This window comes from Zonotrichia leucophrys, chromosome 3 (assembly GCF_028769735.1).
Source record: "Zonotrichia leucophrys gambelii isolate GWCS_2022_RI chromosome 3, RI_Zleu_2.0, whole genome shotgun sequence".
NCBI lineage: Eukaryota > Metazoa > Chordata > Aves > Passeriformes > Passerellidae > Zonotrichia > Zonotrichia leucophrys.
In genome coordinates, this window is record NC_088172.1 from 42,856,621 (window position 1) to 42,928,709 (window position 72,089).

Here is a 72,089-nt window from a genome sequence, read left to right on the forward strand (position 1 = left end):
CAGAACAAGTTACCAGCAGAGGCAGAGATCCCGGGGCTCAGTCTCTCTTGGCTTGTGACTCCTAGCTATCCCCAGGTCCTCCAAAATACCCTCACCTGTTCACTTCAAGGAAACATGGACAACTTCCTTTCCTGGTGCCTTGAAAACCTTGCTTGCAATTGCAATGGGATGAGGGGCTGATCAGGTCCAGGGGCTGATGAGCTCTGTCCTTCCCTCTGTCCCTCTGTCCCTCTGCCCCTAGGTATCCCTTAGCCACTGTAATTCTCCGGCGCTTTGGGCTTATCAGCTGCCTCAATGAAGAGGTGAGGCTCTCTAAAAATATCTACACTAAGTGAATCCCCCTCTAACATTTAGCAACATCTGGGTCTTCCTTCACGCCAGTGAGAGCAATTATTTATAGTGGTTTAGTTCTCATTATTATTCATCTATTTCTGTGACTAAAGGCAACATTTTCTCCAAGTAGTTTCCCAATGAAACCAGCTAGGCTTGTTTTTTCATTATTCCTGCATATCTTTGTGGTTGGTCCTATCTCTTTTGGCTCAGAAAGGATGATTAATTATTCTACTTGATCTTCACTTATCATGGGAGTACTATGTAAATTATTTCAAAAATGTCCTGTTTTAGATTTCATTATTTATCTTCACTATGACCTGGGTATTATGAAATGTGAGAATTGCAGGTCTTTCTAGCTCACTTCTTAGATTTGAAAAAATTTGCATGTATTTTTCTTACAGGTCTTGTGTGTGGCCTGTTGTTTATTTTATCTGTTAGTGATATACTTCTATGCCTTCTAAATTAGTTATCCATTGCTAGTGTCTAAAAGTACATCCTTAACAATACAAAATGTGTATTCTCTAGCAATTTAAAAGATGAATTTTTAGAACTCAACCGGCAGAAACAACAAAGATGATTTCTATCTTGTACATAGTAGGTAAATGCTTTTTTTGTTTTTCCAAGTGTGAAACAGAACTCTTTTCTTTAATGTGATCTGCAGGCCACATGTATTTGTTTTAGGCTTTGATTTCTTTTTTTTTTTTTTTTTTTTGTGAGAAGTTTCAGTGCTGTGAGTAGAATTTTTGGTTCATAGAAAAGAACACATGGCATAAATGAGAGGTCCAGTACACCATGGAGAGGCACAGTTTCCTGCTGCTGCTCATGTCAAGCAGTCTCAGATGTTTTCCTAATGCTTCATCTATGAATGTGCATGAGCCTATTCTGTTCCCCAGAGGGCTGTCTCAGGTTGGTCACATTGAATCCCTTTAACATTATGTTTTCTGTCACTGTTGTAGTAACACTTTGCATTGCTCTTTGCAGATATTTCTATCTTCTTTGTTGATCCAATAAAGAATAACTTATGCACCAAATGTTTATTAATTTATTTATCAAATTGAAGACTCAAAAATAAAACCAGGGTACTCAAAAGACATTTGCATGCCTTTATTCTTTCATTCTGCTTGAAATATTAGAGAATTAATAATTCTGGTGAGGATTTGTAGTAGCTGAACTGCATGCCTAAGAATTTATAAAAAATTTTTAGTTTTCATATTTTCTTATTGTCATATTTTAGAAAACCTTCCTTAAATTTGGTTGTAGAAAGTTTCTGAAAAAATAATGTTTGGCTCAGCAGTATCCACCTTTTGTCTTCAGCGCTAGGTTTACTTTATTAAGGAATTTTTCTAAGCAGAATAAATATACTATTTGTCCCTTCTTAGAAGGAGAAAGTCTTCTGAATTAAGAATGGATGCACATTTAGAACTGCTAATTTTACTACTTCTTTCATTATCTAACGCTGTAGAAGTTATGAGGGCAATTCTATGTTTAGCACCTTTTCATCTGTTTTCTTAGGAAAATTTATGCATTTTAAATTGCTGATTAAAGTGCTGGTTAAAATCAAGAACTATTCTGGAAGAGAGCCATGACACCTGGGCTGTATTCTTCAACTTGAAAATCCTAGGGCAGATTTACACTCAATTGAAATTGTTCGTTGTTTAGTCCTGTGAGTCTTGGATCCCTGGCCCCTCAATAGTTGTTTCAAATCCTCTTTCTTCCGTATTCCTCTCATCTGGGAAGTGTTGCTGTGGGGTTATATCTCCCATTTGCTTGGTAGGTGTTTTAAACATTAAACTAATGTTAAAAAGATAGCATAAACCTCCTCCTCTTTGGGCAGCTTCTCTGAGAGTACTCCAAGCAGATTACCTTAGGGATGGTCTAAATACACTTTCTGTATGAAATCTGTTCTGATCACAGGTTGAGGTCTACCTTTAGCTAATATGAGGGTTTCAGGTTTACCAGAGGGGGTTCTCACAGTGGGAGGTACAAGAGAGTAGTATCTGGACTGACTTCAAGGAAAGAGGAATATCAGATGATCAGAAATTAAGGACTATAAGGAAAATCAGAAATTTATCCTGGATGACTACATAGGCCCACGATCAAAGAACAGGAATATTCTCCTAGTCTCTTCAGATAGCTGAGGTTAAATAACTCCAGAGGCTAAATAATTCTGAGACTAAATAGCTGGTTCTCCTGCCATCCAAATCCTTTTTGCAGAAGACAGCACTTCAGATCTTCCCCTTGTCAGGGTTGTGTTTCCTGTAGGGTTTGTACCTGTTAGTATAATAAGTAAATAAGGCTTCCTGCCATGAGATAATTACACATTAGCAAAAATTACAGTGCCTATTAGTCAGAAATTTAGTTTTCATTCCCTGATGTGGCAATTGTCTGAGCATTTGAAGAGGCAGGCAGGAGTCTGAGCATAGCATGATGAGAAGAGCTGGAAGAAAGGAAAAGCCTCTGCTCTGATATGACAGAAGAATAGCAGGTACCCTATTGTGGACAAGGGAAAATGATGGCACCCAAAAAGCCCCTTTGTACCACTTTAAAAGCAGAATAAATACATATTAAAAATTTTATATTTTATAAATATAAAAGCAGAATATATGCAGTCAGATCTGATGCTGGAGCAAGTAAAGTAAGCAAGCTTAAATGGAAAATGGGATGTTTATGCTGCAAATATTTTACTGAAGTTACAGGTTAAATCTCTTGGTGCTGTAGTGAAAGTATGTGGGGAGACCTTGCCTTTATTCAGAGACATGGGTCTGTCTGCCCCTTCTGTAGATTGACACAGATGTGAACTACAGTCTGGAAAATCATCTCCTCTTCCTAGCTTTCTTTTATGGGGATTTTTATTCATGCACCATATTACATTAAAAAAAGGCAAGTTAGCTGTATTTTCATGCACTGCTCTCGAAAAAAATAGCCCCAAAATGTTTTGGATATAAACATTAGGTACCCTTTAGATTGGGAAACCTAGGCCCAGCAGCCATTCAGCCACCTCTGAAACAATGATCCCAGTAACCATTTTTTAAAGTCACATCTTGAAAACCCTCTGCATGGATCAGGAAAATAAGCATAGATGAGGAAAATCCCATTGCACAGAAAATGGACACAGATTAGGAAGCATCTCTAAAAGAGGTGATTACAGCTACACACAGTATTAGATATGAGGCAAGATTTCTTGACGTGATTTCAGGGAGAAAAGTTGAAAGAGTAAACAGAAGGAAAGGAAGGGTGGATTGATAAAGGCACCACAACACATTTCTGACTAAAGCAATTTGGCCCAATAATTTCTTAGCTCTGAAAATTATAGCAAGAGAAAGAAATGGCAAGCAACATTTATGACAAAAGAAAAATATATCTGGTAAATTCTTCTGTGATTTTTCAAAGTAAGAGCTGATAACTTATCTTTCTCCCTTGTTGAATAGCTTGGATAAGAGAACTTGTGGATTTTGTTATTCACTCTTTACTCTGGCTTCTACTCTACATGTTAATGTTTAGGAAATTCTAGGGATTCTTCCTCCCATTTGTTTGTAACTGGAGCAGATGATAGGCACAGATGATAGGCACAGACGGCTGCAAATTCAGCATTTCAGGCAGATTTTTTGCTTGAGCAGGTAATGTTTTCAAGCCTGCAGGTGATGTTTGTGGTGGTCTTCTACCTCCCTGCCTCAGAAGAGAACAAATATTGCTTAGACATCAGCAAATCTGAGAAGCTCTGTGGCTGTATGGGTGGAGCATGAAGACTCTCCAGCTGCCTTGGGAACATTCCCCTGCTGATGTCTGAGGGACAGGGTAGGAGATCCATGACTGAGCTTTGTGTTTGAACTTGTGATCTTCCCTGCAAGTTCTCCCCACCTTGGGACTGTGCAGCTATGGTGTTACACTAATGAGTGGCACAGCCATGGCACACGGATCTGAACAAAGTCTGCTTCAGATACTGGAATTCAAATACACCTTTGGGGTGACATGGTTGCACATTGCAAAATTGTGACTTCCAATTGCTGAGATATAAACAGGGATCAGGAGGAGGGGGAATTGTTTTCATTTTTGCAGACAGACCAGTGACTTGATGCTGCAATGAATGTATCCAGTAAAACTTCAAGGACCAAACACATACAAAAGTCTGATCTGTGTAGAAACCTTTAAAATCAGGCCCTACTTTTTATTTTAAGGTGGAAATCATTAGCAAAAAGCAGAAGAATAGAAATAATAAACCAACATGATTAGTGATAAAACTTTTTAACTCAAAGAAATGGATGAATGAACAATAAAATAACAGCCAGGAGAAAGAGACAGTGGACCACTCCAGCATCACAGTGGTCTGCCAGATAATTTAGGAGGGAAATTAAGGAACTGAAACAAGAGGCAGCCTCATCATTTGCTAAGCTTGTGAATTCAGTCTCAGAAGCAAAGCAAAACTTAATAAAACCAGATGATGGGGTAGACTAATTGGAGCAGCAAACAGGAGAAAGAGAATGGAAATGGCTATTGATTATTTTTTATTGAAGAGACAATTGTGCAGAAAATGCTCCAACTCCTGAAGCTGATTAAGAATAAATAATATAATGGCTTATGAGTAATCAGAAGAAAATTATTAAATGCTAGAATTCATGCCTTTATTTTTAAATTAATCACTAGAAGTAAATGAGAACTTTGATTGCATGCTGGCACAAACCCAGAGGCCACTGATATCAAAGAGATAGACTCTTGCAGGAATGCTGTAGGTGGAAAAATTAGTGAATTGAGTTTAGTATCAATGAACATGTTGAATTTCCTAGGTGTTTCCTTTAATGGCTATACTTCATTTTATCCATTAACAAATTTTTAGTTATCCATAAGTGAAAAATGGAGCATGTTTCTTTACTATGCTGCGAGGCTATCTATGGAACTCAGCCCATATGGAGGAGAGAGACCTGGACAGATTGTAATTAGTGCTATAAATGAATAAACACTATTGGTCTGGGAATACACATTATTAATTTGCCCACAAGAAGTGTTTTGTCACATTTTTAGATAGATGTAATGAAAGTGAAATTTATGCTGGTGATGTAGTTTGAGAATACTTTCAAAACCTTTATAGAAAAAAAAATTCTATTCAAATAATACATTGATTCTTATGCATATACTACAGTCCTAATTTTAATCATTTAGAGCTAAATAGAGGTGAGGTTCTGTTCTGAATATTTTTCCTGATACATACAAGGTTGATACTTGTGTCTTTTACAGCTCTGCCTCAAAATATTGAATATATTACCAACAGTTGTAAAAACCACATTGCTGCTCCCTAATTCTCTTTGCAGAAAACGTCATGACATAGTGGTTCAGATGGCTATTCTTGGCTGTCTGGTTTACCTGGATGCTGTTTTTCTTCTAATTTATTTTTTTCTTGAGTTATACATTTTCAAGATGCCTCAAAATATTTAAAAAGCATTGCAGAAGTATGAGTCTTACAACTTGGGTAAGACTTCAGTGGTGCTGTGCTCCTTTTTTGTTTTCTTTTTTTTTTAAGTTGGGGAGAGTGTTCATACAAATGCAATGGCAGAGGAATGTCAGAAGCGAAATAAGGAAGATTCCTGGTATTCTCATTCCCTCCATATATAGAAAAACCCTAGGATACTGTTGGTCATGCAACATTAGTGACATTGCATTAAAAAGATACCAAAGGAACATATGTTCCTTTTCATACAAGGTCTCAGGAACCTCCTGGAGGAATGGTCAGGAATTCATGCATGCCATTTAAGCAATGCATCCAAGATATTATTTCAGGTGCATTAAATGCATCTTTTAAAATTGTTGTCTTGGTGTTTTGTCCTGTCTCATCATTTTGTCTCTCCCCTTTTAAAATGCCCTTAAGGAACTCAGACAAATTTAAAACGTGCAGAATAAAACATGCAATAAATGTTGTACCAAATGAATGAGAGGTATTTATCTTCCTTTTCCTTTGAGACCCAGAGACAGCAAAACACCATAAAATATCTACAGGAGTTACTTTGTTAGGGTTATAGAAGAAAACCACAAATCTTAATTGGCAGGAACAAGCAGGCTTTTCACTTGATTCTTGCTGCAGGCAGCAGGGATTTAGATGTGGTATTCTTTTTCAGTGCTGCAAGCATTTTAAAATAAAAATGTTTGTTTCTATTTCCAGCTCTGTCTCATTCAAACACTTTCTTCCTAGAGTGAAGAAAACTGTGCAGTGAAGGTACATTCCCCCATCTCTTTGGGAAATGGATTTCTTTTTTTAACTTTTTTAGTCAAAACCAATATTGCTTACTTCCTGGATGTTTTCAGTTTCTGTGAGCTGATAAGTGCTCCCCCTTGAAGTCCAGTAGCTGAAGGAGCTATGAGATGTGCTGCTTCAGGAGGCCTAAAGTTCTCAAATGCATCTTCTCTTTTTATTGGTCTTGAAATGAAAATGTTTAATAATAGAAAGAAACATTGGTTGCTGCCCTTATTAGGGCAACAAAGCTTTCTGTTAAAAAAAAAGTCTGAACACCACTTAGACTCCAATGGGATATGATTGGATCATCATGCCTAATTTGTCCATTGTAATAGAACCACGGAGTCAAACTTTCTGAAATGCTGTCAATTATTCCTTATCTATAATCAGGCTTTGCTATTACTATTTCTCCCAGAAATTTATGCTACTCCTGTTACACATAAGAACCAAAATTAGAGTAGTAATGCAGAGGAAATTTGGTTTCTCCTGTTAGAACTTTGAGAAATAAGGCAGAAAATGCAATGGAAGTTCTTGGGGAGGGAGAAGCCAATTATTGATGCAACAATGCTGATTGCTGGAAGTGGACATGCACCGTTGTTCATCTACTGAATTCTGTAATTGAGTCTATTTTTATCTATAGATTGGGCAATTTTTAGGCACTCATGCAGGCAAACATCACTTTCCAGAAGTAACTGATTTGCATGAGAAGCCCTGGCAACCAAACACAACAATATTGAAAACCACTACATATTGACCTTTGTGCACAGCAGTCCTAGGTTTTACTATTTCTAGGGCTTTATTAAATTAGCAAACACAACTTGTACAGCCAAAATGGGCTCTGGAAATGATCAGTGCCCTCAGAAGTGACTGTCACTGGCCACTGTCCTAGATTTTTTCCTCAAATAACTCTGCTTCTCTACAGAGTTCTGAATTCTTGCTGTTCACTGGAAGTGTCAGAAGAAACACAAACTTTCTTTCATGCCTAGATTATGGATTATTCCATTGCTTCTCAAGCAATTTAAGCCAGAGTATTCTTGTTTTAATTTACCCCAATAGGTTAGATTTGACTACTTGAGTGATTGAGTTGATGTATGAGCTGCGGAAAAAGAAAAACATGAACTTGCAAGGACAATACTGCTTATTTTTTGCAATAAAGTTGGATGTAGATGTGTCTCTTAGGAACATGGTTTAATGGTAACAGTGTTAAGAGCCTAAATGATTCTGTGATTTGTGTCAGTCAAAACTTCTGGAGAAAACTGGAAACATTGAGAAATTGCTGAACAGCAGGTTCTGAACAGAAGCTACAGCTCTCTGAGTGCTCAATGTGTTGTTGGTGGTAACAGCTTTACCTCATGCTGTTCAGTGAATTTAGCATATGAATAGTGTTTGCTTATAATTTAAGCAACTGATTATCAATTCCTATCAAATTATTAATTAAAAGTCAATGGAACTTGTGAAATGATCAGAAGACTGTGAAGATAGCTGAGACAAGAATCATTAATTGTGTACTGCTTTTAACAGAGATTTCTCTGAGTACCATGCAGAACAAAAATACTTGATTGAAGCACAGAAGTAATGAAAATGCTAATGTAGTTATATAATATAATCATAGATAGGCTGTATTTCCTGTCCTCTGATGCTGTATTAGGAAAAGGAAGGATGGACTCCAGAACAGTCAAGAAAAACTGGGGAGAGACAACTCTCTCCTATTCTACATGACTAAAACCTCTGGTTTTTTGTATGAGATGGAGTTGTATTTTCAGTCAGACTTAGGAAAACTGTGTTTCAGCAGATTTTAAAATGCTTTTATTGTAAATACTGTATTTGTTAAAGTGTATACTTGATTGAATAAACTGCTGCATCCAGGCAGGTGGTGAGAAAAAAGTATATGAATGTACTCAGTTTGGGTCTAGTGGGTACAGCAGTCTTCTCTGGAAGGTACCTCTTGTTCTTGGAGGTGTTACAGAATGGTGGAAGCACTGTCTCAATGCCACAGAGAGAGGGATTGCCTTTTCCTGTTGTCACCAGCTATGTGCATCTCTATTTCCATTAAAATTGATGCTTTGAACTCTGATTGCTACTCTTGCACAGAGAAACCTTGTCACCTCAGTTTCCTGCTGCCATCCTAATACAGCTGACCAAAATCTTAGCGGCTTTCTCCATACGGGAACATAACTGATGGTTTTTGGTATTGTAGGAGGGCTGGAGATGAGGTTGTTATTTTTGTTTTTACTTCTCCAGACAGAGTTCAGACCAAGCTTTGCTGGTATGCAAAACCTCATGAATCAATCCACTGGACTGCTACATTACACTTTGTTTCCTGCTTGTTTAGCCTGTGGCTGATTGTTGAAATGTGCTCTATGACACTTCTTTTAATGTTATTTATTGCTAAAAGGAAGTCTAAATTTTCCATTTGGTTTCTTTCTATGAGTTAAACATCATGTTTTTCTGTTCATAACAACAATTTAGGTTGTAGAGGGACATGTTTTGACAGGAACACCACATGTAATTTTAAAATTAAGCACTGCAAAATTCATGACTTATATATTATGACAGTTTTAGGCCTTTTTGTTCCTAAAAGACTGGATAATGTGAACAAGAAATTTTCTTTAATTAGCTTTGTTTACTGTTCCCTATAATGAAACATCCAAAGGGCCTTTAGTCTGCAAGTTTATATGGGTTGAGGGAAGGGGCTACGGGCTGTTGCTTCTGAGATAGTGCTGCTATTGCAGGATGCTGCAGTATTACATCAGTGGCGTCCCTGGTACATGCAACAGCAGCTAAATCTGCCCATTTTTTTCCAAGTGCTGCCATAAATTTTAATATTTTTGATTTTTCCACTCTTTAATGAAGCCAGCACAACAATTGTCAGGGTGATGAAGTGGTGAACAGCACTTGAAAACTTTGTCTGGTTCCTTCCTAATAGCAATTAGGCAAGGAATTTAAGTGCACTGCTTGTTTTTCTGTTTGCATAATCCAGTAATCATGCATCTTTTCCAGTGTTAAGGCTTTATAAATACTAATAATAAGTTGCAGAAAACTCCAAAAGTGAAACCAAAGAAAAACAAAATGAATTAAAAAGATAAACAGGAAAACAAATATACAAATCATTGGCAGGAACATGTTTAAAGAACAAAACTTTCAGAGGCAGTGTAGTATCTGAAATCATAAAGACTAAAGCGTATACATGAGGAAATAAAAATGCTTCCCCACTGCAAAACAAATAGGTGGCCTTCATAGAAACCTTTTAATAACAGGTTTCCTAGTTAAATATCAAAAATTTAGAACCCTCTATGGCACTAAATCATTAAAAAAAAAAAAAAAACTAAAAACACCCAAAAAACTCCCCTTGTGAATTCACATAGGTGATCTTGGAATAAAATGAATTATGCTTGTGGAATTCCAGAAGAATTTGTTCAAGTACTTCAGTATTTCAGGTGCTACATCTTTATCTTCAAATTCCTCACTTAGAAAACAGGGGGCCAGCTGCTATACGTCTCCCTCTGAGAAATAATTATGGCCTTCTTTTGGTCTGTAAATGACTTGCAAATAGGCCAGACTATAATCTAGGAATGAAATTCCTGAAGTGATTGGAAGAATGAAGGAATTTAACAACCTTAACCTGTTTGTCAAGACATTCCTTACTGATGAAGAAATAATCTGAGAGAGGGGTAGTAAGAAAATAATCATTAATAGAACAACTATGGTGAAAAGAGGAAGGCAATAGTTTAAGTCCAATAAGAAAAGAGGAAGGGAATAGACCAATAAGGATTATATTTTAACAAAGAAGGATGTAAATACAACAGAAAAAACCTTAGATATTCTCAAAATTAAAATGACTCTTGAGATCAAAAGTCTCCCTGTGTATGAAGAGAGTTGTTCTGTTGGCACTGTTGATACTGTTGTGTGCAGATAATGTTGTCCTTGCTTCCTTGAGGTACAGATTTCTGCATCTTTGCAGATTTTATTGCAAAGAAAATTAAACTCATAAACAAATAAAGGTTTGTGATGCAATCAGTTCTACTCTCCTAAAAGAAAGACTAAGACATTCTCAAAACCAATATTTTTTTATTTCCTCTACTTTTCTGGTCTTGATCTCTAAAGTTGCCTCTTTGCTGAATGTCATGGTGCAGGGTTTTCAGTTTGAGTTTCCAAATATCATCAAAGTGTTATATTGTCCTGCTTTCTTTCTTCCCCTTTCATATTATTAGTTTATTAGTTTAATATATTATTTTATTAGTTTATAAATTATTCGTTAAATAGTCATATAATGCTTCCCTCTTTTTCCATTCTGACAGTCACCTTAGAGTCAAGTTTTTTGTTCCTCCATATTTCTCTGTTGGTATTTAACAAAAATCCAAGAAGGCTCATTCTGAACCACTGTGATTGCTTCTGATGGGAGAGAATAGATCTCTATTTTTTTTTTATTAGAAGATACTTATTAATGTCAGTTCTTAATTTTAAGAGAGAACTATGCTTCTGCTCTCAGAACAGGGATACATAACACCTTCCTGTTTGCAGCTATCTGGTGGGTCTGGGGCTTCTTGTATAACAATTTAAAATGCAATTTATGTTAGATAAACAAAAATTCATTTTAAATGAATTAAAAAAAACTAAGGCTTTACTCAATCTACTTTAGTTTCCTGTCCTTGATGGTCACCAATGATCCTGCTAGTGAAATGTAGGGAATAGCACAAGACACACAAAAGCATGATATTTTATCCAAATATTCTCCCAGCAACCACTGATCAATGATTTTTGAAGCTCCTGAGTCAGAATTACTGCCTCATATTCAGTGCTGCTAAATAATTTTTTTTTAGCCACTAATTTCCATGCCTCTTTGGATCCAAGTAACCTTTATTGTATCCACAACACAGTTGAACTACACATCTGAAGAACCATCTCTGTCTGTTGTGAATCCATCATTTAGTATTGCCTTTCACTGTCCTTTAATTCCCATCTTAGCAAAGAAGACAGACAACCTTTCTCTATCGCACTCATTGTTTATACACATCCATCAAATTTCTCCTGGTTCATGGCACCTCTTAAATGATCCTGGTTGCCCCTCTCTGCTCCTCTCCTGATTCTGCTTCATTCTTCTGTCACTTTTTGTGACGGGCAGCGTTGGGGTTTTGTGCACAGCTGACCCTTTGAGGGGCTGTTTTGGAAGCAGTGTCTGGACTCAGAGGGTGGCTGCCCCTGCCTGAGCACCTTGCTTGGGGGAGCACTGCAAGGACCTTGGTAGCAGCTGTAGGTGGTCTGGAGGCTTCTCTGGGGAGAGTGAGGGCCAGAGGGCATGCAGAGATCTTCTAAAGAGGGCAGAAAGTGGAGCAGGTGGAGTGGACAGAGCTGCCTGCGACTCAGACAATCCTAAAACTGTATGAAAAGAAGAACTTGTCCACAGGGGAATAGTGGGTAGGGAGAGCATTGCATATAAACTGCTCATACTTCTGTTCTGTCTCCCCATGCTGCTTTTATAATTTTTTTTTTCCTTTATTATGTTAATTTGCATTCAGATGAAGTATGCCATTTTAGTGATCTTTGTTGACATAGAGGAAAGTGTCTCTCTCTAAGTTGTGGCTGTGTTGGAATCCTGCTATTCTCTTAAAAACTAAAGGATCCTGTCCCATTACCAAAAGCTTGGTTCCCTCCTGAAGGCACATGGACACCTCAGTTGCAATGGGAGGAGGTACCAGTGGCAGCAGGGCTACCTGGAATTGTAAGCATTTACTACTGAGAATTGTTGTGGCTAAGTTTGTAGATCTGTTCCCTGCTCCTCTCTGACATGTAGCTGCCATGATCTGCATCCTTCATGGTGGAGATCCATCCCAATTACAGTGGTTTTGGGTCAGCACAGGGCAGTCCTGTCATTCCAATGTGTGACTATGAGCACTGCATTGACATTGAGCTGTGGCACCCAGCTCCACTTTTTTAAAGAGACACTTATGCTGCAGCACTTCATAGCTGTGAATTTATCCTTGGGACATGGATGGAAGTGGTCCAAGTCTTAGTGATTTACACAGAAGGGAAAATCAGCAATGTTCAGGTGAAGCATGGGTTAAGTGCTCCCATCTTTCTCCAGGTTCCCTCCTCCCAAGGTGGTTTGTGCATCACCGATGATAAGGAAGAGCTTGCTACTTTCACCACCCTCTCTGTATCTTCCCACACAATTAACAGGTACCCACCTTCCACCTCACTCTTTAGTTGGTGTCTCCCTTGCCTCTTTCCCCCTTCAGAGATTCCAACAGAAAGGTAGGCATATATATTATGTGTGAGGAGTACTGGTAGGTATAATTTGTCTTTGTTACGCTGTCTCTCGTAACACACCCACTGCAATTTATAAGCATGTTCAACATACCACAAAAAATTTATTCTTCTGCCCTCACAGCATAAGCAGATTGTGGTAGATATGCCTGCAGAAAATAAAGTTTGCATTGTACCAGTAGATTTTGTGGCAATACAATTTAGAAAATTTTCATTTGGATTGGTTTTAAATTGTGACAGGTGTCAAATTCCTCTGACACAAATAATAATAAAGCAGTCTCAAATAAAGAAAAGCTAGCTCCAGTTGCACAAGAAACCCTTTCTGGTACTGTGAGGTGTTAAAAGCAAAAATAACACTTTTTTATAGCAAAGTTGTAGGCTGAAGCATGTTTTCTGTAAAACTGAGATTAAAATTTATAAGATCTTTCTCTAGATTTTTTTAAATGTGAGTAATTGATATCTCTTATATGCAGCTTGTCTTCTGTCAGTTTATAGCAGAACTATGGTTTCAGAAGTGCAATTAGCTCAAGTCTGCACAATAACTTCTGTAGACACTTGCAGATGAAGCCTTATGTTATGTAATAAAACACTGAAATGAGAGATATCTTAATTAGGAGATAATAGTGATAATACCAAGCTTTGTTTATTAAGTAGTCAAAAGGTTCAAGTGAGTTGTGAATTTCGAAGACTTTGGCAGGAGATGAAAAACACAACAGCATAGTTCAGAATTCCCTTTAGTCTAGAAGTAATCTCATTAGTGCTGTGCAAAAGCTCAAAATTAAAATGAGGCCTGGACATTCTGTAGATGTTTTCTTTTGACATTCCTAATCTGGGAATGTTTTAAAAAAATAAGCACTTGTGTTTTTTAAAACAGACATTGAACTTTGTAAAACCATCCAGTTGGGGATGGGTATCAGATGCCAGAGACCAGGAAGGAACAAATGTGTTGCTTGTTTGCTAATCACTGTGGAGACATTGTGCCTGTACATTAATTCATCAGTTTATTTGGCCCTCAAATCTTAACACATAAATGATCTAGAAAGGCTTTTGTGTCCCTTTCACTGTCTTACTTCACTGCCTTTCTAGTTCAGGAACTCTCGCAAGATTCCTGCTCTGTGCTCCCAGGGTTTCCATCAGGCTATATGAACAGCTTCGTTAACACATGATTGCTTTTCAAACACCTGGTCTTTTTTCAGGAGTGTAAGCTGACAAAATACAGTTTAAATGCATGAAAATACAGTAGGTGTATATTTCCAGCCACTCATCAATATGTTTTATGGCTTTTCCTAAAAAAATAGACTTGCAATAATTTGCTTTTTGATATTTCTTTGCTCAGGGTACTGTTCATAGGCCATGATGATACTGCTGTTGGTAAGCTTGAGAGAGAAATAATCTTACTTAGAATAATTAGTATTGTTTCAAAAATGGTTCTTAGTCATCAGAAAATCAATCCTGGTATCACCATGGGTAGGTCCATTGACTGTCATCTTGGTGCCCAGTTGTGGAATGGCAGGCAACACATGAAAAAGGAATGGAAAATGTATTAAAGTCATCAATATGGAGCTGAATGGATGTACTTACAGCTCTTGAGAATTTGTATTTACACTTCTTTTTTTCCTGTAAAAGAAGCAGATGACAGCAGCTTTACATCAACTAAAGAAAAACCTCACTAAACAGGTTAAAAGTCATGAATAAACTAATGGAATAATAAAAAAAAAAATCCATCACAAGTTATTAAACTCAAAGATGTAAACACTGTCTTGGTGAGACCTTAAGCCATAGATTTCTGGAAGCTGAGAGTACCATGTTTATTGCCCTCTTGTTTCTGACACATCTGTTACTGCCTACTGCCAGACAGGATGCTGCATGAAGTTGACTTTGTTCTGAGAAATATACTTTTTTTTTTGTTTTTAATGTAGAGAAGGAACATAAAAGATGTGTGACTGCTTGACCTCTTCTTTCCCTGCCTTCAGGCATTTGCAACCTGACAGATGTTTCTTTACACTGCTTTATATGGGAAATAACAGTGCTGAGATAATTTAAAACAAGTCCATGAGGAATAAAGAGATCCTTTCAGTTTATCTACTCTGGGGCCAAGTTTTTCTCTCTAGCACAGCAGATAAGTTTTGCAGTCTGTTTTTGCATACACAAAAGCTGGTTTCCCCATTTTGTTTTTCTTGATTGCATTAACACAAATAAGTGATCCATAGGTAGCTCTCCAATGCCACTATGCATTTGCTGAATACAGGTTAATGTTTTTGCAGCTTTGAAACAGTGGTTTTTTTAATGTCGTGGAAGGAAACAATCAGTTACAACTATAGGCAGCAAATAATTCAGAAACCACCTAGAATAAGTGTCTGTTCTTAAGAAAGTGTCTAGCGAACATCAGTAAAATCAATGATCTAGAGTTTTCTAAGAAGTATTAAGCATGATTTGCTCACAGATAAGATGGACAAGAATGACCCTCATGGTCTCCAAAGACATCACAAGAACAATTATTCAAGCAACAAGAGGTTCAAACTGTCCACCTTTAACTTGCACTTTTCTCCATGGATGAGGACATTTATAGTGTCCCTTTGACATCCCAACTTTTATATTACTTCTGTTTTGTGGGAATGTTAATGTCAGCCAGTCTCTTCCCAGATAACTTAAACACAAGTGAAAATGTGTTTTCTACATCTCTTATAGTCACTAAATATCAGTAGAACTGCCGAAAGATGTGTATGGAATTAACAGAAGTGCACTTTTGAAGCAAGTTCCATCTGGAAAATAAAAGAACAAACATGTCAGCAAGGCAAGTTTAGCTTACTCCAAAAAGAAAAAAAGTGTAGGGGCAAACTTAGTATTCCTTTGAGTCCTGTGTTCAAGAAATTTATGAAGACATTGAAGAGTATTTGCTCTATGATGGAGCCCTGTGGAACCCCATTAGAGACCAGTCAGCAGCCTGATGTCACTCCATTGTACCTGACATATGAGCCAGTTTCTCACCCATTATGTGATGTGCTTATCCAGCTGAATGGTGGACGTTTTGTCCAGAAGAAGAGACAGAATCAAAAACTTTTGCCCTAATTTCCCAAACAAGTTTCTGAGAGGACAAATGATGAAATAAAGGAAACTAAATTTAACAAGGAGAACTTTAGCTCATGATGCCATGCTGGTTGTGACTGATGACTGTGTTGTCCTTCAGGTGTTTTTCAATAACTCCCAAATAATCTTTTCTAATATTTTACCATGCAATGAAGTAAGATTCTTGGACCTGTAGTTTTCAGGGTCATCCTTCTGGAAAATTGGGACATTTGTCAGATTTCAGGGAACTGGGGCATTTCCAGACTCCCAAGACCATTCCGAGGTCACTGAGGGAGGCCTCAAACTGGCATTAGCCAGCTCCTTGAGTATTCTCAGACGAAACCCTTCAGATTCCATAGACTTACAGGGATCCAGCTGGAGCAGCAGATCCCATAGACATAATGAAATTTAATGAAATGAATAAAATTACAGAATGTGAAGTCTAGGTTTTCCTTGCTGTTAACTTTTCTGTTACAGCCCTGCAGTGCTGTCTCCAAGGTAGCCTGGGAGTGCTTTCTTCCCTCTTCTAATACAATGCCACAGGTCAAAGTGGTTTCAACCTTCAACCTGGAACAGAAAAGTATGTGTGCTTGGAAAACTCTATACGAAAGAGAGGAGGAATGTAATTCTCTCCTCATAGGTATGTCCAGATGTAATAATACTGCTGTTTATCAGAGCCACTTTTTTGGATGCTGCTTTCTTCATAACTTTTCCCTTTCCCCTGACTGCCCTGGCCTTTTTGATGGCAGTTTTTAAAGTCCCAATGCTATTCCTGGAGAAAAAAAAAACAACTTCTCCTGTTTTCAATGCAGATCTCTGTTTTCTGTGTCTCTGTGTTTCTAGCTTGTGACAGTTTTAGGAAACTGACAAAGTTTTAGGAAACTGACAGCTTCAGAGCTTGATCTGTTTTGACTGTTTTGCAAAAGCACTTTTGTGTAATTCCCAGAATTTGTAGTCAAAGAGAGACAAAGAATCATAAAACATATGAGAATTTTATGTTTATTAAATAATGGGGCTCATCTGGCCAGCTTCTAGGTTGCAGTGTGATAAATCATGTGTCCTTAATAAGAAATAAGTAACACTGATTCAGGTGCAATTCTTCTCTTATTGCCAAGATTAGTACCATTATTAAATCTATATGGAGCTCCACACTGGATATTTAGTCTGCTTGCATTTTTTTATTAGATTCAAGGTTTAAACATAAATGTAATTCAGGCCTAGTTGTAAATCTGAATACTTTATGGTAAAGAACACAGAAAAAGAAGCTTTTTTACAGAAACCATGAAGCCCAAAAAGGAGAGGTCACATCTACTTCTGTGCAATATACTTAAAATATATACTTATCTGACTTTAATAATAATTAATTCTGTTACATTTTGTATGGGTGAGAGACTTCTCAGATATTGCATGAAACCAATCATCCACAGACATCTCACTTGCCACTTCCCTTTCAGAGAAGAGATGTTTAGATTGCTTGTCTTCATCTTACAGCTTAAACACTAATAATTGTGAAGAGATATTGGTCACTGGGTATTTTATATATGTACCTATCATTTGTTCAGTCTTTTAATGCAACTTCTCTTGCTGAAATTCTGTGTATCAGCCTAGTTGAAATTCAGCTAGAGCAGTTTGTATGCTGCCAAATCTAGACTGTAACCCACAGGGGACTTCATTAGTAGATAACTTTTTTTACAGTTCAAAGATTTCACTTGAGAGTTTTAAAACTCCCTAGTTTGCTAATTAGCTTATCTCCAAGGACTGTATTTAACAGTGTACAAACCTTTTTTATTGATGTGGGCATTCACAGACATATTCATTCAACTTACAGCATCACCATCCCCTGTTGCATTCAAAGACAAACGCTCTTAAACTTTGTGTGTCACAGAAAGGCTTTCCCTGGTCTATCATCTCTGCTTTTGCAGAATGCCTCTTCTCTTCTAATGTACATGAGCATAAATAATCCAGTTTTAAATACACTAGTGTCATATATTGAATGTGTTAAGAATGAGAGTTACTGTGGTACTGCAAGAGATTTCCTACACAGTTACATTTTTTTTAAAGTCCAAAGTTAGTTAATTCTTATAATTGGAATAATTAAGTCTGTCCCAAACAGAATATTAATCATGAGCCTTGACCCCGACTGTATTCATAAAGTGTTATTCTGTGGATTGAAGAGTTTCCAGGCTGAGTAACATTGCTGATCAGGTCTGCGTAATCAATTACAGTCTGCAGCAACTTAATTGTATGGAAACAGAAAGATTTCTTTTGTTCCATCAGGACTCATTATGCAGTGGTTCCAGAGTGTCCCTCCACTACTGAAGTGTTTCAGTGTCTGTTTCAGCTTTTCAGTGTCTGCTGCACAGGCTCTGGGTGCATTGATGTTCCCAGCCCTGTCACCTCACTCCAGGCTTCTATTTTAGTGATGGGACAGATTCCATTATCCAAAGAGTGCTGGAGGACGAGTTTTGTATTTTTGGTGGATGCTCTGACAAGATGAGTGCCTCAGAAGTCATGATCATCTCTAGGTTGGTATTGTGCAAACAGTAATGTTGTTTGAAATTTTTATTCCTTCTTTTCATGTTTCAAATAAAGACAGTGTCCTGAAAGACTGTGGTCTCACAGTGAGTGTCAGTTCTTGGTATACAGAATTGTACTCACATACTAATTGGAAGGAAGCTTATTTTTTTTGTGGTTTTGCAAAGTCATTTGTTCTAGTTTCTGTTCCCATGAGGGTAGACTTGATCCTGAATGTCTATAGGCCTTGGCTGTCCAATTCCAACTGACTTGACTTACTGAGGTTTTCTGGTGGTTTTGTTTTTTGGTTTGTTTTTATTTTTTCTTTTCATTAATCAAAGACTAATTCAAATATTAGTCAGAGTTTCCCTCAGGAAACACACCTGCATGCCCAAATTCTCTGTCCCTGTACTGCATCCCAATATTAATCTCTGCACTGCTCAGGTTGTACATATTTAGATAGAATTGTTAGATATAACCCAATGCAAGTGCTATCTAAAAATAGCATTTCTTCATGCATTGCTTTTCCTCTGTGTAGATAGAGGAGGGAATTGGTCTTTTATGCTTTTCAGATTGCGTAAGCACTACTGATCTGAATTCAGTTAAAAAGATTATTATATGTCTGTTGCCCATTTGTTTTTCTCAGAGATTGCATCTGGGAGAGCTGAAATCTTTAAATGATCTTTTAAGGAGCAGTGACTAAAATATTTTGGTGAGTTTCTATCATTGTAATTTTACTAAAATTCTCCTATTGTCTGTTTAGTTCTGTATTTAGTTCCTTATATGTGTGTGGACCTTTAAGCTCACCTTGCTTCACAGGTGTTGAGCTGGTGGACCCCTAACACTGGGAAATCAAAAGCCAAATGTATACACTGTTCAAACATCCTGAAACTTTTAAGAATTAGTCAAAACTGAAATTTTTAATGGTAGAAAAAAGTCAAGCTAATCCTCTGTTTTTACTGGATATGTTTGTTTTCAAGAGGAAAGACTAAGATTTTTATACAAAAAAAAATCTTTAACAAGCAGAAGGAAAAAGGTATTTCAGAATATGTCCCTCCTATACCTGTGGCATTCATTCTTGAATGTCCAAATAAGTAGTTCACCTAATGGAATTTCTTCAGTATGTGAAAGTACTTTTGGTGTACTTTTTCCTAACACAGTTATGTGAAAAAATACATTGAGAATTTATTAATATTGGACATTCAGCAGAGAATCTGTCATTGTGGTTTTGTCTTGATTGACTCAATTTGACTTGATTGAGGTTGGTTTTACTTATGTATGTTCCTGTATCCTTGTTTTAAATTATGGTTTTTGTTATGGGGTATGTACTGAATCATACTCAATTGTATGACAGTCCATGCAGATTTGGTAATGAAAGACTCTAGAAGGTAAGGCTCAGTAGCCTGAGAATCACTACATTTGATATTGTGTCTATTCATGAAAAGTACGTTTTTTTGGTGGATTTTCTCCATTCTTCCTTGTCCAGAATATAAATAATATTAGCAAATTCATTTGTCATTGTTCTACAGCTGCCTTAGATCCAAGGCCAAATTTACTGCTCTTTGTCTTTTGCACCTTTTAAAGTGCTATAGTTTCTTCTGATCTTGAAGTCGAATACTTAAAAAGGTTAAAAAAAAAGGTGCAAGGTAAAAGGAACACTTTTTCAGTGAAGCATTCTCCTTACACTTTAATCTGATAAAACTTTCTAAACCTGAGAATCAAACCAACATAAATCAATAGGATTTATTACAAGTTTGCTACTAAGAAAAGATCATGCCGACCTCTAGTTCTGGCTGCAAGTGTTCTGGCAGTCTCTTAGTGCCTTATTTGATAAGAAAAACCCAGTGAACATATAGAAAAACTAGCTCTGAAAAACATAGAAACAGAGATGTTAATAAATACCATGTTGTGCACAGTTACTTTTTATCTACAATACATAAAAAAATTCCTCGAAGGTATTCTTTATTTGTACTACTTGATGAGCAGATTTTAAAACTGGTTTTTCATTTATGAAGTAGGAAACACTTTGCAATTTGTGTTCCACTGAACTTGTAGAAAAAACCACTTTGCTATTCAAAAGTTTATAGAAAGGAAATACAAGTGGTACTGTGAATTACCTAAAGAATTGAAACAAATATCTGAGTGAAATGCTTTATGTTATTTGAGTGGAATTAATTGTTTTAGACCTGTATAAATCTCCACTGCTTACTGAAGAATTATTTTCTTTGGATTTGTTCTTATTTGTGGAATTACTTTCATTAAGTGGTTCAGCTGTTTCCTAATTTAATCTCTACTGAAATAGAACTGAAAGACAGCATTTTACAGGATTTCTGATTAGACATTTCAAACAATATTAGCTACTAGTTTAATCCTTTTCTGGTCTCTGAGCTGTGAAAACTAATTTTTTTTACATTTATTTTTTTGAGTATACTAATTGCTAGAAGCTATTCCCTAAAGTTTTCTGGGTAAACAATATTCAGAACAGGGATAATTTTTGGAGGAGTTTTTAATCTACAGCTCAAACTTCCTCTTTCATGCCTGCACATGCTTGAACATGCCAGTCTGTGGGACAGCAAAATTTTGTCATGAATTTGTGTGTATTTCGAGAAAAAAAAATTAATGTGATTCAGAAAAGCAGCAGTTGAATGCTCTTTCATGTGATGTAAATGAAAGAGCAACAACTAGAGTAAATGTTGAAAAGTTTCTCCAGTTCATGCTAGGACCAACCCCTGCTTGGATGCAAAGGTAGAGTTTCTCTTCCAGATGTGCAGTGCTGATGTAGGTAAATGGTGCTCTGTTCTCTAAAGGCTCTCTGGGTCAATGTTTCAGGATGCTGCATTGCTACCTAAAAGAGAAGTCCTTCAGCTGTCTTCACCTATTTTACCTACTCACTTGCTAAGTCTTTTCAGTGAAAACAAGAGGACTTTGCTTCAATGGGATGCTGCCACACAGATGTTGAAAATTAACTTTTTATTCAATATCTGGGCAGATGTAAATCACCTTCATAGATGCCCTTGGTCATCCAAGTTAAACTCAGTGAAATTGTCAATTAATGTGCTTGGGAGTATTTCTAGGGAGAAAAATCTAAAACCAGCACCAAACTTTTTATAGGAAATGCAACTTCCTACATTGTGAATGTTGTGCCATCGGTCATATCATTGTCTAGGAGATGGCTGTGCCTGTTAGAGGATCTTTTTTGCTCTCACTTGGCTCCCACGTTTTCCCAGTGACAGTGAAAGACAAAAGCAAAAGTGAAATGATGCCTCTAGGTATATTTTAGGTACCGCAGTCTATGCCTTAATCTTCACTGAAATATTCAGTTGTAGTTCTGTAGATTCTGTATATTCCTCTGGACTACTCTGTGAGCCCATTAAGTCTGCATGATTAGCCAAGAGTGTGTCTTCAGCAAAGAGTTCCTTTTTCTGCATTTCTGTTACCAGGCAGTCTTATTTCCAATGATCAATGAGAGCGGTCAGATGACAGCTTCCAAAATTTTCTTTTCTGTCAAATACATTCAAACAACTTTGTTCAAGTGTAAGGAGGCAAGTGGTGCCAATGCTTGACTGTTGATACAGATGAGAGACATCCTGCAGCAGGAAACGTGTTTTCACTATTGTGCAGGCTGCTCATCTAAACCCATAATTGCATGCCACGTGTACCCTTGAGCAGCCATCTGACTGACTTGTGGGCAGACTCCATGCCATCTGAACAGATGGGCATGAGTGTAAGCTGACAAGGGAGCCCATATGTTCCTAAATTGTGAATGTTGAAGAGGGGATTCTTAGCCAAGAATGTGCAGATGACTTTCCAAGTCTTACATGGTTGTCATTAAGAAGAGCTGGCGCTGCCAAGTGAAGCTTACTTCTTTGAATTGACTTTTGCAGCAGTTCATTGTGAAGTAGGTTTCTGGACAGCCTTTAGCCCTGGCTGGACATTGGATGACCTTAGACTTGAATCTTGATTAGAGATCATTGTGGATTTTCCATAATGCTTCCAAGTCTAGTCTTTGCTTGTGACATGTCAGGAAAGTACAAACATCTGTTCTTCACTCTTCCTTTTTTTTTTTCTCCAGAGAAGAGAGGATTTGAGTGTTAGGATGTGAAGCTAGGCCAAGAAATATCTCAAGGTTTATTTTCTGTTACATGTTCCCCTACTGGTCACGACAAAACACAGATTAAAATAACCAATCTAAGTGGTTGATAGAAACCATTAAGTCAAAGTAGATGTTTGAGTACTTGAAGACAGTTGGTATTTATACTCACAGAGTCATAGAATGGTCTGAGTTGCAAGGAACACTAAATAACATTTAGTTCCAGCCCTCCTGCCATGGCCAGGGACACCTTTCACTAGACCAGGTTGCACACAGCTCTATCCAACCTGGCCTTGAACACTTAGAGGGATAACTAAAGTCTGATTATGTGTGACAAATTTTAATATGTTTGACTGTATAATCAGTTATCAAAGGAAAAAAGAAGAAAAAAAATTTAAAATTTATATGATACCTAGTTATTTAATTTGTTTTATTAAATAATTCCTCTAGGAGATAGTAACTATACTCTCTAGGCATTGTAGTGAAGAATAACTAACAAGGAGTTACAAGTTTGAGGAAAAACTTCTCAACTCCTAAAGGACAAATAATATGACTTAGATAAATAACAGATATTAATCTACTTTTAAAGTTGTATAAACCAATATAACTTATGTTCCTCTAAAAAGGAAGTTTATTTAACTTCTAGTAATTTTGCCTGCTGCCATAGTAACTTAAGAAAATAAGATAAATCTATGTGAAGGTGAATCTGTGTTTTGATAACTCCAGTGTGTAACTCCAGTATTTTCAACAAAATTAACAATAGTAGTGCTATTGCCAATCATTTTTTCTTTTGTTCAGCTTTAAAAAAAGAAAAAGAGATGTAAAATGAGACCAGGATCACAAGATTTTTTACAAAATCTAGAATTACTTTGCGAAGAAAATGTAGGAATACTGTACATGGCAGCAAATCTCCTGCAAGTTTCCTGTCAACAGAAGATAGGCCAGTAAGGCTTTTTGTCAGTACACTTGGAACCCCACCTCACTTGTGAGAAATAATATCCCCAACTTGGAAGGAAAAGATGACAATCTGAGTTACAGTTGAGTAACTTGAAAATTAGTCATTAGTGGTGGGAATCTCTGATACATTTGCAAATAAACATCATGTATGAGCACTGGAACAACGTGCCACATTTCTTTAAAGAATCACATTTTGATTTGATTTGATTGGCCAAGTACCATCTGTCATCTCGGCAATGCCAGCAGGGACCCATGTAAATCAGCATATTCCCAAGTTCCTTGATTGGAGCTGTAGCAAAGTGAATGGAAATCTCCCAAGCTGAATGCCTCATTTGAAAAAGCATTTCTTTGCCTGATTTGTAGTTTGTCATTAATAGTGTGTACCGGGAGCAGAAACTGAAGTTCTGAAGGCTTTGCAAAGACGCCCATGCTTGCTCAGATCCAGCACTGCTGTGTGAGTAATTGCTAGTTAGCAGCATGAGCATTTCCAGGCTGCTGACACTGGGAGCTTGACAACTGACAAGTTTCACTCCCATGCCATAATAACCCACAATGAAATGCAAAGCAGAAAGCAAGGATGGCAACTTAAAAAGAAGACAAAAGAAACCTTAGCAAATCTTTATTCAGTGCTCCTGGAACATCATTATCTGAGCTTTAGAAAGGTGGTTATGGGCAAGAGGGATGTTGCTGCTAAAGTAAGCACAGGCATAACTACAAAGTACAGCTTTGTTGATGACTCCTTTGACAAATACTTCTGCATTGCAAGAGGGTTGGAGGGTTTCACTTATTGTGGTGGTGCATCTTGTAACACTTAATGTCTCATTACAACCCCAGTACAAATAGAGCACCTTTGTGTTTTTTTACTGACTTGATAAAAATTTGTGTGGTGGACAATACCCTGTAAACAGTTTTAAGCCTGGCATTCTCAAATCATTTTTCAGTAAGGCTTTGGGGGTGAAAGAGGGAAAGAAAAAAAGCATTTTCTGGAGGGGATTAACATAATTTTTGCCAAATAAAAGACTTGTTCTCATTTTATTGAGCCAGGTGGTTCAAGGTCCTCTGTCCCAGAAAAGCACCTTGCCAGGTGCTGCACTGCCACAGTGTAGTAAACATATTTCAGCTTACTTTGTTTTAATGTTAAAACAATAAACCTGTACTCTCTGTCCCTTTGGAACATTCACCTCATCCATCTTTAGTGCTCCCTAGTGAGAGTCCCTGTTCTCTTCTGATTCCCTAGTCTGCACTGTTCTGATTTCTTTGGAGACCATTTTCACATTTCCCACATCACTCAGAGTTACTGCAGTGCCCTAACAAGACTATCCCTGACTGATGATCCAGAGAGAAAGAAATAGCTACCTAATAGCTACCTATTCAGTTGTTCTGATTTTTTTTTGTATTTGAATTTTAGACAGATTTCCATTTTCAACTTGAAAATACTACTTTCCTTAAAAAAAAAAGGAAAAAATTAATTATAACCAAATTAATTTGCACTACAAGAGCATTTTTCTGTCTTGCAAGTGATAGATCCCTTAAAATGTTTTGAAATAATTTAAAATCAGTTGATTCATTTCAAATTGGCCATTCAAAAAAGAAAAGAAATTGCAAGATTTAAAATTCCTTACTGAATTTAAATATCTTGCAGACTAGATATTGAAGAATATTCGCAGACTGCTATTTTGCTGGAAAGGCATATGAAAAAAAGTGCCCTTTTTCTAATGCTGAAGGATGACCATGAGAGACCAATAGATTGCTGACTTATCAAAAATACTATGAATATTTGCTGGTCTGACAGAGTTGTTGCAGAGCTCAGTAACTTGCTTGTGATGAAGACATTTGCATTTATAGTTCCAGATTAAATAATGTATCTTTTAAAACTTGTTGTTCTTTGGGTTTTGCATGTTGCTGGCTTTTTCTTTTTATTCCTCACAAGAAAAATATTATCATATTACCTGGTTTATTTTTGATTTTTGCTATGTGAAGATCAGTGCTCATCTCCCCAAAGATCAGCTGGTTTAAAACACAGCTTCCCCAACCCCCATATGAACTGATTGAAAAGCTATAAACATAACTAATTTTTAATTACATAAAATGCAAATTGGCTTGGAGAAAATGGAACAGGAAGAAGCAGAACTTATATCCAGCTCTTCCCCTGCCCACTTTCTTTTTGCAAATGACTGTTTCTCTATCTGGCTTCAACCATCTCAGTAACTTTTTGTTGCAGCACACAGGGTAGCCTGCCTGCCTGCTCCCAGCTCTTCCTTGCTCCCGTTTTGCACAAGCTGGAATTTTCCACCTGTGCCACCTCCCATGTCTCTGGAATGTCTCTCAGTAGCTGTCCCAGGGGAGGAACATCAGTCCCCTCCTCTAAATGTTCTTGTGTGGTATCTTCCCAAAAAAATGCCCTGTGTAACTGAGGACTAGCATAGCTCACTACTGAGAAATTTCTTCTGCCTGATAATGCAACTTGTAGCTTTCCTTAGCATTTTGTTTGCCTTTTTGGCTTTAGTGCAGATTGTTAATTCTCTTCTAAAAGCTTGATTTTTCCCTTTTTCTTTTTTCTTTAACTCCTTTTTTTATCCCTCAATTTTCTTATATAGTTCATGGTAAATATGAGGATTTTATTTCACTTTATTTCGTTCATGTTATGTAACACATAGAAATCTTAGCTTTTGGCACATTTTTCCTGATTTCAAAACAATTCTTTATGATTTCTGATGTAATACATAAAAACAGCTGAAGCAAAGCTCATTTGCAGCTTTAGAAGGGATCCAAGATATTTAAGGTGGCTCAGGGTCAGCTGTTTGTAAGGTCACTGATTCAAAGATCTAGGTTAGCTGGTAACTTCATAGTTAGTGCCTTTGGATCATCTCTAAGCTCTTGTGGTAAGGTTTTCCTTGATTCAAATCACAGCAGAGGTTTTTCATAACATTTTGTTGCCTATTTATGCTAGAGTCTTGAAAATTCAAAGATTTAGGGAGTAGTGTTTCTTCAATAACTGTTATTTCTTCCTCTATAATCTCATACATTTCAGAACTAAGATATTTTCAACCATTACCTATTGAGACAAGCCCATGCTGTATCACTAAAAGGTGTTATTACCAAATAAAGTTAGGGTTTCCAAAATTTACAGTTGTTTTGAAGGCTGAAATGAATACAGCTCTCTGAGATTTTAGGTCATGTTTATGAAGGAATATGTTGAGTTATTCTATCTTTAAAAGTTTTCAGCTTGCATCAAAGTTGCCATTAATCTGTAAAGCTTAGTGTGATTTAATTAAACCTCCTGAACAAGAAGTTTCAAAAGGTCCAGCTGAGATGTGAAACTATTTGAATGATGATAACAACAATGGGAATACTAACACAGCTTGCATAATGATCTTTGTTTTCCCAGGACATGGTAGGTCCAAAAACAGATTACAAAAGGAGAAAATGCAATCTGGAAGAGTGTTGCTAGCAAGGATAGAGGGGTCATGGACTCTGAAAGAAATCAAAATGAACTTCTCTGTTATGATGTAGCAGAGAGAGACAGACATGATGAAAGCAACTGATACCAGAGTTTGAATATCTGTCTGAATTAAATGAAATTCAGCCTTCTGAAAGTGGGGTGTGCAGTGCAGATGGGTGGCCTAAATTCCTGCTGCAGTCTGTGTCTGTGTAGAAATAATCTAAATCATCATTTCCTGATCCTGAGAGAGGTGTCTAAAAGAGATAAGGATGATTTGCTCACTAGGGTTGTTTTCTGTCCTCTGTAGAGTGTAGAAGGACCTTGGAGACTTGCTTAGGTTAAGGGTCTAGCTTGTAAACTGCTAAAATGAGAAGAACTAGTATTTAAAGAGGGAAGCTTAAAAATCAAGAACACAGAGGAAATCAACAGAAACAGTAGGAGGGCTGAGGGTAATTTCAGATTGAAAGAGAGAACTCAGTATGGTTTGTTTTATCTCAAAGATGATTTACATGAAATGTGATCAATGTGGATAAGTGTTTTAATGGGAAGAAGTTACTGGGTATCACAGAGCTCTTTAGTCTAGCAGGGAGCTGCATAACAAGAACCAGCAGCTGGAAGACAAAACTAGAAACATGCCAGCTGAAAATGAAGTGTGAATCATTAAGAATAAGGATGATTAAACTGTAAAATATGATCTTGGCAAGTGTTGAATTGTTTATTTTGCAGGCTTAAAGTCAATATCAGGCATTAAAATGTTAAAAACATAATGAGCATTTTACTTGTAACATAAAATGCTAGGTGTAAGATATCTGGTTTATAATACAAGCAGATCAGATTAGGCTTTACTCACTTCCAATTTAATGGGTAATCACATCCTTTTTGTCATATTTCTGTTTGATATAACACTTTGCTGTGGTGCTTTTTGGATACTGTGATTTATTCTTTGTTCAGCTGCTCTAGTAAGTTCTGATGCAGGATTTCATTAGTTTTCATGTCTCTTTCTTTTTTTTTTTTTTAATTCCTACATAAGATATAGTTAGGAACTCACAAGAATGTGTTTACTGTTTGCTGACATACTTTCCTCACAAAAAGCTTAAATTTAAGATTTAGTTTCAGGAATAATACCAGTAAACTTTTCAAAAGAGGAATGACTTTTTCCTAGGCACTGGAGCTACAAAACTTCACCAAAGTCTAGGAAGATAGTTAAACAACCTCAAGCCAAGCACAAGTATAGCATAGGGCTTTTTTTCTCTTTGTCAACCCGGATTCTGACTCAGATCCTGTGATGGTCAAAAGGGCTCTGCTGTATTTTGAGCTTGGATTTATCTGCTGGTCAAATAAGTAAAGGCTTCTGCTCTTGTTAGGAGCTTCCTGAGTGCCTGAACTATTAAACACTAAAATACATATAAAAAATATGTCCTCAACCCTAAGATGACATTTGTGTTAATGATATCTTTAGGACGACAACAGCAAGGAAATCCCTGTGTCAAAAGACTGTTTCCCTTTAGTTCCTCCAAGGGTTGCACATCGGAAATCTTCCTCAGATGCAAATAACCTATTTCATGAATTCATCTGCGAATCCTCACTTTCTTGTTGATCCCATGCGTTCTCTGCATTAGGGACAGAGATATCACACGGATCATCTTGTTTTGAGCCTGGCGGGCAGAGCTGTTGTGGCAGCACCATTTGTTCCAATGTGAAGGGCAGCTAGAGGAGTTTTTTTCTGTGCTTTCCTTGCCCCCATTTCCTATCAGCATTTGCTCTTGCCACAGACACATATCTCATGTCTTTTGCTTAGAGCAGATATTGTACATCTTCCTTGCCTGCGACAGTCTGAGTGACAGACTTGTCAATTCTTACAAGGAAGTCCAAGAGTCAGTACCTTTTCCTAGTTTTGGTCTAAGTCTTAGGCATTCATTCTGCTGTCAGCAGATCATTCTGTTCTCCTTCAGAGTCTAGCAACAAGTCATCCTTATCACTATTTGGTTATGGTCCTTTACTGTCTTAGGCTTCCTGCTGCTCTTTTCCTTGTCACTTCAGTCTTCCCATACTGCTGTCCTATGCATCATGTCTCAGTTTCTCTTTCTCAGGTGTTCAATGTGAATTTGACAGCTAAGGAGATAAAAACAGTCCAGCTTTCTCTGTAGTCTCAAAATTTAAAGGTAAAAAACTGTCCAAAAATACTTTATTTTTGTTTTATCACTGACTGACGGTGGGTTTTTTTGAGGTCAGTCCTTTGTCCGTGTTGAGTCTTGATTCTCAGCCTGTGAAAGTGATCAAAACAATGAGATAAGCTACAGCACTCACCTGGGAGGCCCATCTCCTAGCTGCCAGCCCTAGAGAGTAACAGGGAATAAAATGCATTAATCTAAAGTAAAAGATCAAGGAGCTGCTCCTTCCTCATCAAGGAGTTAAGTTTGCATACTGTTGCTGCCTGAATCATTTATGAAGTGAACCACAGTCCCTTGGAGGATGTAGCTGAATGAGTAGCAGTTAATCTGCAAGATTGATACCATCTCCAACAGGGAAAATGGCACAGAAACACATTGTGGGAATGTACATATTTTGTGAAATTACTTCTCAAGGCATATCCTTTTGGCATCTGCAATCCTGCATCAGTGTGTGCAGACTGTAATTGCAATCTCTCTGAATTTTGATATTTTCTAGGAGTTCTTTTCTACTACAATTTTCCCCATAGAAAATAGCAATATAAAAGAAAGATTTAGGGTTGAAAGGCCAACCACTGAAAAATCCATGAGTGCCAGAAGGAAAATTACAAGTCTAGGTCAAACCATTTGAGTGTTCATGCTGTGCACAAGCCTTTATTTAGGTGATTTTTTTCTCCTCCACACCTTGGACACTGTATTTTCCATGCAGTGACAAAATGTACTCCTTTAAATTATCTGTTCTGTTATGGAGCAATGAGTGACCATAAACCTTATTTACTGATTGTCAGCAGCTTCCAGGAAGGACTCATGAACCTAGGTGAACTTTTGCCAGGGTAAGCAGAATCAGCAGCCTGACTCCTCCAAATCTTACAGGATATGGACTTTACAGCCTGAGAGATGAGCTTCAACTAGAAAGAGTCACAGTCAAAAGACAACAGTAGGAGCCTGTATTTTGAAATATTCAGATACAATTTTGATGTAAGAGCCTGGCACAGCATTGAGATTTTTTTCTCCTTGCCCTGTGCTAGAAGATAGGCCAGGAAAGTGTGCAGTTCTGAGTGGGAATTTTGGGAAAGTGTGCACTTCTGAATGGGAAAGTGCCATGGTCCCTACTGGTCTGCTTTTGGATAGCTGCTTCATTGCCTCCCCAGCCTTAGGCAGACAAGGAAGCAGGCAGAGCTGAACAGGCAGCAGGTTCTTTTCTTTACCAGCAAAGTAGCTGCAGGTGCAAGAATGCTAGGTCTGGCGCTTGTGCCTAAGTGCCTCCATCTGGAACCAACAACCTTCATCTTTTCTGCAGGGATAGACTGACTCCTGACCTTTTACCCCTGTAGCTGGTGGGAACGGAGAGCTCTGGAGACCTCAAAAGTCCCCCAGTCTCCACATAAGCTGAGCTGATGAATTCTGACAAGGCTGACAACACCTCTGAAGGTGAAGTACACGCTGCTGCCTTACACATCCTTGCCAATACATAGTAGACTCTGTTTCATTGTGTATTGCACTTGGTTTTTGCAAGGACCCAATGGGGTGTAACAGCTGGCAGTTTATGCCTTTTATGTAATTTTTTCTGTTGCAAAGCGTGAGTTTTATTTTAAGGAACTGCTTTGACTAGCCAGCTATTTAATCCACTTTCTGGTCAGAACATGGTGAAAAAATGGGAAATTGGCAGCCCAATGAACGAAGATCATGCTAAAGATGACAATTTCCTGGGCTAGGCCTAGACTGCAAGTTGTTTTGGTGTCCATAGGTTCAAGCTTTTGTCCTATAGAAGGGTAGATGGGGAAAGCATCCAGTCTTCCAAGAACAGCTTCAAAACTTTAAAGAGTAAATATTGAATATGCCTTTCTTTTGGGTATGAATGAGGTTCTGCTGTGTGTAGTAGCACTTGAAAGACAGAATGTCAGTAAGTGATGGAAAGACATCTCAGATTGCTTCATGGGGAATCACAGATTCACAGAACATCTGGAGTTGGCAGGGACCCATGAGGATTACTGAATGCAGCTCCTGGTCCTGTACAGAGCTGTTCCCAAGAGTCACACTATGTGCCTGATGCCCAAATGCTTCTTGGACTCTGCCTGGCTTAGTGCTCTGATCACCTCCCTGCGGAGCCTGTTCCAGCGCCCAGCCATGCTCTGGGTAAAGAACCTTTTCCTAATATCCAGCCTAAGTCTCCCCTGAAAGATCCATTGTTTCATCCTCCCCAGAACAAATCCTTTGTTCTGTTCACTTTGGTTATTGGGTTCTGCTCACTTGCTAGCCAGAGATAAGAAAAGAAAAAATCCCCGCCCTTTGCTTCCCCTTATGAGGAAATTGTAGACAGGAATGAGTTCCTAGGTATAACTTTAGGATGAAGAGGCTACCAGTCTAACTAAGGAGGATTTGCTGTGGTCAAGTATAACCCAAGAATTGTATTGAATTTTACTTTTTGCCATTCTCTTTCCAACTTTTCAACCCATATCTTGATATTTTGCTTTGACGGAATATATTTGCAGTATTTTTCCCTCTCAAGCACCTTTGTCTTAACAGTCAAGTCCAAATGAAGCTGACCAATTCTTTGCAAAAATTTCATCTAATCTAACAAATCTAACTGGTGAATGGAGAGGGCCACAGCCAAACACGTTTAATCAATTCCTGGGATACATTGAGAGATTTAAAACCTGCATTGGAGAGGCTTTATAGAGATATTGTGGCCAGCTCCTTGATTGTCTCAAGCCTTTTCTTGCAGAGGGAAGGAATCTCAAGGCAGAGCTATAACTTGGAGCTCCCTGAGTCTTCATATAGATCTTGGGTCATTTAGAAATTATTCAATAAAGAGAGTGGAGGAGGAGGGTTTTTTTCCCCATCTAAAGACTGTGAAAAGGACCTTCTATGTAAGAGATTTTAGCTTTGGGACAAAAGCACTAAGTGTTATAGTATAAAGGTAATTGTATTGCAGAGCCTAGCATAATTTGTTCTTTTAAATGAATAAATGTCTAAATAAAAGTCTTTTGTTCACATGCATGGAGTGCAGCATGCTGGATATTCTTTTCCATGTGTGCTAGCATTTTTTTCCACTAAAGAGCATGGGGAATCAGCTAAAAGAGGCCAAGCCACAGGTATATGATGAGTCGTCCAGGCACAGTGACAAACATGCTCACCCACTGATGACCAACAAACTTCTTAGTATTTAGAAAAATCACCAGTCAAATAGAAGAGTTAGAAATTCAAATATATTCCTATATAAACATGCTAAAAATTTACCGGATATATTATTTAAAGTGCAGAAACTCCTGTACAAATATATTTGGGTTCTCTCTTTCCTCAAATGAGCTGTAGTTGTTTATCTCTCTTTATGCTTCCTGAAGATGGACAGACTCTACACTATGTTTTTAGAAAATTAAAAATACATTTCTTCTCTATCGCTTCTGTTAACTGTGCCACATCTTACTGAAATGGTATTTTCTTGAATGCTTTTCACAGTGTCCTCTACAGGTTTTTTCACCTCACCATTTTCAGGTTTCTTTCCAGAACAGCTGTCTCGGGAGGAACTCTCACCTCCACCTCAGAGCTATAAACTGAGCTCCACAGAGTGGATGACTCTGTGGAAGATAAATGATGCTGTCTTTAGTGACTGCTTTCTAGGAGGACAAAATGTAAGAAAGAAGTGAACAGACCCTTCAGTGGCACTTGAACATAGGCAGTTAAATCTTCAGTCATCAAAACACACAGGTACCTTTAGACAAGTCAAAACAAGCATATATTTTTCCCATACAACCACAAAAACCTTTCTCTTTCTTCCTGCTCTCATGAGTAACACTAACAGAAGTGGCCAGTGCTGTTGGAAATTGCATTGTTTAATATCTTTTTTCATACCACACAATGTCAATAACAATATTGGTTTCAGGTAGCTGAGCTAAATTTTTGTTGTGAAAATCTTGTAAATGTACTCCAGTTCTCATAAAAAAAAACTTGGAGAAGATAATTAAATATTTTTCATTGATGTGGGAGAACCTTTCGTTTTTGTGGGAGAAATCATCCTTTTTTTTTCCTTTCCTTGTGGAATATTTTAACTCTACCTGTAGAGTATGAAACCAAGAAATTATTCTGGCTATGAGACTTATTTTACTTGAGAATTACACAGGGTAGTAATTTTCTTGCTGCCTGGGAGTGACAAATGTGATTTTTATCCTCCAGCTGTAAATGGGCACAAGTACCTATTGTCATGGAGTTGTGGACTTAATGTGAGGTGATGATGTTTCAAGTAAGTGCAGATGCATGTTGTGGTTTGCACAAGTAAGAGCTGTGGCAGGAACCCTCAGGAGATGGAGTAGAAATCTCTGCTACTGCAGCAGCATTCCATTTCTCCTTGGCTTCTAATTTATTCAAACTGCCTTGCTTTACTCTTCCTTTGAGGTATTAATTGTGGATCTCTTACAGTACCATCTCTTGACTTCCGAAATTCAAGATGATTACTGTTTTGATGTCAGGTAAATATTTGCATTGGTTCTAACTGGGGCAAGGTTGGGCTGGCAAATGACTGCTGTGAATTTAGGTATAAAAAGATTATGTATATATGAGAAAGCTAAAATATACTGACTTACCTAGACAAAATAATGAAGTATTTTAGGGCAGGTTTCTGGATTAATATTATTTGGAAGGAATATTTCTTTGCATTTCCTACTACAAAAGTTTGTTGCCTTTATGTTTTGCAGTGGTATTTTACCAAAGTAAATTTCTGCCAGAGGGTTTAACTTTTGTGTGCAGTGTAGACATTTTTTTGTGTGCATGTGTGCTTGGTTGCTCTTTTTAAAAAATACATTAAAAAAAATTTATTGTATTGTTGCCATCTGTTGACTTACTAGATGCTTGGAAAAATACCATTTTTCCCCTGTTTTGTCATAGATTTTTTTCTTTGAATGAATAACTATGGAAATAATTTGCAATATTTCTGAAAAATGCTGATGGAAAATGATTATGGAAAAGAGATTATGTTGATGGATCTAATTTACACGTGTATAAAACCTTGCTGCTGGTACTGTAAGCTTTGTCAAATAGCGCTATAATAATCCTTTTAAGTAACTTGTTGCATCAACCAAATCCAAATTATTTTGATCTTTTATTGCTTTAAGTTCCCATTGCAACATTACCACACAGCTGGCAAAGCAGTTTCTCAGTTTTATCCTCAAAGGGAAGGGAAGCAGTGTCATCCACTCAGCTCTCAGTCAGATTGATTTATTTTAATGCATTCTCCGATTTCTGTTGATTCCTCTATGATCTGGTTGATACTTTGAAATTTATTGTCTGCTATTCTTATTCTTTTGGCAGCCCCCTTATCCACAGCTTTTTCCAGCTATCTGTAACCCTCTGGGAGGCCCTGTCTGCTGAAGCAACGCCACTTTTCTGCCATCGGGTTTTCAGGTAAATAGGAAAGAGTTTTTGCAGTTGTTTTATATTTAGTTTACATTACAGTTGTCCCCATTCTAGCTCTGATATAGACTCAAAAGGAGCAATAAGGAATATAAAATGCCCACAGGAATGGGAAGGCACTACAAGATTGACATCTCACCTTATTCACTTCCATGTGCTGGAACTGAATCTTGCTGCCTCTTTTGGGTCTGTTATGGGTCTCTGAAGTAGAAGAAGCACATAGCAAACAAACCCACTTTTACTGAACTGATTTAAAATTTTCTGTATGCTGTAATATTTTCTTAAAGACATCTCTCTAACAGAATGAATATGCACAGTGTTAACGTGAGGTAAACCAATTGTGACACCACTTTCATCCTGGGAGTCTCTCAGAGAATGCAATAATTGAAACTTAGCCTGGTGTTGCTTTACAAGGTTGGAAAAAGAAGTCAACCAAATGTGCCTGTACAGCTATAATTAATCCTCTCACAAATTCGGTGTGCAATTTTGCAACTGGAAATAGAAGACTATTATTTCTGCATCCTGTATGTTCTGCCACTGATTATACAGCACTAAAGAAAGATGGGTGTGGATTTGTTGACCTACTTATTGTGAATATAAACCTAGCTTATCTTTGTCTCTCTATCATCTTTGCAGAAGACTGGGGATGTCAAATAAGGCTAAAATTAATCACCGGATATGAGTGTTATTCAGAATGATAGATTGTGGTTTTAATGCATCAACAGCCTAGTGACACATCAAAAAAAGACTTTAGGAGCAATCTAGAGGAGAATAATGAAGGATTTTCTTGGATGATTTGCTAAATTCTTCCTAAGAGGGAAAAGCATAATGAAAAAAAACAAAGTATGTTTGAAAATGAAAGCTATCAAGTAGGCTGATTGGAGGTAACTTCTTGTAACTGAATATGAGATAATTGTGAGCATGGAAAAAAGTTGAGGAGAGCCCATAGATAGGGAGTAAATACCTGATGAACAATGCAGTAGATGGCAGAGCTCTGAGAGTGATTCAGAAATGTGACAATCGGGAGAAACGATCATCAAGCGTGATTACTATCCAAGTGCAGAAAAAAGGCCACAGGAAAAGCCTGTTGTATTTTTTTCCTTTTTTTGGGAGCTGGTAGATGGAAGAGTTGTTTCTTCATAGAAAAGTTGTGGAGAGAGTGGCTGCAACATGTAACAATGATGGTGGTATCGGTACTATAGACGAAGATGATGCTCTGTTTATACCCAGCAGGCAGAGCAGGCTGGCAGCACTCATGACTGTTGAGATATGATGCAGTGATGAAGCTTTGCAGAAAAAAAAATTATGGATTCTTTATGGCTGTGTTAAGCTTTCTATGGAATAAATTATTAGACCATAGAATCATAGAATGGTTTGGGTTGGAAGGAACCTGAGATATCATCTAGCTCCAATCCTCCTGGTGTGGGCAGGGAAACCTTGCACTAGACCAGGTGGCTCAGACCCCCATCCAGCCTGGCCTCCAATACTTCCAAGGATGGGGCACCCACATCTTCTGTTCTAGTGCTTCACCACCTTCACACTAAAGAATTTCCTCCTAATATGTAATCTAAACCTACTCTCTGTCAATTTAAATCTATTACCCTTTGTCCTGTCACTCTGCTCTCTTGTAAATAGCCTCACTTCACCTTTCTGGTGGGGTCCCTTCTGGTGACCACAGTTCAGTCACCCCAAAACCTCCTCTTTTTGAGAGCCAACAATCAGATAAGAAAGATTATAATTAGAGTTGTGTAAGATAGGTCTGCAGAATTAAGCTAGATCTTTGAACAGTGTGCAGGAAGATGGTATTTACATTTCTGATTTAGATTAAATAAGTAAATTCTAAGGTAAAGGAGGATATGGGTGACAGCCCTCAGAATACGGAAAAGACAGAGATGAAATCTTCTAATGGGAATAATGAATTCCTGAGACAAAACTGTATCAATAGATGACCTTGGGGGTCTCTGAAAGAATTGTAGAGGAATATGACTTCTTATGAGTTCAAAAATAAGAGTTTTTAGTTTTGCTGGTGAAATAGACACTTTCTGCAATTTATTTTGTTTTTATTCTGTGTAATCCAAAATAACATTTTCTTTGGCTAAATTTTGACAGCTCAAAAATGCAATAGTTACAAGTGAAAGCAGTCCAATGTGAAAACCAACTGTTTCATAGTGAAATTATTTTAGTAAATAATGTTGAATTTCCACATAATACCAAAAAACCTGGTGCAAAATTATAAATATTTTTCCTTGCTCTAATTGAGGGAAAATCAAGGAAAACAGGGTCATATCAGGAGACCATGCACTGAGGCTGTGGCATCAGGAACTTAGAACTGGTACTACAAGCTGAATAGTTTCTTTTCACAAGTAGGTACAAGTATGAAAAGACTCACACAAGTATTGGGTGTCAATGTATACATTGTTCCTTTGGTTCTGTGAAGATTAACCACATTGAATAGTTCAAGTTAAGCAAGGGTTTTTAATTCTTATGGACAGAAACAAAAACGAGTGATTATTTAAGAATGTTTTTTATTTGCAAGTGTCTACCCTCATATTCTGGTTGGAATTTATCCTTAAACCAGTGACTAACCAGCTTCCAAACCATGACCTGCCTCATGGCCCAAGCACTGATCTGGAGTGTGTGAGGCCCAACCTCCAATTCCTTCTCAAAAAAAAGTCAGGAGATGTAGTGGTGGGTTGAATCCCCATTCTGTAAAGGGCATGTCTTCATTGTTGATCTCTCTGTATTATTTTCAGGGGCTAATGCCTAATTTCTATTTAAAAAATATCTCTATGGCTGCTTATTTTATTCTATTTTAATTTAAAAGCTGTTTCTGTCCAGAGTGATGTGTAGGGTTAAGCCTGCAAGCTGCAGAGCAATGTGAGCTAAGTACCCTAGGTATTAATAGGGTATTAATAGGCTAGGATGTTTCATTTGCATGGTTCTATGCACTAAATATTATCTGCTTTACAATTCCACTGTAAAGAACATGTGGTGAGAAGGATGCTGAAAGGAGGCATACAATAAATATTGTTGGAGTTGGAAATGCAACTAATTACTGCATCTGATAATTTATCATCTTATATCTGTATGTTTTGGAAGTACAGCAGTATGCCAATTCCTTCATTATTTTCATTTTCTTATTCAAAATAGCTTGAGAACTTTGATTTTCTTGGTAGCATTCATGAAAATATCTAAATGTTACAAATGTTAAAGTACAGCAAGGCTCTATTTGCATTATATTCAATCAGTAACTGCTATGGCAACTTTGCCATTGAGCTTTTTACTCATGTTTCCACATACTTTACAAAGACTGTGTTTTTCCCTTACAGATAGAGGAAGTCTGGGATACAGAGGTTGAGATACCTGAAATCTCAAAGTGAATCAGAATCAGAAGCAGAGACTGAGAGGGAGTCTAGGTTTGATTATTTGTTGTTTATCCCTTTATTCACTGGATCATAGTCTTGCTCTTAAATTCCTAATCCCTTTGTAAGTGACTGATGAGGTTGCTGTTTTGCTGGTTTGGATCAGCTGGATGGCATGTACTATTGGAGTGAAACTGCATTTTTCACACTCAGGAGTTAATAATATAACATGCCTTACTGGGTGTGTGTTTAAAGTTTCTGTAACCAACAAAAGTTAGAAGACAGCCAAGACAGCAAATTAATCCTTACACGGAGACAATGAAAATTCCAATTCTTAATAGCACTCCTTCAAATCCTATTTTAATCTCACTTTTATTGAAATATTTCAGGAGGAAAGATTAAAAAAACCTCAGGGGAAATAATTAATGAAAGCAAAATAAGCAGACATCCCCACAGAAAGAAACAGCATTTGAGGAACTTCATCCCTAGCTCATGTGCTCTCCCCCTCTTTTGTGAAAATGCATTCTATACAATATTTTTAACTTGTTGAAAACTCCTGTTTATTTGTTTCAGCCTCCTTTTTTGGTTCCACAATGGTTTGAGAATCTTCAAAACGAGTTAATTTCCTGTTGGCTGAGACATGAATGGCAAATCTCTGTTAAGCCACGCTAGAATTCCTCTGATCTACTGGCAATATGGGATATTGCTAGTGAATTGAAAAAGGTATAGAGCTGGGAACCATATCTGCCTGTAAAAGTGGTGGATGGTCTGTCACAGCTTTTGGCCCTGGGGGAGCACCATTGGCCAGACCTCTCTGGGGCAGAGCTCTCATTCAGCACTTTCAGCAAGTTTAACAGGACTGAGCATTGCAGTCTTGGCTTTGTCCTCTGGGCCAGGCACTGAGAGCTGGCACTGCTTGGTTTGTACTACCCTGAGAACAACCAGAGCTCAACAGGGACGCAAACAAGGGAGTTATCCCATGAAGAGCCTGCAGGAAATAATATAGAAAGCCACCATCTTTGAGGAATGTGAATTTTTGCTATTTAAGGAACTATTGATAATGTCAAAATATCCCCCCAAAGAGTGAATTTTGAACAGCAAACTCTTAGTGGGAAGCACACATCACTCTAGAGATAATCAATTGGTTAACTGAAGCCTTAAAGGAAGTGAAAGACAAAACTGTGTTACCAAGGAAAAGTTTATGCAGTAACTCCCAAATCTTGATGAGAAATGTCTTATCACTGTAATCTGTTCATGCATTTTCTTTCACAAGAAGTGCAGCAGGCCAAACACCTGGAACAGATTTTGTTTATAATACATGTAATGACATCAACAAAAGATTTGGAAACACACTGTATTCATACTCAGCATCACAAAATGTTACAAAATTGCTGCCTTTGCAGAGTTCCCAGCAAAACAGGAAATAAATGAATTTAAAAATTTCATGAGAAGCAGAAAATAAATTTGAAAATAATGTTAGATGCAGAAAAATATAGAATGCTGCCTTAGATGCAGAAGCTGGAGGGGATCAGATTTTCAGCCTAATTGTGGGGTAGAGTGAAGGCTGGAGAATGATCTGAGAAAATGATCCTTGGAGGAGATGATCAGACAACATGAAAATTCATGGACTATTTTGAAAGTCAGACTTTTCAATTTGTGTTCATAATTTCTCTATAATAAACACAAGTATTCATGCATAAATTATGCTAAAAGTGTGGTATGAAGTTAGGTACCAAATGCTGTGTATTACCATTCTTGCAGTTTAAAGACTTGGAACATAAAGGTCCATTTACTTTTTTATTACCTTTTTTTTTCTTAATTTCCTTCAAGCCTGGAAGAGTCAGTAACCATGGAATTTACTCTTAAAACAGTTCCAAACAATATAATTACTAACTAAGTTTTTTTCCTATTTTGGGATAAATGGTGTGAATCAACAAAACACTGCAGAAATCAGCTTTCTACACAAATTGCTGATAACAAAAAAGTGGTTAATCAGGAACAGAGGCTTCAAAAGGGACTTCTAAGGACACTAAACCCCAGAGCTCTCAATTGCAAGCACTTTGAGAACAGAAGTTTTGCCCCAAAAGTCAAATCCTGAAACATATACTCTGCTCATCTCACTCCACTAAATAACTGTTTTCTCCAAACTGAGAGCTTGGCATTGGTAGGAAAATGCTCACTGTTTCAGAGAGATGTCAAAGGGAGAAATCCAAGCTGTATTCAGAACACAAGGCCATATTGTGGGAGGCTTTGATATCGAGAGATTTGGATGGTGAGATTTCCAGCTGTTTGCAGAAATCAGGTTGTACCCATTAATGCTAAATTGGCTCTCCCTTTTTCCAGAAAGAATGTATTTTGCTTATATTTCCAAAGAAAGATTAAATTTGTAGGCAACCAGGGTCTGGACTTCTTAAACTATTTCCATTCCCTCTCACCCTCCAGAGACCCCATCCCCCAAAAGAGAAAGCCTATCCATTCTTGAAATTTAGTAATGTGGCCTGAACTTTTTTGCAGAAGTAGCAGCCACCACTATTTCTGTTACACTAATGTCCATCTTGCTGCATTGCTAGAACATTGTTTTCACTATTCCCACTTATCCTTTAAAATGAGATGAAACTATAGGACAGACATCTGTGCTTCCCTTAAAGCAAAGCAAAAGCCCAAGCTCAGACAGTGAAATGTTTTAAATACTGCTGCTGAAACCTCTGAAAGGAAATTTGCTTTATACCTTGAAATAAACATTCCTGCGCTCAGATCCAGACAGATCACTTTGCAATTTCCACCCCCCCATCTGAGAATATTTACAAAATCACTGACTCTCATTTTACTTTTCCAGATGATGACAGGGCAAATTTAAAGGCTACCTTTTTCAGAGTAGGCTCACCCCTCTAAATACTTCAGAAAGGATAATTTCACTGTATTTTCTTACTTTTCACTCATTTTCAAACTGAAGCTAAAGATATCCCATTCCACTGAATACTTATCTCCTGATATTTTATTTAAATTTATTTAAATCTCATTTTCTAATTGGATATAAAAAATAGCCCCTGGTTACCTGAGGATTATCAGTGATTCACTGATGTTGGAACACCTTTTAACCAAATCAGCAGTGCAGCATTTAAAAATAAACACATGAAATCAAATGAAAGAATGGATTATTGACCAGCTACACATTCATCTTGTAATGCTGAATCCAGCAGGAACCATTTGTCACTTCAGTTTGAAGTGTTTATTTATGATTTTTAGATGATAGTAGCAAAAAGCCTTCCAAGAGCTAAAACTACGTCAGCAATGTAATTTGCTGCATTAATCTGGAAATTAACCTGAGGCTTAATCTGGAAATAATTGTCTAGGTTTTGTAGTTAGCATCATGATTTCTTTCGAAGGCAGTGTGAATTGCTTCTTTCATAAGGATGAAAAAAGTGTTGAACCCATTGGAATCTTATGTTAATCCTTGTACACTTCATGTGCAAATATCTACAAATATTCTCAGTTTCTATCTTGGAAAAAAAGGGGATATAGAACAGAGAAGACTATGTAATTTAATCCAATTTGCTGCTATTACCAAACAAATCCACTGAGCTCCATCTTGTACTTAATTAAAGTGTTTTTACCTCTCTACTTCTACTGAAAGAGTTTTCCAAATTTGATTTTTTTGTTGTTTAGAAATATTTTTTTTCACCTCTGGTTGAAATTTATTTATGGTCAGTTTATAGCCATTTGCTTTTCCATTGACATTGACTCGAAGTTTGAATAGTTCCTTTTCCCTCCCTTCTGTTTACCTCTTGATCTAATAATAAAGAACTTTAAGATCCATTTTCAGACTTCCTTTCTCTTGGTGTGTGATCTAGCCTTCTTTTAGCCTTCTTTACTAACATCAGCTCTCCACTTCCTTGAGCACCTTAGAAATCCTTCTCTGATCTGTTCCAAATAGAATTAATTTTTATTGCCCCTGGGAGATGAGGGTTGTGCACAGTATTCAGGGTAAGGTTTTACTGGGGCCTTGTTAAGGAGGATGATAATTAAAACACTTCTTTTGTTGCCTTATCTACCTCTGTATAGTCAATACCCCCCTATTAAAATAGGAATTTTTAGGTTGATAATATTTTTCAAATATACAAGCCAAAATACAATATATGTGTGGGTGGTAGTTAAAGATGCAGGAGGGGTTTCAATCATCTTTTATTAAAGCCAGCTTTTTAGCAATTTGCTTTCTTGGGTGTAAGAGGCTATTGACAACAGGAATTTATTTTGGACACAGGGAAAATTCTGTATGTGAAATTCAGATTCTGTCTTTTCCTTGTTACAGAGCAGTACCAAACCCAGGATGCTGAGTTCTGGACTATTAGTTTTAGTTTAATATATGTATGGAAAAGAAAGAAAGCAAAAACTCTTGAGTTCTCCAAATTGCAGTGGCATCTGTTCAGTATAAATAAGAAGTAATGCATAAGTAAATGAATACTATCAACATATGGTGACAGTTCCTAGATCTGTTTTGGCATGGAAGTAAAGTAAGGGAGGCTGATGAAATGTTCAAGCTAATGGATAATTCTGGTTCAAACAAGCTCAGCAGGTAGTCACTTTCTGAGTTCTTTTATGACATACTAAGGTTTCTGGAAGCATTTTCCTTGTATGTAGGAGTGAGGACCATCAGGTGAGGCTCCTGGTTGCAAGCATGCTATTTCCTTTTTGCTTCTATGAAAAATGGTCTCTCCATATAGGAAAGGGTGGCTTGTGACTTATCTTTCTGGCAGGCTGCCCCCCTGCTGACCTACAGGAAGCAGATAAAATATATGTGGAAAGGGTTTAATTCATCTTCCTCTAAACTCAAGCACTCTTGGTTAGAGCTGAGGCTTTCTCTGCAAAGAGGATTTCCTAGATAGCTCAGCAGAACCCAGCTCCAGCAACCCTCAGGCCATGGAAGTAAAAGTTTAAACCCAGCTTTTCCCAGCTGAATGAAATCCCTGCAAATCTCTGGGTCAGGAGAGTATGAATAATTATCTCATCTCTTTAAACAGGGCTATCACCTATATGCCAGGTACTGCCTTTCTCTGGTAGCTCTCCAAGTTCTCTGCTGATAGCATCTCTTTGAGATATATTTTTAGCTCATAGTCTGCCAGGCATGGATTTATAACCTGATGCTGGAAAAAGTCCTGGTATCATTGCTGCTGCCTGGAGCCTTCCTGAACCTAATTTAAATGAATTCCTTGATCCCTTTGCATGTTCTGTCTCTTTAGACATCTTCTTGGGTCCGTCTTGTCAGAGCAGATCCTGCTTCCTCCAGGCAGCACAAGCAGAGAGCACCTGCAGATGTACCTGTGCTGTCACCCATTGTGTGCTCTCCTCCATCAGCAGGCAGAGGCACTTCTGACCTGCTTGCCTCTTGCTTCCTGTCTCCACTGTGGAACTGCAAGTTTGTCAATGATTGACTGATTCAGCTGGTTTTTCTGGATTAACCGATTTAGCACAGCAGATCTGCTGAATGCTGAGTGGAAGCCAAAATTTCATTAGCTTTCTTTCCTTTCTCTCTTCAAAATAACTGGGCTCAAATCTGTAAAAACCCTGTAATTAGTTAAGAGTCAAAGGTCTGCTCTGCATCTTTTTTGAAGTTCTAAAGGCATTTTGGAGATTAGGCAAAGGTTTTTCAACTCTAAAGGCAGTTCACCTTTAAACAACTGCTGTCTACTTACCCCAGAATAATTATTGTTTAAAATGAGCTGGGGTACTTTTAAACTAAATGTGCTCAGGGTAGGTGGTTGTTTTGTGGGGGATTTATCAAGATGGTCAAGTAATAATAATTTTTATAGGAAACCCCAAGTCTTAGGCTGGCACAGTTTTGTTGCAGTGCTTGTTTGTTGAGGCTTTATTTTTTCAGATATAGTAAGGCATTTCTGAGAAATGAAAAATAAAAAAAAAATTAAAAAATCAAAATGTGTCCTGATAGAGGAATAGGGCAAGAGAATTCATGTTACCAAAATTCAGAAACTGAAACAGGGTGCTGGTGTTAGGTTTGTACACAGGGCTCTCTGTGAAGTCTATGCCTCCTCTGAATGTAGTGGCACTGAGGATTAGACTCTGCAGCTCAACACCTAAAATTAAGATGGTTTCTTTGCACCTCTGTCCCTCTTACCTTTCAGTTTTGTTTTCTAGAGGCAAGGGATCTGCCTGGAGAGAGTGACCATGAGGAAATGAAGGTTTAGGCTGTAAATGGATGACAGTAGGAGAAGAGGTGTTGTTTTAATGAAAACTGCAGTATATTGTTTAGTAGACCAGCCAACTTTTGGGTAAAGATTACATGTGTCACCATATGGGCAAAACATGCATTAATAATACAATACACAATGTCACAGAAATCTTTTATGAATAATCCTTTCCTTATTTTTCCTCCTGTGAAGGTGAGAGGCCTCAGGAACAAAATGTAAACATTGATTATCTGCTGCTGTGGAATGCAACGGGTGGATCTGTGCTCAGTCTCCTGTGGTTGTTTCTAATTAATGGCCAATCACAGTCAGCTGGCTCGGACTCTCTGTCCGAGACACAAGTTTTGTTATCATTCTTTCTTTTTCTATTCTTAGCTAGCCTTCTGATGAAATCCTTTCTTCTATTCTTTTAGTATAGTTTTAATATAATAGATATCATAAAATAATAAATCAAGTCTTCTGAAACATGGAGTCAGATCCTCATCTCTTCCCTCATACTAAGACCCCTGTGAACATGGTCACAACTGTAACCGATGTGCACATTACACAAGCAAAACTGAAACAGCTTTTCTTGACCTATGAATTTTCAACTTTGTGCATTCATATACAGGAACTTTCTTAAAAATTTCTCCAGGTCACTCATGATGCTCAGAGATTGAAACTTGCTTGTGTTTGGAAAACAGCCATTGGAATTCTGTGTCCAGATTACTTTCACTGCTCGAGATGTACGTAGTGCATCTTCCTCCAAGGACTCAACTCTTTGAATAACTGCTTGTACTTGAACAATAGGTGTAGCAGATCAGACCATAACAATGTTTGCACTCATTTTACTCAGATGTGGATGGCTAATGGGAGGTGCAAGGCAGCAGGGGAAAATCAGAGGCAGCAGGGTTGGAACCTTGTGATATGGGTGGTGAGGCACAAACATCCTGAGCTGCTTCTCTAAAAGCATTTCTGTCTTCTGAAAGACCTTCAAGGTTCACTCTTCTCTTGTGTACTGACTGACAGGTTGCATTTCAGGTGAAGAATTGCTTGTGCACATCTGGGACCATTCTGAAATGCGTACCTTGCTGTTTTTAAGATTACTGTAACTCATGATAGTTTACAAGATGGGTTGAAATTTATTGCTGAGCTGAAAGTAGCTAGATGCATTTTTTTTCTTAGGGGACAGTAGAATTTAAGGTTCTATTAACAAAGCTGAGTCAATGACAGAGCTGTACAACAGATGGAGAGAAATAATTTATCCTAAAGGTCTAGTGAAACTTGTGCACTATTGCCACCTACAAAATATTCATTTTTACTTATATATTACATGATAAAAGTGTCATGAGTTTTCACCTAAACACATGAAGACTAAAAAATTAGTAATTTTGCAATTCTGTAGTTACTGAATCTACCATCTGATGTGTAACCAGGGTAGGAAGTTCCTCTAGAGAATTCACTGTTACAGCATGCTTTTCTAAAAATTGTTCTTATTTTTGTCTCTTTGTATTGTACCTTTTCAAAGACTCACTTTTCCTGCTGGTTTTCTTGGTTTGTTCTGTGGTTCCCACAGTGTATGAAGCACCTGTCTGGCTCAATTTAGTTGAAAAAAAGGAAGTGCAAAATAGTTAGATTTATAAGGTGGCAGCTGTAACAAGAGAAAGGAAACAAATGTTATTTATATTAATAGGCAGTTTACTCTTCCAGTGCAGCAATTTGTGCTTTCTGGTGTGGCTGCTGGCTGCTGCCAGCCCTCCCAGCAGTGATTCAGGGCCTCTTAGTCACTGAGCAGGGCTGAACTGGGGATTTCTGCTGGCTGGCTCATCAGAGCAAAAGGATTATATCTAGATAAACCCAGTTTGAAATATCAGAAATGTAGGATGATGAAGGGAAGCTGACCAGTGCTTTTGAATTAATCAGAATTCAGAAGCAAAGATGGGAGATACTGGCATATTTTTTACAGTGACTCAGTCAGAATTTTGCATCAGTTGTAAGCCTGGGCAAAGTTTGACCTCCTATTTTTCTCTAGTTCATAAACAAACAAAATATTTTTTCTGAAATTCCTGCAACATTCCTCTCCTCTCCTCTCCTCTCCTCTCCTCTCCTCTCCTCTCCTCTCCTCTCCTCTCCTCTCCTCTCCTCTCCTCTCCTCTCCTCTCCTCTCCTCTCCTCTCCTCTCCTCTCCTCTCCTCTCCTCTCCTCTCCTCTCCTCTCCTCTCCCTCTCCTCTCCTCTCCTCTCCTCTCCTCTCCTCTCCTCTCCTCTCCTCTCCTCTCCTCTCCTCTCCTCTCCTCTCCTCTCCTCTCCTCTCCTCTCCGTGTTAGTACCATCTTAAGATCAAGATTAATCCTATGATATCTCAAACCTTGCTTTCAAGAATTTGAAATGTGATTTGTAGTTCCTTTAAGCCTAAAAAGTAATATTTCTTGGAAGAGGAGTAGAGGGCATCTTATCTCTAGTGGATTAATTTAATAATACCTTTATCAGCTTTGTTATCTATATTTTTTCCTTCTTTCTGCATTTACAAAGAAAAACATGAGGAGGAGAAAAATATGGTTTTGAAAGATGCAGTTCATATTTTGAGGGTTTCTAGATAGCAATCAAGAATAGTAAAAACAGCACCAGACCACAGAAAGTAAACCTGTGAGGTGTTTGTGTGCAGCTTTTATTTATAAGCTCAGAGAAAGCTAATTAACATGCTTACCATAAAAAAAAGGTGGTAAATATGTTGGAAGCTATTGCATTTTCTAAATGAACCAATGTTTTAAGTCTTCTCCTGACTTTTAGACACTTATCCCCTACCATTTTATACTGGCTTGCCTGAATGCAAAGCAGAATATCCACCCTGTCTTTGGGGCAAAGAGCTTCAGGGATGTAATTCATTAGAGAAATATACCCTTAATTATATAGGCCTAGAAATATTATACTGCCATAATATACAAAGTTACTTAAATATTGCTTGTGAAATATTCTATATAAAATGAAAAATGAACCCCCATATATTTGTTTAAAGTTTTTATATGACATTTCAAAAATACATTCAGTCATCACGGAAGGTGTAAATGACCTCTAATGCTGTCACTATGACCCTCTGGCTATCTCACTGCTATTTCCTCTGCATTGTCTACAGATTATGGCTGTGCTGTAGTCTTGCAATCATTATTTCCATTTTTCTTTTTGTGATTTATCCTGTGTCACTAAGGAACAAAGTCTGCTTAACTATATTTTTATTATCCTAGTCTAAGAGGGCTTTATGATTATGAGTTTCCATGGTGCCTGCTGGAAGCTCTTTGTTGTTCTCACTCAAGAGCATTATTTTAAGTCATAACATCCTATAATAATCAGGTGAATATATGACTATGTAAACAGCACACAAATGTATTTATTTTCTTCACTAGATTTTAATTTGATATTTTTTCCCTTTAGAGGTTGATGGGGAAAAAATCCTGTTCTAAACTCTGGAGTGGCTGGTACAATACTCACAGATTGCCTGTACCAGAAAAGATTCCATTTCCTTTGCATATTTCCTACAAGTTGGTCTGAAGATGTACTTGACTGATATCTTAACATTCAATACACACTATTGCTAAACTTGCATTTTATACTTCAAAGTTCTGTAATTTCCTCATCTTTATTATGAATGATTTATGGAACATTCTGTTAAAGTAAACATTGATAGCATCAGGTAGTGCCTTCAGAACAAATGAAAACAATCATATTTCTGTCAAAAGTAGATGGAAATAATAATAAGACAGTATCTGCACCAAGTGCAACCCAAATTTTGTTATTAATGCATAAATTTTATTTATGTCTACAATATATTGAAATACAAATAATGTACACAGTAGAAATGATAATGTGTTAGAACTTCTGGACTTTTTACTTACATTTCTAGTTAGTATGCATCAGCTGACATTTTAAATAAAATGTTTATTGGAAATCTGGAAGAGTGTTACCATGAAATAACAACAGCCTCAGAAATTATATAATCTGAGGATTACAGAGGTATTTATTACCCTCCTCCATTACCTGTGGGCTTTCTAAAGTGTTCAAAGCAAATAAATTAATCATTCTAAGCGAACAGAATATTAAAATAAGAGAATGCTGAAATTAATTTTTTAGCTTACTTCAGAAGATGAAAATAGCCTCAGATATGATTGTAGGCTGTGCTTGGAGCTTATGTAATTTGCACTTGATGCTGTTATGGGGATGACAGAAAGAAAGGATCCTCCATATACTGTGGAATTTACAAAACTAGTTATAATAACTAAAATAATTGCATGAGTCTGGAAAATACACTCCTGAAAGCCTGGTACCCTTGCACCCCAAACCACTTCCCAAGTACAATACAGTAAACTAAAGCTTCTCTTTCTGAAATTGGTGAATATGGAACATTACCTGGTGTTCAAAGAACAGAAAACTTCTTTATATTTTCGTACATTTTTATATATGGATATACTTAAATACACATATCTGTGTCTGTCTGTACACATGTGTCTGTTAATTTGTTTAAAATTTTTAAACCCACTGGATAATTCCCAGTTGCCATGGTAGAACTAAAGACTTTATTAACCTTGCACATTTTGTGACAGTAGGTGACCAGGGAGAAGTAAGGTATTATAAATGTTTCAAGGGAGGTCAAGGCTCCTTAAAAGCACCAAAGTACCTTAGATTTTTAAATCTTTTTTTTTTTTTTTTGAAATGCAGCTAGTAGAAGAGCTACTTCAGCATGGCATTTTTAACTTTATCTTTTTTGGTTTTTAAGAATACTACCTTAAAATGTTTTAGAAATTGAGCTCTGTGCTCAACAGTCATTTATTAAGTTCCTACAGATCACTTATAATAAAATGTGAGTACCATAAATATTCTGCCCTTCTCTTCACCAATGACAGTTCACTTGTATTTCTTTAGACTGACTCTGATCTTGGTTTACGAAAATCTAAGCTAGTTCTTATCAGTGCTGGTTATGTATTTTGGGCATGCCTGACATGGGCATCAATTATTGAGTATAATAAAGATTTGAATATAATCTAGTACTCGCAGAATAGCAATTTAGATTCACTATTTTCCTCTCAGTTTCTGTATGGTGACAACAAGTTTTTTAAGGCTTATATTTTTATGGTTCATTTCTTAGGTTTCATACCAATTTCTAGCATAGTTTTTAGAAGATACACCATTGTAATGTAAATACCGTCCAATTTTCCCATCTAATTTTCACTAGCACTTTGCATATATAGCTTTTTCCAGATCCTTTTTCAGATATTCTCTATTGCCCACTGACAGGTAATGAAATACAGTATGCTAGGCCAGAGCTCTTGCCCCTGATCCAATTTTGGATGACCCCTTTGAAAAACTATGGGGCAAGGGATTGTTGTCAGAGTAGCAGAATTTGGAAACCTCTGTGAGTCTGTGACAATTAATTACAGATGCTTGCCAAAGTTCGGCTTTTTTTCAAATTCAGCTTAATCAGCATAGATTTGATAATCACTGCAGTTTGTAACAGCAGGTTGAGGGCTTCTTGGCATGCCTAATGATAAAATAGATTACTGCACAGTGTAAACTACATATCAAACCAAAAATTGAATGACTTTATTGTTTCATTCTGTGTCCCCAGATCTGCAGAGCACATAAAATAAAAATCCTATCTTTGCCTTTTATTCAGAAACCTGCTTGTGGGACCCTTCTGTTCAATTTCATCACCCAGTTAATTACTTAATTTTGTTGCTATGGTCCTTGGGTATATGAAGGAATTTTCAGACTATTATTGCATAACTTGAATTTCTGAACTAGATCCACTCTGAAATTAATATATTCAGAAATACTTGTGTGTAATACTTGAATGTATCAGACCTATGATAATATTTCATTGGAAAAAACAAAACTTAAATTCATACATCACAGGGAAAAGGCTGAGAAGTCACATTTATCATTTAGTTCAGGGTACTTTAGATGTGTGTTTGGGACTACACAAAGGACTGAAATGAGGAACCAAACATTTCCAGATCAGGTGCCTTAATTAAATGCTTAAAATAGTGTAAATACCTCTAATCAGGTAGCAAAAAAGACATCATTTGTGAATGATATGCCAAAGAGGAATTAACATCCTGCCATTGCCAGACCTGGACATGCTACCTTTTCTTATATATATATTAAAAAAAAGTATTATATATATATTTGCAAGGCATACAACATGTTGCAAGGCATACAGCCTGTACTTGGATATGGAAAAATGTGGGCCAACTGGAGTGAAACTGATGGGAGAATGGAAGGAGCATGATTTTTGGGGAAAGAGGAAGAGACATTGTTTGACTTGAAGAGGACACTAAGGACACAGACGAAGACCTGTAAGAGGAATAGAATAAATTTTTTTCTGTACTTCTGATGCATTGTAATAGTAATGATCCTACATGGTAGCACTGGAAAATTTGTTTCCCTAGTGTAACTCATGAACACTGTATTTGCAGCTGTGTGGTCTCTATTAGTGCACATCTTTTATAATAATTCTAAAGAGCAAAAAATATCTCTGGATTGCTATAAGTGGTTTTGGGAGGGAGCTATACAGGTGGCTTACTGAGTGGTAGTCCAACCCTATGAACCTGGGAAAGACCCCCCCTTTGTTTAAACAAAACTAAAAATACTGATTATACTCAAGGGCTGTATGTGTTACAGAATGATTTTTCTTCAATGTTTTCCTCACTTTTTTTGCTTTTAATTTATAAAACTTTTTTATTTTGCTACTTCATTGCAATTTTCCAGCAAGGATGGAAAATGGCTCTCAGCTGAGAGCAGAGAAAGCTGGAACAAAATGCCTCTTTTATAGGATGTTTACTTGAAACTTTGGGGCTAGTGGCTCCTCACAGGGCACTGCTTTTGTGGCTTCATAAGTTGAGCACCATAACTGTGGAAAAGTCATCAGAAAAAGCTAAATTGCATCTGGGGAAAATTATGTAAGAGTCAGGATTATTAAGAAAATGTTTCACTCTACAGTATTGCCCTTGTTACAGCATCAGAGACATTAGCACAGACCAGTCACAACATAGAGATGCTCAAACCCAATCATAGGCTGGATCCTAACCTGTGCTCTTCTCACTAAGAACTTACAGTTCTGCAATTGTTATTTGGAATTTTGGATTACTTCTGAATCTAGGCAGCTTTAAAAAGATGTTGGTATGGTATAAAACACACTAGTTCTTGACTACAAATGACTTTACTTGGGTGGGGGAGTATCTTGGTATCTTCTGTGAAGGCCTGGATTTTGTCCCTTTTTCATGATCTTTTTATCACTGTTAGTGGTTTACTTGAATTAAGTCTCAGTTCATGTATTTTGTTCCTGTTATCCTTGTTACACATGCACTTTTACTGATTTTATTTATGATCATATAAACATAAATAAACATGGATCTTCTTACTTGTCTTGCTTTGTAAATTCCTTCAGGAAAAATATGGCATTTTCAAAGTAATCTGTCAAGACAGAGAAATATCTACCATATTTTTTTAATAACCTCTGCAGGGAGGGAGATGGAGAAAGTAGCTCCCTTGATTCAATTTTAAGCATTAAAAAATATTTTGAGTTTCATGCATTAGTCTCTTGTTGCTTTCCTTCCAGAAAACCTTGCTGCATGTGTAGCTGTCTATGCCTTGAAAAAGACATTTAGGACTAGGTGTTTTTTTTTTAAATGAAGGAATTTTTTTTATTTCCAAAGAGTCAGGTCTGCTGAAGTTAATCCAATCTCAAGTTATATTGCTGTGCTGGGTGAGTGCTGTTCAGGAGAAATAAAAGAAAAATCAGCATTTTTAAATGCAGTGTAGAGATGAGACCGTGGCAAAAAAAGTAGAACTCTCTTTTTGTACCTGAGACTGAACTAGCAGAAAGCATGACGCCTGCAGTAAGGAATTATCACTGTTTGCATTCAGAAAGCTGGCTACACTTCTTGCTCTAGCAGTTTATGTACCAATATAACCTTTCTGGGTTATAGTTGCAGAAATATCAATAATTATGGGAGAATTCAGGGAAAAGGTTGTTCTCTAGATTTGTAATTTTATGTGAGTGTAGAAATTGACAGATTTTATTGAGCTGAGGTTTGTCTTGCGTGTCCTTCTGTCAACAATAGCTACCACAAATAGCTGGTTTGGAAAGCATCTGAACTCCTTGGAGGCAGAACAGGAGAACTTGTAGTCCTGTTTATCACTGGCCTGTGCTTTTAGATGGATTGATTTAAGCCTGGAAATATTAAGCTCTATATAATTTACATAAGCAAAAAGATATTTTCCAGCAGTTCTCATTACTTGAACTACGCCTGTTGTCTATACTAATACTCAGATGTTCCTTGAGTCTTTCTAAACTTTTGTTGTTTGTACATTCTGATGCAAATTATTTTCAAAATTTTACGTATTAAAAAAACATTCTTAAAAATTGAATTAGCTTCATTTTTTTTTTGGAATCACTTGCTAAACTTTCTTCCCTATAGTACTTATTTTAACAAATACTGCTGCTTTCTTGTTGCTCTCTATTTGTCTTTTTTTATCACGCTTCATATGATTTTGTCCCTTTGTATAATTCTTACTATGCCACCTAATTCTCACTACTTAGTTTGGAATGGGCTACATTTTAATTCAGATGAAGTTGCATTTCTCATTGTAGGAAAAGTATTGTAACTTTTTCAAAAATTTTTTTCTCTAGGCCTTACACAATATTCTGTTTCCCTTATTTGACCATAGCTGTACCTTTATTTTCATAGCTACAGTCAAATCCATTTTCTAAACTGATTATGATAATTCAGAATCTTTGCTATTTGTATGAAGGTGAGCAAACTTGGTTTTAAAAGGAATTTTTATTCTGAATAACCAGATTAGACTTTGCATGTCTTAAAAAAATACAATTAAATAGTGCCTAAATTCTGGAATTATGGTTATATAAATCTTGTGGTACTCTAATGGATGCATGACTCAGGTATGCAATATTTTATTATTTTGTTTGCTTCTTTGTTTTACAATGCAGAATTGAACTTCACAGGGAATGGCAGGAGCTATGCATTTCTGCAAATGTCATCGTTTTTCTTGGGATCACATTTCTCAATATCTTGGAGTTATACTACAAATCAAGTTTCAATTCTAGTCATCCCTTGCTGACACTGATGTGAGAAGATATGTTTTGGTAATATAGAAAATAGAGAAAGGTCTGCAAGAAATAACAGGTTTTTTGGTCCCCCTTGTGTAATGTGGGACACTCTAAACCACAGAAAAACATATAACATTTAACCATTTATAAATCTTCTGAAAAACTCTGTTTACAGGACAGATCTGGATCTTGTCTGATTATTTTCGATCTGATTTAATCTATCTCAACCATGTAAAAAACGAGATGTAGTTCTCTGTGGAAAAATAGAATCACAGAATTGTTTAGGTTGGAAAAGATCATCAAGTCCAACTGCAAACCCAACACTGCTAAGTGCACCATGAAACAATGTCTCAAAGTTCCACATCTACACGTCTTCTAGATATTTCTAGGCATAGTGACTCAACTATTTCTCTGGGCAGGCTGTTTCAATGCATGTCAACCCTTTTTTCTGTGAAGAAATATTTCCTAATATCCAATGAAACCTCTCCTGGCACAGCCTGAGACCATTTCTTCTTGTCCCATTACTTGTTACTTGGGAGAAGAGACTGAACCCCACCTGACTGCAGCCTCCTTTCAGGGAGTTGCGCCAAGTAAAAAGGTCACCTCTGGGCCTACTTTTTTCCAGGCTAAAAAAATCCCAAATCCTTCAAGTGCTCCTCAGAAGACTGATGTCCCTGAAATTGACTGTGAGTGCTTAAATTTTTACTCTAAACCCATGTGATCCCATGGGGACATTGGAGCATCATTAATAGTAGCAAGAAGTTGAGGACAATCATCTGTTATTTCACGTTTGTCTAATGTACTCTTTTGGGAATTTTTTCCAGGTTTGTAATTTTACTTTGTTCCCTTAGCAATTGTATTATTACCCTGGAAAAAATGCAAAAATGCAATAGGCTGCAAAGATGACCTTCCCAAACTTTATTTTTTTTTTTTTTGAAAGGACTTAGAAATAACACTTCAAGATCCTGGTATGTTAATTTTTTTTAAAATGCCTACCACCAAAGTACTTTAAAGGAATGATTCAACATCATTATTATTAAAAATTAAAGAATGACTAATGTGATTTTTTTTTCATTTTTCTTTCCTTTAATATCCTTTTCTACATATTTCTTCTTTAATATTCACAGTGGAGGCCCAGTAATACCCACAAGGGGAAGCGAGGCTGGGAACCTTATGCTTGCTGAGGAAACACCAGCATGTTTATCAAAGTGTGTGATGGGCAATTATGTGGGTTCAGGGTAATTTCTTTCTTAAATATTCTATTTGTGTTTTCTTGTAGGTGGGTTTTTTTTGAGGGGAGATTATTTGTGTCTTACAGCAATATTAATGAGATTTTTTTCTGGAAAGGCAAAAACCCGAAACCCATTATTCATTTATTTAAAGGATGTGAAACCTGAAGAGGTGACACTGTGAACTTAGTTTAAGATTATTTCATGCTTGCCCTGGACATTTATATCCACTTGGTTGTGTCCCAGCTGTGCTTCCTGCTGGGGGATGTGACCACACAGGAGAGTGGTCTGGAGTGACTGGGCATGTCCTTCTGTACAAGTGCTTTGTACTGTCCTGAGCCTGTGCAATCTCTGATGCATTTGTGGGGTCTGCAGCTAATAGAAGTAGTGGTAGTTGCCATTTGTTATGGAATGGGTTGTAAAAATACAAAAGAGTTTCACTGAATAGAGGATAGGATGCAGTTAGAAGCCTTCCAGCTGCTGAGGCATTGATTCCTTTCTCCGCCTGCCCTCTTCACTCTTCTGCCCTGAGTCCATTAATGAAGGGTTTTGAGTTATGTAAGTAATAACCTCTACTAAAAAAAATAAAGGGAATAAAATAACAATAATTTTAAAAATACATGGAAAAGAAGGGAATTGTGGCCACATTTTTCTTCATAGAGAAAAGCAAGGCACAGCTTCCCAAGGATATTTTCTGGGAAATGCAATGAGGAAACTCAGAGAAAGAAAAAACAATTCTTATCTCAATTGCTGTGCCTGTTTGTGCAAAAGTAGAATGCAATATGGAGATTGCTTACCCAAAGTGGTGGTGTTTTGTTCCCTTGGCCTATCAGGGCCATGCACGTGTGCAGACTGTTGGACACCAGACAGTCACGAGATTTGGTTGAGTGCTTGTGCAGATTCAGTTTAGATGTAGTGTAATATACTATAGAATTATATAGTATAAAAAAGTAATTAATTAGCCTTCAGATATCAATGGAGTCAGATGCATCATTCTTCCCTTCATTGGGGGTTGCCTTGATTTACAATAGGGAATTAATCCTATTAATGGGATGGTAAAAAATTAATATAATACCAGAAGAAAGGAGGCAGGAGCAGAATGACTTTAACTCTTAGAGAAGGAAGGGTCCTTTGACAATTCTAGAAGAAGAAAAAGAGTCAAAGCTGCCAAAAGACCATTTCTATAACTACTCAACTGGTTTAATTTTTAAAAGCAATTTTTTTAAAGTGTAATTTTAAAACAAAACATATTGTGGAACCTGTGCATGTTGCACTTTATTTACTTTTTTCTTTTTTTCTCTTTCATTTCTTTTTTTTTGTTTTTTGTTTCTAAAATAATACAACTAAGGCCAAGAATATAATACAACACTTATTTTATAGAATCATGTGATGGTTTGAATTGGAAGGGACTTTAAAGATTATCCAGTTCCAATCCCCTTGCCCTGGGCAGGAATACCCCCCACTAGACCAGGTTGCTCAAAATCCCATCCAACATGACTTGTAACTGCCAGGGATGGGGCATCCACAACTTCTATGGGCATCCTGTTCCAGTGTCTCACCACCCTCATAGGAAAGAAATTCTTCTCTCTGTCTAATGGAATTTCTCCTCATTCAGTTTGAACCTATTGCTCTTTGTCCTATCACTGCAGTTCCTGATGAATGATTAATGTAATCTTTAGCAGTTAGATTTGCATAAAATAAATTATCACTTTGGATTACTACTTAAGCATTTTCACATTTTCAAAATTCAAGTTAATTGTCAATTATTTGTATTCTGTTTAAGTATTCTATACTTAAACAGTTTTTTTTACATGAATTCCATGAATAACAGAAATTTTACTGCAAATTTATTTTACAATAGAGATAAATGGATCTAAGCAGTTTAATTGCTTGAAATTATTATTGAATTTGTTTTGAATTTAGCGAATATTTCCATATAGTGATGCTCCCCTTTCTGCCCAGTAGATTCAATTAGATCCTTGCAATTAAAATTTTTCAAGCATAGTGCTACAGACTATGCATGACTGAAAAGGTAGGTGCATTTATGTTTGATTGGTGCTGTTTGGCTTCATAAAAAATATTTAAATACTCACGCAGCTAATGAGATATGCTGCAGTTGGATCACTTTATATAGAACTGAGCTACATCAGTTTGAATTAATCTTTGCAGTATCTTCTCCAGACTGCATCCCAAGCAGCATCTTGCAGAGCACTGATGGATGAGCAGCTCCCAGTACTGCCTGTTGGTGTTGTTATGGCTCATGATGTACTTCATGTTCATGGACCAGGGACTAGGAATGGGAATGCACTGCACTGCTGCAGCCAATGCATTATAAGGTAATTTCTTTCTGTGGCTCAGGAAGTATGTAAGTATGTTGTACAAAGGTGGAACATACTCCACAGAAGACACTGAAAATTTCTCCTCCCCTGTGCGTAATGATGTGGATTCAGTCATTTCAGGGAAGGTAAAGAAACTGACTGGGCTTTCAGCAGAGCAAAGTGGGTGCCCAAATAAAGTGCTCTGTTGTGCATCACAGCCTCATGCCCACATCCTTCCCATTTCTGTTGCATTCTTTTTTTATAGATCCCTCAGTCAGTAAATAGTCTGCTCCACATTTTTTGCTGCCCACTTCCCATTTAGGATCTAAATTTAAAAAATGAAGCATTTGCTAAGCTGTAATCTTGGCCAAGTGCATGCTACTGGTGGTATAGTTATTACAATTATTTCTTATTGTTATTATTGTTCAGGGAAAAATTATAAATGTCCTAAATATCCAATGTACAGGTTTTCTACAAGTACATAAACATGCTCAGGAATGCTATAATGGGGAAGCTAATTTGAAAGGAAGTGGGAAGAGAATTTAGGTGTAGTTAAGTAGCAAATAGAGGTCGGCTGAATTGAAGGTTGTGAATAAAATTAAAGGAAGGGAGTAAGCAAGAAATGGTTATTTACTTATGCAAATTGCCATCCTTCTATTTTGTACAATACCTGAATCTGCTTATTATTTCCTATGGCAAAGACTAATATTGGCTTTTTCTCTTCTGTTCTCCACCCCATCATATCCTTCTTGTTTTTGATTTTTGCTTATAAAGTTTTATATCCTCTTAGGCTTTCATATAATTCTGTTTACCTCTTGTGAAATAGGTTTCTGTGGGCTTATTTGAAAAGCCAGTTCTTTCTGTAACTACAATTGCTTAGCAATAAACTCCTTTACATGGAATTTAGGGTATTCAAATAGTTTTGTAATTTTATTAATCAACATTTATAGCCAGATTATAGCAGAATTTCTACTAATACCTTTGTATTAGCTATTGAACTTCTTCAGTCAGCTGTACTTTATCCCTGTAATTGCAGCCTTTTTAATAACCTCATTATTTTGTAGCTTTCTCCTCATGCAAGTCTTACTCTTCTCTTGAATTTCTGAAATATTAACTCCTGCTGTATGTCTGAAGCATTTGTGCAGGATGTCATGTTGTTATCCTTGTCACCAAGGCATTACTAAAGTTTTAAATCCATTCATCCCACTGCTTTTATAAATTATCTACAAAATAAACATAGGTTCTGCTTCTACTAGTTTGTTGTATGTATGCTTGAGCATAGTCATTTAAAGTTATCTCCAGTAGCCAGCCCTCAAGAGAATTGAAGCCTTTCCCTTAATTTTTGATGTTTTTTAGTTTTGCCTGATTTGTAGGAAATCCTCTGACAGCGAGTCTGTCTTCTCGCTATGTGCCAAATACTGAATGAACATTTTGTTCATGGAGGTGTTTCTAGAGTGTTTCATCTGCTGTAGAAACCAAAAGAAGATAAGACCATGGAAGTGACCATGAAGAGTCCAAGAATGAATTTGAGAGGCCTTAAAAATTATTATTCAACTTTTCAATAGAATTGGTATTGTGTGTCTGTTGATTTTTGAATTTTTGTCACCTGGTCCAGTTGTGTCCCCTCCCAGGACTGTGCCCACTCCCAGCCCCTCAATGGTGGGGGAGTGTTGGGAGACACCAGAGATGCAGTGCCAGCCCTGCTCAGCAGCAGCCAGAACACCAGTGTGATTTCAGCACCTTTCCAGATACTGATGCAAAGCACAGCACTCTGAGGACTGCTATGGGAAAATGAACTCCATCTTACCCAGACACAACATGCAACTTCTTTAAACAAAGGGATCATCCCCCTCAAAGGTCAATAGCATCAGGAGATGGAAGACAGGAGGACTCTAAAATGAGAATAAGATGGAAGTTCTTGTTTTCCATCAAAATGTTCTGTTCTAAATATCACCTTCACATTTTCATTTCCTTCAGTTTTGAAAAATTCAATTCAAGCTGCTTGTCCCCTAAAATACACTCAACAATGAGGACTATGCATGAATCAGAGCTTTGAGAATTTTAGCAGTGCTGTTCAAAGGTCACCCCTGCTTCCTTGTTTTTAAAATGTTGCATCAGTTATTAAGACGGAGACAGTACTGATGTAACTCTTTGGACTGAGTCACTAGATTTATTTTTCTTCATTACTTCAATGTCTTTGAGGTACTTAGGTAGTTGAGATCTTAAACCTGGCAGAGGATGCTGCAAAATGGTTCTCAATACCAGTGCTACAGTCAAATGCTTGGCTCAGGCCTCTGTTCTTCTTCTTTTTTCTTTTTTTTTGGAATTTAGTGTAAATAAGAGAAAAAACCCAGCTACTATAACAGGTGGTTCATTTTTTTGCGTACTGCTGTTCAGTTCTTAAGTAATATAAATTGGGTCTTTTTCCAGAAAAATCCCTCATTGGTTAAAATATTTGCATTACTGTTATTGGATACTTTCAAGAGGATGTGATTCAGCCACACATAGTCTCAAGGAAGGGTTGCTGTGAGCTGGTCAGCAATGAATATGAACATGAGGCTTCTGAATTGACAGTTGTCAACAGGAGCAGCACTAAATAAGTCTGATTCCCTTTGTTCAGGTCTTTCTTCTTCCTGGGGCATGCCTGACCATCAGGGTGCTATTTATCACTCTCAGTTTCGTAGGTCATGGCAGATAAAGCAGGCACAGCAGCAGCTGGGGGAGATGTAGATTTCAAACTGGGAAGAATGACAGGTGATAGGGATAGCAGCAAGCGTGCCATGTACTTGAAGCTGGTGCTGCATGACAGCATCTCTTCTGGACAAGCAAGCAGTTATCAAAGTTGTAGCAGTAGCAATCTTCACGCTTTCTCATGCAAAAGGACATTTTTCCATCACTTAACTGCTGTTTTAACACACTTAAAGGAGAAGTAAGAGGGAAACCAGCAAGAGTCTGTTTGTATAACAGATCCCAGTATCAGGCTAAATCTGTAAGTTTGTGAAGGCTATAATTAGGATTTATTAAAAAAATATTTATTTTGTGGTTTTTCTTTCTTTGGGATGTTCTGGACTGACATTTTGGCTCCATTTCTTTCCCCATATTTTATAGAGGTCTATGCATTCCAAGAGGATGATAGAGATAGCCACTCTGAAACTCTGCAATGTGTATATTGGTGATCTTTGTTAACATGGTAAATCATTGGTTCTTGCAAAAGATTGCAATGTTCTGCAGTGGGAGCTAAGAATTTAATAATGCCATTGCTCTTCTGAGAATAAGGCTGGGTTATCTATCAGTGCCAATTGCTGAATCAAGCCAACTAGCCCAGTGTTAGCAAATTATCCTTGGAAGTTATTTATATTATCACTTTGTCAAATCTGACAGAAAAGTCGTTTATTTAGCCACGAGTATGTGATAGCAACCTCTATTTAATTTCTTTCCTGTGCAGTATGGACATATTACGACCTAAATTCTCTGGTGATATTCTCTAAAATGCGACAAAAGTAGTCCAGACTCTTGATTGGATTCCACTGTCCTAATGACAAAAAGAACCTATTTCTTTTCCCTATGGGATGTTTCTCTCCTTATTCATGTATGGCTTTTGCTAGTCCAGCAACCTTTGGGACATTAAATACACCACCACCTTGCCATTTCTTATTTCAAATGCTGTAGATATAGAATGTTTTTCATTTCTGATTATTTCCTTTGAATCATTTTTTGGGGCAATTAAACACACCTTTATCTCCCAAATATGCAGTCAGGTGAATATGGCATGCTTGAAAAACCAGCAAGAAACTGATGAAATGAATGTGAGGTTTGGTATATACAATTTCAATAATGGTATGGATTGACAGGTGATGTCTAGTTCTGCAGATGGTACTGCTCTAGCATGGGTTCTTCAAGTACAATGTGTACTGGTGGAGCAGGGGATGGGGACTTCCTCCAAGGAAGCAACACAGATAACAAAGATCACATTCACATTATTGGACAGATATTATTTGGTGATTAGTTTCATTAGTATCTAAGTATGAGGGTATGCCTAAAGTAATTTTAAAAGCCATCTGCAAAAATTTTGTTTTCAGTTTGCAGTACTTTCAGGATCTGAACAATAAAAGAGCTTTATTTGTTGAACGTGTCGTAGAATAGTTCATTGAAATTGATGGAACAATTGCTTTATATGCTGTACATTAAAAAGTCTAAGAAAAATAACTAAGCTGTTTTGCACCAGGGGCATTGTCTTTTGCTTAGCTTTTATAAGTGTTTCAGAGGCTTTTCCCTCCTAAAGCTATCTGTCAGTAAACGGATGCTTGGATAGCTGAATTCATTATGATAAAAAAGGGGATTTGGTTCTGCTTGCTTAGCTATTGTGAAATGAAAAATAAACACTCAGTATCTGTTCATTAAGAGAAGAAATCTCAGTAAAATATAATCTTTCTTTTGTTTGCTGCCAAATATTTACTAGTTTCCTGTGGGATGCTTGCTTACATTTTCTTATTTGTTAGCAAACGATCATTCACATTTTACGACTCAACCCCTCAAAGATATTAAGTATAGGCTTGCCATTTGTTTTCACAGGAAACTGGGAATCTAAATAAATGTGAGGGTCTAATACTCTATAACTGACACGAGTACTAGGGATGAATTAAACAAAGCAGGATGGGTGGGAGAGAGAAATGCTGGCAGGGAAGCTTAAGGGTAGTGGTACTGATTGATTCCCTCCTGATTAAGTGAGACAATTGATAATGTAGTCCTTTGCTACCATGTTAATTCACCAATTCTTCCTTTTTAGATCCTGTTCTTATAATAGGAAAAAGCTGAAAGGCAACTCTGGTTCCTGACATTTGCATAACTCCAAAGACATTCAGTAATCTGAACTTCCTTCTGTTGCCTGTAGAAGAGGTTATATACCAGCAGCTGTATGCAGACTAATGCACATGAGAAGCTGAGTTTCATGGAAAATGTTACTTTCATTGAATCACTTTTTTAGTTCTGTGTATACTCTGATATGTTATTAATCCTAAGTTTTGTTTTCAAAGAAGAGGAAGGTGGTAGCAGAGGATAGCATTTTGTGAGTCTGTGAGGCTGTAAAATTCACCTGGTGATTCTCCTGGTCACCTGTCTTGATGCTGTATTTCCAGAGTTGTATCTGAGCTGCAGAAACACAGAGATGTTAGCAGAATGGCAATGCAGGATTTATGCCAAAAGAAAACACAGTCAGCTGATTGCTGTGTTTTCTAAGACATACTTGTGTCACCAGATCATTTGCTGAAGTGGCAGAACAGAAAGAATAATAAATATCCTCCAAAAGTATACACATAACTCAGTTTCAAATTGCCATAGAAAGAAATCTAAGTGTGACTCTAGATGGGAATCTCAACTAAAATTTGTGCTTTATTTAGAAGAGACGCTAGACAACCTGATAGACCCACCCCTTGCTACTTATAATTGCCAGTACTCTGATAAAGCCAAAAGTGCAAGCTGATTAGATCTCTACATTACAGGAATTTACTGTGAAAAAAGCAGATTTTGCCTGAATTCCAGGATGGACGCAAACACAGTGTACCTCATGCTGGACAATGGCTGCTTTGGCTCTATATTTAATCCCAAGTTCTTTGGTGACTAACTTCCAGAGCGCTTACTCGCCTCCTTTCCTTTCAGATGTAGAAATAGGTGTCTGACTTATTTGGAAATGTAAGTTTCTGGTTTTTTGTCATATTTTTACTCAGCAGTAACTGAGTTAACTAAGCAGAGACTCAGCCACATGTCTCAGTGTCCCTTAATGCACAAAGAATGCAATGCTACCATAGAAGTGCCTAATTAAGCTCTCTGGCTAAGGGCTATTTCTATTGGACTCACACCAGCACTGCCTGCAGGACAGACTTCCCTGGGGAAGAACAGGCCATGCACTAGTATATGTGGAGGGGCAGCCAGCAGGAAATCATCTTAGAAAAGGGGACCTAGGGGTCCAGGCTGGGCCTTTGGGGACCTGTGTTTCATGTCTTCAGAAGAGCTGACCTTTGTGTGCCATCATATTTTTCTGCTCAGACTACAAGTGTGACCCCATAAGCCTCCCTGCTTCAGCTAATATCAAATGTGTCAAATAGCTGCTTTTGGTCCTCAACTCAGCTATCGCCTAGAGATTGCAGCTGCTAAAATTGTATTGAAGTGTTAATTTTGCTTCAAGGTTTTGTCAGAAACATCTATTATTTTTATAGAGTTTTGCATGGATTTATTACCAAGAAACAGGTCACAATTGATATCTTCATTTTCTGAAAAATGCAAGCTAATTTGTCAAACTTCATAGAATAGCATAATATTTTATTTAATTAGCACTAAGATAATATTTTATTTAATTTTTAAAATATTTTAAAATTGCGTTGTTAAGATTTAAAGAAATAAACAGCTGTATCAGCCAATGGTAAAATAGAAGTCCAGGATGCATAAACGTTTAGTTTGGTACTGGGTCAGAAATGTACCTTAAGATGTGCCAGAATCTGAGGAGGTTCTGGTAAGTGAAATAAAACAATGACCTTTTTTTCCCTTGTTTATGTGAAAATTGCTTGTTTTTAAAAATTCAGTCTTTCTACCTACTCTGTTGGAAAAATTCTCAAAATATTTTTCTCTTGGATGCAAACACATGGCTGATATTTTGAACAAGTGCTGATTCACAATTCAGGTAAAACTCAACACATGCCAATGTGCTGTTCTTTCCTACTGATTTTGCCAGGAATGAGAATTTTTTGTAGAAATCTACACCCAACTGGGCCAATTTTGAAATATTCTCTCTCCATCCTAACATTAGCTCAATGTGTTGCTCTTACTGGGACTACCAGGTGATGATTTGTCCAGTTTTCCATGTTAATTTTTATTGCAGTATTATTTCCCTCTTCCATAGATTAAAATTTTATATAAATGCATAGCATACTGTTAGAAATTTTGACTCAAGGCTCATCAGCTTTGCTGGCGAAACAAAGTGATGGGGAAGCATGAAATCAATACATTTGAAGTTTTTTTACTTGGGAGGAAAAGGGTGGTCAAGTAAAAAAAAAATAAACCTTTTTTATTCCTACTCCCTTTACACCAGTCTATTGCCACTTTGCAGTATTCTGTTGCAAAGAATGGGTTCATACAGGGTCAGCTCCTGTGACTCTGTCCTACATTTCTGCTAGTTCAACAACCACCTAGGCAAAGATTACAGCAAAGTCTATTGTTTTCAGTACAAGGCAATTATCTATTTCACTTACACCTAAAGCTGTTGGTGCTTGTCAGCAGTTGTTTGTTTAGGTGGCTGGTGATGGCAATGTAGGAGGAAAGGAGGAGGATACCTAGGGATTGCTCCCTTAAGCATAACAATGTCACAAAGCTGCAAACACACTGGACGCTTACAGCTAATGTAGATAACTTCAGCTGAAAAGGGAGAGGGTAACATTAGTACTGGCAGCTGAAAGTGCTCAAGAGCTGTCAAAATATGACAATTTGTGAAGCCATCACCTTTTTTTAATTAAAAAAAAATCTTTTATAAGTAGGAGCCTGTTAAATTTACTTTATGAGCCTTTTCTTTGACTGTGGGAGCTAAAAATAATAGCTTCTTCAGCTAGGTTTTAAGTAAGACACATAAAATATTGAGACAGTTTTATAAAGCTGAAGCAATCAGTTTGACAGAGTTTGACAGGGACAACACCACCCTCTTTTCATGGTTAGGAAAGCAGCCTGGGATCTGTTGCCCTTTAAATTGCAGTTTTACTGCCAGAGGGTATTGGGAAATACTGTTCTAGGTTAGAGTGTGAAGTTTCCCTTTGTGACAGGGAGTGACCTGGCGTGTCCCATCAGTCATGCCTTAAATGAAAATTGGTGTCGCAACATGATCTTTCTGTGTACAAGCCTGCTTGTTGACTCTTGGTTATGTTTAAACCCATGATTGACATGAGACTTTTCCTTCATCCATTCACGGTCAGTTTAGCCTACCAAAGCAGTCAAGCAGCTCCTCTCATTGAGGTTTTACAGTCAGAGGGGCTTTAGCAAACATCACTCAATGGAAACAATAAGATAAATGTGAAACCCTTCCCTACCATTGTTCTGTGAAGCTTTAGTAGGTGTAGCAATGTGGGTTCTACTGAGCAAAAAGCTTGAGATAAGGTGATAAAACAAGCCTCTCCCCTCCAAACCATGCAGTTTTACCTTGGCCCCTCCTTCCCCTGGCTGAATTTTATTTTCTGTCTCCTGATTGCAGAAGTAATAATGACCCACAGAGAGTTTGATCCCTCTTTGCACCATCTGCATGCTGTGGTAATATACCCAGCAGACTTTGCTTCCCTCCACTATGGAGGGATGAGTACATGAGCCTTCACAAGGTCACACCTCCAGAAAGGCAAGGCAAATGAAGACCTGGAGATGCTAGAAAGTACATTCATTACATCTGGAGTGTATCAACAGTAGGGATAGGATGCAAACTCTGCTTTGGAAAAAGTGGGGCTGTCAGAGAGAGCAAGAGGATGACTAGCAAAGGGAAAGGGATATCTGAGTTGGGAGAGGCTAAAGGTCTGTTGCAGTCCCTACCCCTTTCTTTTTTGCAGAGAACTTGTATTTCTTGTTTTAATGTATTGCTTTCAATGTTGTTGAAGTCTTGCTGCTCTGCAGGCCTGGAAGGAGTTGTTCTTCAATGACCCCACGTACCCTCCTGGTGTCCTTACAGCAGATTGCTGCAGGCTGTATCTGCTTCCCAGAGGCTTTGACAGCCCTATAAAGCTTAAAAGAAAGTTAGAGTCACATGGCAAAGAAATAATATTGTAAGAGAATCTCTGGTGTGCAACTTGAGAGTTATGGCATGAAATCAAGATGAAATATAGGCAGGATCTGTGCAAAAGATGCAGAGGAACTTGAGATTGTTACAGGGAGTGAGAAGTTAGCATGAAAGATAAGGGGTGGCAACACTCTGGCAAGACCTGAAGGATGAAGACTGAGAACTGATTCTGGAAAAATGATTAATAGCAGTAGAGGTAGATGACATCACAGTTATATTTTCTTAATAGAAAAATGGAAAAGTTAGTGGAAAAACTGAAGCAGAGAAGTGGGTGGCTTGACTAATACTCCAGCACAATCTAGCTTCAGAAGCAAAATTATTTTCATACCATGAAGATCCAGGAGATTAAACAGAGGTTTCATTTCAATCTGCAGATGTTTGGGTTTAAGGCAATGGCTTAAAATTATACTTGGAACATGAGAGTTTAGTCCAATGCTTGGGATGTCTCTTCTCATGAAAATTTGTCAGTGCTCAGAACTTGCCAGTTGAAATAGTTGGTCCCTTTCTGTTGTTTTTCTTTTTGATTGGAAAGCAGAAAAAAGATTGTGGCAGGGAAATGGATTTTTTAACACATATAGGCAAAATTCCACTTGCTCATCCACCCAAAACAAGTAGCTGTTTTGATAAGTTACAAATTTAAATATTTTCCTCAGTTATAACAGGAAGCATAGTCAAAGACATTTTATACAGCATATTCATTACAATTTTACGCCAACTTAATTCTTGTGCTCAAATGCAGATATTTTGCTGCCCTCAAAATAATTAGGGATTTTGTCCATCCTCTTGGATAAGGGGTTAAGAAAGTGAATTTCTTAGAACAGGAAATGTAGAATTTTTTCTTATTTTATTTTAATTCAAAGTCAGAGAACTTCAACGAATGTGTGGTAGGTAAGTAGAAAACCATGCAACTCTTTAGTTTGATGGCCAGCCTGATGACTGCTCTGTGAGTTGAAATGCACTCCATTTTCTAGAGTCTTTAACTAACAACCCCAAGTTATGTTTTCGCTTTTCCTTCTGATTTTAAGGCTTACAAAGTTCTGTTGCTGTGAAACTCATGGAAGAGGGTTTTGGCAAACAGGCTTGAAAACCCTGCCTTTTTGTGCAGCAGAAGACATGACACTTGTGCTGACAAAAAAGACATCACTAGGGAACAAGTGTATAATGGCCTCATTGTGTGTTACATGGTGATTTTTGTTAAAGCTGTTTCTGCACGCCATTACATATTGTATTGCTTTTCCCTATGTAACATTAGTTCTCTTGCTGTCCTGGTTTTATAGGAAAGCTTCCAGTTCTATATCTAAAAACCAGATTAAAAATCTAAATTTTGGGTGTGAGAATGAGGGATGATAGGTCCCTAAAGTGGTTTGAAATTCTATCTCTTTTGCTTTCTGCTAGACATATACAGAATCTGGGAGATTAATTTTTCTTCCCATAAAATAACTTTTTTTTAAAGACCATGTAGAAAAGAATTTTTTTTTACATTTTTCCAGCAATACCACAGTTAAGTTGGCTACAAGTAATTTTCTAGCCGACGAAAAGTTTAAAACAAAATATGTTGCCAAAATTTGTATTGCATTTTACTGTTTATCATTGAGGACTACATGGATACCTACATTATTGTGACTGTTATTACTGTTAATTATTATTACCAGTACTACGGAGTTTTTTCTAGCCAAACTTGAACTGATTTGCCATGTAGTCAGATGATCTTCAGTAAAAAATCCCTAAGAAGGAGGTGAACATTGTCATCAGGGAATAAAAAGGGCAGGAAAAATATAATTTGACTTGGAAGAGCTTTAAACCTGCAATTTAAGGCAATGGAAAAGAAGTTATGTAATTGTTGTTTCTGAATATGTAAAAAAGATAATAGGCTTTTATTCAAGCTGTTTTCACCAATAAAATAGTGGCTTCTTCTGCAAACATGATTCTGAACTATTAAAGTCTGGGCCAGATTTCATAGTTCAGTAATAGGCATAAAGGACAGAAAGTATGCAAGGAGAGACAATGAAAATCAAATTAGTTAATCATGAGTGTCACACAAACTTGGTGAAAGCAGTTACTTTTACTTTTGCTTCTGCAGTTAAAGTAAGTTGCTTTTACATTGAAAATGGCAATGAAGAAAAATATATATTGCTCAGTACTAAATTTCTATTATTATTTACTAGAGAGAATTGCCTGGAAAAAGGTGCATGCAAAAATCTGTTTGATTATCAAGAGCTGAAGTCCTATCTTTTACAAAAGTACTTGACTAAAATATGATTGTGTATCTCCGCTGGGAAATACAACAGAACTGACCTTCTTCAGAGTTCTATGATGCACAGAGATAATTCCTTGCTGTCGTCTCTTAGGCATTATGTAGTCTTATGTATCATATCAAGTCCCCAACATAATGCAAGTGAACAGATTTGAAGAATATAACACGATTTTATTTTAGTACCTTTCATTTCTCCATTGCATAAAAGCACTTTGGAAAGCAGGGAACTAAACTCTGGTCGTTGAGGCACTCTGTGCCTTCAAATGAAACATCATTTTGCACTCAGCAATAAACTGCAGGGAAACTTGAGTACAAGAGTAGAATTAGGGACAGAGAATCATCTGGGAATTTAAACAGCTCTGCTCACTCCATCTTCTTTGGATGTAGTTTTGCAAGAATGGCCCCATTTCCAGGTGTTATATAGACTTTTATGAGGTTCTGAAAGATTTCAAGGCATTTTTTCCATTTTAGATTTTTTTTAGCCCCTGAGTTCTGGGGAGCTGACCAGCACTGGAAGTGTCAAGATATCTTGAGAGGTGTTGCTGCTAGAGAAATTCCCACCTGTGTTCAGAAGTGTTAGGAGTCTTGAAAGACAAGCTGTTCTTGTATTGAATCTACTCCTATTTGCAGACCACAGAGGTCTGAAACTCCTTTATTCCAACCTAAATCAGAAGCAATCATACTGAATTCAGTAGGTATGACTCAAAGTCAAATCAGAGTAAATGAGATCTAAACCCAGTCTTCAAAGGGGTGGATAATTTCTTATTAAGATTTTTTTTGAAATTCAGCAGGCTTATCTAAATGGAAAATAAATGTAAAACTTCAAGTTTTCCTGTTAGCTAGAGAGCTCTGTTTTGCATGAGAGAAAAAAAGCTAAAAGAAGTACAAATTATAAACATAATTATTTTAAAATAACTTTGGGGAATCACAATTCTCTTTTTATTATTGTGTTGTCATTTCCTCTTGGAGAAGTATAAAGTCTCTGAGTCAAATGAATCTAATTTGTTCTTGGTTATGTGATTAGGTTTTGCAGTAATTTTCCAGTGGTAAATATGGACTCTGACTGCTGTTAGGAAATATCTTTTGTGTTTTCTTATTAGCAAATCATCACAAAAATTACAGTAGCTACAGCGTATCTATGAATTTGTAGGTATAGTTACCCCCTCTACAGGCAGTGGATGTTGAGTAGTCTAGACATCGTGGATGCTGTGTATTTCACTTAATCTTAGCTGCAGGTCAAACCTCACTCAGTGAAAAGAGTGGCACTTTCACACGGTGGCTCATCTCAGCCTTACTTCAGATGGGGCAGATCAGTTTTGGGTGCATCAGTCTTTCCAGCTGGATGGCAGAGGGAGCCCTCACACTTGCAATAAACAAAAGTAACAGAGCAACAAAGCTCCTTCTCAGGAGACTAACTGTTCTTGCCCTCAAAAAGAAAGGAGAGAGATGCAGTGGAGGCTCTTAGGGTCTTTATGATGCTACTGAATTTCCCTTGGAGGGTCCTCAGCCCCATCAGAGCATGTTTGTGCAGAACACTCTGTAAATTGATCCTGTGAAAGGATATCTGATATTTTTAGGATAGGGACACAATAGAATCTGAAGCTTAACAAATGAACTGACAATTTGAGAAAATTTAAGCTGTGTTGCCTTTCAGTTTGAATTCTAATCTATATTTTCCCTAGGTATTAAACAAATCTTTCTTGGAGTGTTTTTCCTTCCTGAGGGCAGTTTTCTATACACCACTGTGGCTATTTGTTAGTAAGGGGATGTTCAGTGTTAGCAGCAGTAGCATCAGTCTGGCCTTAGAGAACAAGACTCTGAAGATTCTGTTTTTGGAAATGTTCTGTCACTAGCACAACAGACTCCAGTGGGTATTCATTTGATTAAACAAGGTCACTTTAGAAAGGTATTATCCTGTGCAGGTGAAGAATAACTCTTTTTGAGTTAATAGCATATAATCTGTCACTGAAGGTGTCTGAACACTATGGTCTATATGATAAACTATTTTATTTTAATAGCTACCCTGCAAGCCCATCTCCATTAACAAATTGCCACAGCCCATGGAAGACTACAATAGAGTAACATTATTGAAAGTAAGAGATGCATTAGGAAATAAAAAAAAAAAAGCAAAAGCTTTTCTTATGTTACATTTTTATATTATATACTTTCTATGTATTTATTACCAAACAAGAGAACCTATGCCTACAGATACAAAAATATGGAACCTTACTTTCATCCAGTCGAAAAGTGAAGAAAAAGGAAAAGGCAAATTTTGCTTCAATCCATACTTCTTTCCACAAGACTTTTGATCAGCCACATTTCATGACCAACTTATCCTATTTCTCAAATTCCAATGCAGGAATTTTATTAAGATTCAATAATGATCAAAACAACCTAGTTTTGCCTTCTCCCCATTCAAAGTTAGGACTGTTTTAGGTGCCCTAGAGTATATCCTTCTGAGAATCTAATGCAGACATAGTCATTTCTAGTGCATGGACCTGTTTGGGTAGTTCTAGTATATCTGAGCTCTGCTCAGAAAGCAGGACATTGATTTGTTCAAGTGATGTTGCACTGGTATAAATATTCTATTGTTACCAACCAACATTGTTACCACTGCATCTCCCTTTGATGGTTTGATTATTTCTATCTTTCACTCTAACATACTGATACAATCTTATCTATGTGAGCACTGAGGCTGAGCTATCACAAATTGAAATATTCACTTTTTTCCCCCCTATTTGTCATGGTTTTTAGCTATTTTTAATTCAGATGATCTTATCACTAAGTCCATATGAATAAACTTCTCAAGATACGGAAAAAGCTCAAACTTTCACTTGCTTCAAATCATACTGTTTCTTGTATGATTTCTCCAGTGACTGTTTTGCCCATCCTAAGGCATTCATGTTCATCTGCAAAAGTGATTACCTAAGCCTCTGCTCCCTATTTTTTAACCTATCTAAATTTAATTAATCTTTTCAATGAAGCGTCACTACATGCTTTCAGGATGGATAAAATTTTCACTTGTGCCCTTTTGTAGGTAAGGATTGTAAATGGGTGGGTGCCTGAGTGCAGCAGTCAAAATGCTGAATGAATGAGTAGAGCCCATTGCCTGCTCACTGAACCCCATTTACTCTGTCAGAACTCCACATCAGTGTAACAAGTTCAGATATACTCTACTGCCATTTAGCAACTCCTCAGTCAATGATTATATTTCTAAATACAGTTTTGGCTTTCTGCAGGTGGTTTTGTGTTTCACTTCTTCCAAGGTCTTTCTGAATGCTTCATCTGAATACTGAATTTGATGCTAAGTCAGTGTTAAAAAAGAAGAAAATGTTCAGGTTTTCCAAGGTTTTCTTGTTTTCAGCTTTATTGCACTATTCTTTTTTTCCTACTGTCTTCAGGTGGATCATGAGGATGTTGCAAATTCTTCATAATTAATTGCAATATCTGTATTTACAGACTACATCCCTGGCAAATGCTTAGAAGTACTTAATGCAGGTAAATATATCCTTTGACCACAATCTTTTATTTTTAATACTTCTCAGGGTTGTTCTGTTTCTGAAAGTGCAATGAAGCAGCAATGATTTTCCAGCATTCTTATGGTAAGCATAAAGACTGATATGAACTTCTATGCTAAAACTCTGACTTGACAAAAGGCTATGTCTTGTAATGCCTTTCATAGGGAATTATATTCACAAGCTCTGTCTTAAGCCTAGCTGGTGTAATTCCTTCTGCATGACACTGGTGCACTGCTCTAAATGAGTAAAATTAATTCATTCTAATAACTACTGCTCGAGGTTTGCTTCTGTTTCTCACCACTAATGGTGCTTCAATCCATGCAGGTTTCTTTCATCAATTTCTTGAGCCTGGAGGAAGTGATTCTTGACCATCAACCAGGTCTCTTGGACTCTTCTTCCCTGGATCTGTTGCCGTGGGATTCTTCCAAGAAGATGCCTAAAATGGCTAAAGTCATCTGTCCTGAAATCCATGGTTGCAATGTTCCTTGCTGCCCTGCTTCTCCCCTGCCCATTGCTGGACTCCACAATCTCACGGTCACTGTGGCCAAAGAAGCCCCCTGGCCTTCACACCTCTGACAAGGCCTTCCCTGTTTGTCACTATGAGGTAACCATGGTAACCATGAGGTCACCATTCCTTGTGGGATCCTGCACTGCCTCTGTCAGGGAGCTGTCATCAATTTACAGGAGCTTCCTGGGCTGTTTGTGCTTTGTTGCGTTATTTCAACCACTTGAATGCAGAATGATCTGGTGTGCTGATTAAAAAAGAATATAAAGTCATAACAGTAAAGGTTGTTTGCTCAAGTTGGTTTCTGGTAATAATGAAGTTGAATATTGAAGTGTAATAATAATGCA

At 37.3% G+C, this 72,089-nt stretch overlaps 1 long non-coding RNA gene across 9 annotated transcripts; it reads left to right on the top strand.

Annotated features, from left to right (window-relative positions):
• The first annotated feature begins 26,223 nt into the window (after positions 1-26,223).
• LOC135444839 (uncharacterized) lies at positions 26,224-40,820 on the top strand. Of its 9 annotated transcripts, none has more exons than XR_010439302.1 (8): positions 26,224-26,326; positions 30,355-30,485; positions 32,550-32,762; positions 33,228-33,294; positions 33,447-33,520; positions 34,359-34,451; positions 37,790-37,876; positions 38,396-40,820. It is a non-coding gene; the product is annotated as an uncharacterized LOC135444839 (long non-coding RNA). The 9 variants fall into 9 exon arrangements; XR_010439300.1 differs by having other exon boundaries at positions 33,471-33,520; XR_010439301.1 differs by having other exon boundaries at positions 32,567-32,762; positions 33,471-33,520.
• The last annotated feature ends 31,269 nt before the right edge of the window (positions 40,821-72,089 follow it).